The sequence below is a fragment of the Protopterus annectens genome, chromosome 10.part0, assembly GCF_019279795.1.
Source record: "Protopterus annectens isolate FY-2018-M chromosome 10.part0, PAN1.0, whole genome shotgun sequence".
In the NCBI taxonomy this organism is placed as follows: domain Eukaryota; kingdom Metazoa; phylum Chordata; order Ceratodontiformes; family Protopteridae; genus Protopterus; species Protopterus annectens.
In genome coordinates this window covers 1,289,537,247-1,289,609,335 of record NC_056744.1, presented here as the reverse complement: position 1 = coordinate 1,289,609,335, position 72,089 = coordinate 1,289,537,247, and positions in this window count along the sequence as shown.

Sequence of the window (72,089 nt, the reverse complement as noted above, 5' to 3'; positions counted from 1 at the left end):
AGTCTGCAACACTACCTTAGTCAGGAATAGGAAGTCAGAAACACAAATGGATGTAGCCATGTACTAATAGCACTCAACACACACACTGCCACTGTTAAATCTGACACAAGGCCTATGTGGTGGACAGACAAAACATCACAGACACACCCCTGGCCATGAAGTGGTTAGACCCACAGTTGAGCGCTATGCAGACAGACTGCATTCCATGTTAAACTAGTATGTACACAAACCCTGTAACACTGGTGCTATACAATGCATACAACAACACTACTCATACTCTGGCTGTAGTTCTGGAACCTCATACAAATATGTAGCTGGCCTGAGTGTGCAAGTTCTCTTGTAAGAGGTATTTCCACCTGCTGTCTGTAACACTGCTGCCCACACAAAGAAAGGATGTCCACCGTACAGGAAAGGTAAAGGGACCATATCCACATGATATAGAGATTTATAGTAGTGGGTTGCCATGACAGTGGTAATTGGAAGTACTACACAGCATGCTGCATGCAGGTAGCAAGTGGAGGACACTGATTAGTGTAGAGGCCATCACCTGATCATGTGCATCACCTACAAAAGCCATGCTGCAATCTACTCCAAGCAGTTCAATCCATTTACTGGAGAGAGAGAGAGGGAGACAGAGAGAAACTGAAATCAAAACTGAAACCAAAACTGAAACTGAAACAGAAACAATCAAGCCAACAAACCTAGAAAGAAAGCAAGCTAAAGCCAAAACCAATGAGATAGAAAAAAATACTCCTACAAGGAAACTATCCAAAACAGACCTCATTTGCACAACAGGTATGTGAAGTATATATGCATGCAATTGACGGTAGTACTTGGTCCATAATACTGGGATAGATGATGTGGAATGATATATATGTGCCATCAGGTGTTGTTGTTGTAATGATGTTCAGCTGAACAACTGCTATGGACAATAGAGTCTGTCCCTGTGGATAGTGGGCTATACCCATCAACTGTGCAGAGCAGCACTGACTGACAAGATGTAAGCCAACATAGTGTGTGTTATGTAATGGATAGCATGTATATTACTGTGGCCAATAGCTGGTGGTGGAAGTAATGCCATAATGATGGACACATGGGTTCCAGGGCCCACCACTTGCAGGACACTCAGGTTAACATATATTGTAGCAAGCTGAAATGCCATAGGTGTATAATAGGCTTACCTGCTATCTGTCCCTATATATACCCCCCTAATGTTAGGCTGTGTCCATATGTGGCACCTGTCTGTGTTGTAGCAAGGCAGAGCAGTACAGCTGTGCAGGAAGGAGAATTAGACATTGTGGACCTGATGTCTGAATGTACCCCATATATATATATATATATATATATATATATATATATATATATATATATATATATATATATATATATATATATATATATATATATATATATATATATATATATAGGTCCACTTTTAAATGTCAAAATTCTGAATTCTCGACTTTTAAAAAAAGTACCCAAAACATCTTGATTTCAGAATCTCGACATTTAAAAGTGGGTTAAAAAAAGAGAGAGACTTGAAATAAAGTGTTTGCAGGGGTCAAGCCCCCCTGCACCCCCACACCCCCCTACTTAAATATACCAACTCCAAGATTGTGCTACAGTGAAGAGAACGGTAATGCTCCTGTTGCACTTACCATTCTCTTCACTATAGTGTGATCTCAGAGTTGATATATTTAAGTAGGGGGGGGTGAGGGATTCATGGGGGCTTGCCCCCTGCATACAGTTTGTTTTACTTTATTTTTGTTTTTTTACCCACTTTTAAATCTCAAGATTCTGAAATCTCAATGTTTTGGGTATTTTTTTTTAAAAGTCGAGATTTTGGAATTTTGGCATTTAAAAGTGGACCTTTATATATATATATATATATATATATATATATATATATATATATATATATATATATATATATATATATATATATATATATATATATATATATATACAGATATACAGACACCCATATGTAGATATATATATATAAACATAAAATATATCTGCACACACACACACACACACACACACACACACACACACACACACACACACACACACATATATATATATATATATATATATATATATATGTATATATGTATGTCTGCATCTATACAAACACACACACATGTATACAAATACATCTCCCCTATATTTCCATCACAGTGCTACATGCTATGTGTGAGGGAACATTACACATAGCAATACACACAGATGTATACAGCTGTAAGTGTGTGCAACATGGATGGTTATGTCACATGTGAACCCCTTGTTGGGACCACATTGCCCTTGTCTGTGAAGTAGGGAATGGGAATATGGGGAAGGATAGCAGGTATATTTGTGGAGGTGGTTTGGGTTGGTAGATATAGAGGACAGCCTACAGGGGTGGTATATGACACTTGTGGTGGGTAAACACCCTGGATGGTGGGTGTGATCTGCGATGTGGAAGCCCCATGAGCCCCCATATGGAAACAATGGGAACACTGTCCCCACGCATTGCTAGTCACAACAGCAGTTTCATGGCCTGAAGGTGCCTGGCCTAGAGGCTGAGCAGGAGGAGCATGTGGACCCTGTGATTGTGTACTGGGGGCCTCAAGGTGCTGTAGCACATCCCACATGTTTCTGTGCTGCCCCCCTATACAACAGACCCTTGACCTGGCCTCGAGTGACAAGATCATGTCTGTGTATGCCCCCGGGGGGAAGCACACCATCCCCTTAGGTGGTTCCACCTGAAGGTATTGCTGGACCAGTAGATGAGGAGGCCCCAGGGTGGGTCCCACATGTGATGTCACCTGGTAACATGGCCAGATGAGGTGGGAGAGGTGGTTCTGCTGGCAACTATTCCCTAAACATGCTATTGTGTCACTGTTATAGAACATATGTGGGTAGTAATAGTCCACACAATCCCGGAACATGTCCAACAGCATACATAGATATCCCCAATAACACAGAACGACAGATGTGCAGCAATCACATAGCAAGCATACCACATGCATATATGGAACCATAGTGGCCCTAACAGTGGCATGCAGGTGAAATAGTCTGTAACAGCCAGCAATGATAGTGTCCTCACAGGGAACATGGCTACAAACACATAGCACAAAACGTGGTACAATACAATAAATGTCCCAATGGTAGGTAAGCTGTAGCCATACCTACTGAGTTGTGTGAACAGTTTGTTGTCACTGATATGATGGGGGGACAGAGATGTGTATTAAGCACTATGGTAACCTTGCTGTATGAGTTGCTCAGACCTGTTTCCATCTATATGTCTTTCAGGTAAGATGTCCCATGGCCAGTTACCAGTATATTCAGTGGCAGAAAATGAGGTCATTTTTAACCATCTGATACAGCACTATCAGGTTCTCTTCAGCAGGACAGCCCATGAGCAGCAGGAGTGGACCCCCCTGTGGAATGATCTAGTCCACAGGGTCAATGATGTCGGCCTGCATAACCGCAGTTATGAGCAGGTCCGGCATCATTGTATTGACCTTTTTCGCAATGCCTATTAGTGTGGTGCCACAGTCCAAGGGGACCACCTCGCAACAGGGGAGGGGTCATGCCATCCATCCCCCCCGACACATGTTGAGGATCTCCTCGCCAGCCTCGTGGCACCTGCCCGCCCGCACACACAACAACTGGCGGAGACCATTGTGGAGGTGGGTGCTATCCACACACCGGCTGAGGAGTGTGCAGGTAAGGCCACAGGGCACATCAGTAGACCACTGATGCATATGCAGCCACATCTCTACAGGTAGATCATATATATGTGAGATGTCATATATATAGTCTGTTGCTGCGTAGTAGTAATAAACAGATGTGCATAAGTGGTAGTATTGTGGACTTGTACTGTTGAAGTACTGTAATGCTGCACCCACCCTGTAGCAATGCAACAGCTGTGGCCACTGACATCACATCTCTCATACTCTTATGTAGGTCCCTCTGGTATACCACCAAGGCAGCAGCCTGTAGCTGGTGAGTTTGGTTTATGTTCATGCTTACCAATACATCGGTCATGTAATGGCTATGGTATATTCCATGCACACTTCTAACACACCTACCCATAATGCATGCCATACATGTTCACGTATTTTGCTGACATGTGTGAAACATCACTCTTATACAGTGCTACAACAGTGTATATACCAGTATTACAATGGCAACTGTTACACATCTACACTATGGCATATCATAATACTGTGGTCTACAACCCTTAACACCTGCAATGCGGTCCCAACATGAGCACTGAGAGTGTAATACAGAACCGTAGGTTAGGGCAGCAAATATAGGGAATACATACCTTCACAAACACTAGAAGCATATGTGTGCACACACTCCAGAGACAATATAGTGGAGGCAGCTGTTGAGGTACTGCCTGCATGCATTTGTCATGGGAATGCACCTTTCAGCAAGCACACATCCCCAATGTCACACCACGTATTGGTCTGCTGTCCAAGATGTTTGGCCATCAGATGTGCACACTTACCTGCAACAGAGGCAGGTGTGGCTTGCACACATCATACATGACATGGCGTGGGCCCCATACCCAACAGATAACACCCATAAGCTGCACATGTAGCCATACCTCACCATTGCATATGGCATGGAAAACAGTGTAGACAGTTATGTATGTGGCAAGGATATATGGGACAAGAATGATGTAGGAAATAAACAGATGGCCACCCAAGTCAAATTATGTCACATGTAGCAAACTGGTCATGTGGGCTGCTGACTATTATTTATTATTTATTTATTTATTTATTTACATTTGTTAACCGGGAGAGTCCGACTGGACACAGGTCCGATTTCAGCAGAGGCCAGGGGAGAAAAGCTCCACATTAAGTATTATTTGCATTATACAGTTAAAAAAAATAGCATTTAAATATACACATTAGTCCAGTTAAGGACGCAAGACAAGAAGAAAACAGATGTAAAACAGCTGTAGAGCATAGTACAATTTTAAAATATGGTGACATACTAAACATGGTTAAAATGTAGTTGAGATTCATCAGTGAACAATTGATACAAACTGTTTTTGAGGTACATAACAGCCATTAGCAGTTGTTGCTACAAGAAGTTAGTATTATGCGGTAGGTAGCTGGGAACATTAGTAGCTAAGCTTGCTAAGAGTAGGTTGTTGATAGGGGCTGAGAGAGGTAATGGGTGGGGGGAGTGGATGGTATTAGAGGGGGGGTTGCAAGGGCATATCTGGCAAGACACCACCCAGGAAGCTTATCATACTAACTCTTTTTCCCCTCCTACTTGTCCCTTACCTAGCTACCCTATATGAAACCTGGTCTTACATAGGCTTCCACCACCCAGGCTACCAAACCAAACCCTCACCCATAATTAACAACAGAGGCCATGACTCGACTCCCTACTCACCCACCTTGTTAGAACTCGAACGCTATGTAATTATCAAACCTACCAATATTAGGCCAAATGATAAACATTACTACAAACTTCTACTCAAAGCCCTCAAATTCATTACCACTCTGAATCACAGACTAGCCACAGATGGTGATATCCACCCCAACCCTGGCCCTTCCCTCCACTCAATTGTAATTCCACCCTATCCTCCCCCCACTTCTCAATCTAAACTCTAGACCCTTTAACTCTCTTCTGACCTGTCATCTAAACATCAGAAGTGTAAACAATAAGATTCACAACCTACATGCCCTTTTAGCTACTTGTTCCCCAGACCTACTATGTCTCACAGAAACCTGGCTTAAACCAAGTACGAAGACACACAGATAATCCCACCAGGGTATGATATACTAAGAGCAGACCGAATAACTCGTAAAGGTGGTGGTGTAGCCATACTCTACAAAAATACATTACAAATCTCCCTTGCCTCTCCACAACCCTCCTAACAAACAATGCGAAATTCTACTTGTAAAACTTCAACCAAACAAACATAAAAGCATAAATATAGCATGTATTTACATCCCCAGGCAACAATAATAACAAAACCTTAGAGGACTTTCTCCACTGGTTAACTCAAACTCACCCCAGGAATCCATAGTGTTAGGTGACTTCAACATCGATTGGAATTCCTTCTCATCTAGCTCCCCATCTAGCAGCATAAATCTACATGGCTTTTCCCAGCTCATATCCACTCCTACCAGACTAGGTAAACCCCAAAACAAAGACAGCATCCTGGACTGGATCCTTACTAATAAAGATCCTGACCAGTACTCAGCAGGTACTCACCCAGAGGACATGAGTGATCACTTACTCACCTATGTTATCAAATTCAAGAAAATCACCCCCTTCTTACAACCATAAAAAAATCAGGAACAATAATAAATTCAACGCCTCCATTTTTCAAACTGAACTTAAAGCCCACAACTGGACAATACTCAAGTCTCTTCCTCTTGAAGAGGCAGTTATCTACTTCAACACCACCTTCCTCAAGATTCTAGATTCCCATGCTCCAATACGGTCCATTAGAACTAAAACCAAAACCGCACCATGGCTCTCTAAGGAAACAAAATCCAAAATCCTATCTAGAAACAAGATGTGGGTCACATGGCGTACCTCTAAAGACCCACACTCCCACCAAACCTTCCGGCAACTTAGAAATGAAACTAAAAGAATGATCTTAAATGATAAAAAAACTTCTTCCTCCACCTCCAACACAAACACCTTAATAATCCACAAAAATTCTGGGCAGGCTTAAACAAGCTCCTGCACCCAGGCCAGGCAACCACCCCACTCCAACAACTTGCAAACAACAGTGCCCTGCAAACATTGGTAACACATTCAATAGTTTCTTCACAGAAACTATACAATCCTGGCCACACAATTCAAACAAACAACCAGCCCACTCCACTACCCATGCCAGCAGAATACTACAACTACATCAGATCATCTATTTACCTTCGATCCAGTACCCATATCCTTTATAACATCTCTTCTTAAACTAAAACCCACTAAGGTAGCAGCTGACCTTCTCCCAGCTGAGTTTCTGCAAAAAGCAGCTGAGGCCATTTCCTATCCGTCTCCATAATCATAAACCGTACCTTGTCAGAAGCCTTCATCCCTCCATATGGAAAATGTCCCACATTATTCCTCTCCATAAAGGTGGTAGCTCACTAGAGCTAACCAACTACAGACCTATAGCTATACTCTCACCCTGGCCAAAATTATGGAAAAGTGTGTCCACAAACAACTGATGGAACACCTCACCAAAAATAAAATTCTAGCTAACTCCCAACATGGCTTCAGGCCAAATCACAGTACCACATCAGCCCTACTATCCTTTTCTAATACCATCAATAACTTCAGAAACAATAATAAACTATCATCTGCTCTTTTCTTAGACCTCTCCAAGGCCTTTGATATGGTGAACCACATTCAACTCCTCCATACATTAAAAAAACTATCACTCAGCAATTCCACTCTGAAATGGTTCCAATCCTACCTGTCCAATAGGCAACAGGCTGTTCTATGGCAGGACAAATTATCTACATGCCTACCTGTTACACTTGGAGTTCCCCAAGGATCTATTCTTGGCCCTCTTCTCTTCACCATCTTTGTTAATGACCTGCCCACAATCACCCCCATGCCACATGCATTCAATATGCAGATGATTCGACTATCATCAGCACTGCCTCCAACCTGGCAGACCTCACTGCTTCAACCCAAGACACCTTCAACCTAATAGAAAAATGGTTCTCAAGTCGACAACTAGTTCTCAACCCCAACAAAACAAAACTACTTACTTTCTCACCCACTAACAAGACTCTTCCCCACCTTCTCTATTACATCCTCCAATGGAATCACTATATCACCAGAAGCTCACACAAAGCTATTAGGTGTTACCATTGATAACTCCCTTAAATTTGACACCCATTTCAATCTTACCATCAAAACCGTCAATAAAAAGCTTGGCTCTCTCTATAAAGTAAAACACTTTCTCACTCCTCATGCTAAAATTACAATTGCCAGCACACACCTACTATCAACTCTTTTCTATGCATCCCCCCTCTTTACAAACCTAAACAAGACAACCCTTAACAGACTTGCTTCTTGTTACAATCACATAGCTAGATTTGCCACAAATTCCACCTTTAGAATGCACCACTGCACTAACTTGAAGCAACTAGGGTGGTTAGAGTTTTCCAGCCAACTCCATTTCAACCAACTCAAAATGGCTCACCAGATACTGTATCACCCAGAGAAAACACCAGCTCTGAAAAACATCATTCACCCCTATATTAACCTGCAATCTTTACGCTCCTCCAATAAAATCTTAGCTCAAACTACCATAGCCAATAATTCTGCTGGGGATTCTCTATTCTCAAACTTTGTAGGTAAAATGTGGAACTCCCTACCGACCATGCTCACCTCAGAACCCTCACTCCTACAATTCAAAAAAAAGCTTAAACCCCATCTCAATACTCTCTGGCAATGTCCCTGTTCCAAACCTGATTAACCACTATCATTTACCCTTCTCTTACCTCACTATCCTTAACCGCTTTTTAACAAGGCGCCTTGCCTTTGTAACTGACCTATGTTTTTTTTTATATGCTGCTGTTGTTTTTTTTTTTTTTTGTTTTTTTTTACCAAGATGTGATGTATCTTTATATTGTATTTAGAACTCAACTATCTTCCTTTTTTTTGCATTAACAATGTTCATATGTCTGTTATGTACTTGGAGCTTTTCTCCCCGGGCCTCTGCTGAAAATGGACATGTATCCAGTCGGACTCTCCCGGTTAACAAATGTAAAATAAAAATAAAAATAAAATAAATAAATAAGTTTTGAAGTGTGATTTTAGTAAGGATTTAAAGTGGGTGCAAGAAGTTACAGAGGTAATTGAGGATGGGAGGGAGTTCCAGAGTTTGGCTATAGTGCAGGAGACTAAAGCTTCTCCAGCAGAGTTAATGGCTCTTGTGACCTGTAGGAGGTTTTTGTGGCTGGATCTTAGTGGTCTCGTGGTTATGTAGGGTTGGAGTAGATTCTGGAGGGATGGGACTTTTAGTGGTTGGTTTATTAGTTTGTGGGTGAGTGCGAGTTAGTACCATTGAAGGAGGTGGGGGAGCTCTAGCCAGCCCAGTTCTGCTAGTGAGAGACAGTGGTGAGTACAGTAGGAAGCCCCTGTGGCGAATTTGGTGATTTTGTTGTAGCAGGTTTCGAGCTTATTTAGATCACATTGTCTAAGGTTAGTAAATACTGGAGAGGCATAGAGTAGGGTAGAGATAAGATGAGAATTTGCTACTGAAATTTTAGCTGCTTTGGTAAGTAGTTGCTGATTTCTATACAATGCTCCTAGTTTTTCGTGCACTTTTTTAATGGTCATGGAAATGTGAATGTCAAATTTCAGTTTATTGTCTATTTCTACTCCTAGTAATTTGGTGTGTTCTGTAGGATGGATGGTGGTGTTGTCTTTTGCTGTGATGTTAAAGTAAGAGCTGTCTAGGGTAAGTTTGGTGGGTTGGAAGATTAGTAATTTTGTTTTGTTTGGGTTGAGTATTAGTTGGGCATCGGATAACCAAGTTTCAATAGAAGAAAATGCTTCCTGTGTGACTTTTTGCAGGTCTGGGAGGGAGTGGGCTGCGCAGGTGATGGTTGAGTCATCTGCGTATTGTACGAGTGTACCATGTGTTGTTGCTGAGGCTAGATTATTGGTGAAAATAGAGAAGAGTAGGGGTCCCAGGATGGACCCTTGGGGAACTCCTATGGAGACTGTTAGTTTGGGGGATAGGTTGTCCTGCCAAACAACTGCTTGTTGGCAGTCAGATAGGTAACTCTGAAACCATTTGATGACTGGTTGAGAGAAGGATAGGTTATTGAGAAGAGAGATGAGTTGTTTGTGTGGGACCATGTCAAAAGCTTTAGAGACGTCTAGGAAGGTAGATGAGAAGAGATAACCTGCATTTTTATTTTGTAGGATGGTGTTAGAGAAAGAGAGTAAGGCGGTGGTGGTGCTATGGTTAGGTCGGAAACCATGTTGTGTGTTGGAGAGGAGGTTGTTAGCAAGGATGTGATCTGTGACTTGAGAATGAATGCATTTCTCTAGTATTTTGGAGAGTGGCACGAGAATAGCTATGGGGTGGTAATTGGTTAGATCTGTGGAGGGGCCTCCTTTGTGTAGGGGAATTATGTGCAAAACTTTCCATAGTGTAGGAACATTACTTTCTGACAGAGATCTGTTAATAAGAGTGATACAGGGTTGGCTACAGCGTCAGCTGCAAGTTGAATGTATTCACCTGGGAGGTTGTCTAATCTGGTGGTTTTAAGTTTAGTTAGTAGTTGTTTTATTTTGGGGGTAGGAACAGGTGAGAAAGAGAAGCTAGTTGGGAGATTGTTAGTTCTAGTTGATGGTGTGGGTTTATGGGAGGGGGTTGTGTTGTCTAGCTAGTGATAGTACGGTTTGTGTGAAGTGATTGTTGAAAGAGGTAGCAATATTTTTGGAGGAGTGAGTTAAGTTAGGAGTGGGTGTACTTACTTTACCTGGGTGGAGGATGGAGTTTATTGAGGACCAGAATTGTTTGGGGTTATGATGGGAGGAGGTAAGGGAAGACTGGTAGTATTGGATTTTGTCCTGTTTTATAAGCTTTTTGGTTCTATTGTGTAGTTCTAGGAATTTTTGCCTAGTAGAGGGGGTTTCGGTTTTGCGCCGGTTGTCCCATGCTTTATCCCTGTTTTTCATTTCAGACTTCATGTTTTTTTGTAGCCATGGGGATTGTTGGGCTCTAGTTTGGGAACGTCTTATAGGGGCATGGTAATTAAGGATGCTTAGGAATGTTTTATTAAAGTAGTTAACTGCGTCATCTAGTTTGAGGTATTTTAGAGGTTGCCAGTTACAGTCTTTTAAGGATGAGCTGAATGAGAGAAGGTTGAAGTTAGTTTTTTTGCGTATTTGACGGTAGATGATGGGTTTTGCTTTATAAAGGTGTTTTGTTAGTAAGAAGGTTGGGGAGTGATCACTGAGGCTGTCAGATAAGCAGCCTGCTATATATGACTGGGTGCTCTTATTGACTAGTATCCAATCAAGGGTAGTGTGTTTGTTGGAGTTACTTATCCTAGTAGGTGACTGGACTAGCTGGGTGAAGCCATGAAGATTTATATGATGGGTTGGGTGGTTGCTAGAGCAGGATTGCCAGTCAGTGTTGAAGTCTCCAAGAATTAAAGTTTCTTGGGGTAGGTGGTGGGTAGTCCAGCTGAGGAGGTTTTCAAGTGGAGGGATATTGCGGCCAGGTGGGAAATAGCAACCTATTATGTTTAGGGTTTTATTTTGGTTTATTTTAAGGTTGGCATATATTATTTCTTCCTTACCTATTTGGGGAGCTGCTAACTTTAAGATATGGATGCCTAGATGCTGCTTAAATATTATAGCTATACCACCTCCTTTTTTGTTTAGTCGGTCTACTCTTAGTATATTGTAACCAGCAGGGAGGATTTGCTCATTAGTAATGTGTGGTTTTAACCATGTTTCTGTAAGGATCACTACATCAGGGGAGTAGAAGTCTATGGTGGCATGGAATTCACCTTGTTGCATATACTTATAATATTTAGGCTTATCAGAAGGAGGTTGGTTGTCTTTCTATTGGCTGTGATTTGGGAGATGTGATTTGTAGTCTGATTATGAGGGGAGGGGTTGGAGATAGAGGGACCAGGATTAGGATGGATGTCTTCACTGAGTGCTAGGATTGATATGGATGAGATTATTAGTTTTATCAATTTCTGTATATGCTTGCTTATAAGGGAAGTTTTTTTATTGTGTTCTGTGGGCAATAGGTATGGTGGTAGGGTTATGTTAGGTTGAGGGGTTGTTTTTAGTTTAGGTATTGTGGTCTGTAGTCTATATAGAGGGTGTATTGGGAAGGTTGTTGACCTGATGAGAGAGTAGTAGAGTAGAGGTGGGATATGAGTGGCGGCGTGTGTGGTGGTACAGTGGTAGTGGTTGAGTGCAGGAATGGTGGAGGTTTGGTAAGATGTGATGTATGCAAGGAGTGTAGGGTAGCAGCAATCTCCAGCAAGTACTGGCTGTGCGGTACCTGTGTCAGCAATTGCCTGGACTCTGCAAGCGCATGGCCTATGGGTTAGGGTAAAGAGTTGTGACAGTTATACCACAGGAAACATCACCCAGGCCTCTCTACAGGTAGTGTATGCATAACAGAAGAGGAATCCAACAGTCATGCGTTGCAATGTGTACTGGTGTACCATGACCATGTTGGAAACCTCAGACAGTATCATGTAAGATACAGGTGCTGCACAACCAATGCCTCACCCCAACTCAGGCCCACCATCCACATCTGTACTGTATATTTGCCAGTCATTAGCTGGGACTAGGCTGTTACACATGGTGTTTAGTGTTTGGGACACTGCAAACTGACACATGTGTAGGCCATAGTTGTCAAGCATCTGCAAAAAGGATGAAGGTGGGGAGGGTGTGTCATCATGACACACCAATGCACTGCAGCAGGGATCCTAAGGATGCTATGAATGGCAATATCTGCACACAGTCAGGTTAAGGAACTGTGGCAGACATAATCCCAACTCCACAGCAATAGTGATGGCAGTGTGTGAACTCCAAGGGATGTACACATGAGTAGACCTTGCAATCATGCAGAGATGGGGGACATGTGTAGGGCAGACTGACCATATACTGGCAAATGCAGATGGCCCATGCTAGTATACCCCTGCCAGGAATAGTGACTGCTGTAGTACACATAACAATAGGTACAACAAACCATCATGGTAAGTGCGTACACACATATCCACCCACGGAGTGTATGCATCGCAGTCAGCATCTGCACACCTAACACATTTTTTAGATGCTGTATGTGAATGTACAGGACATATGTCACATATCAGGCCCATGTAATGTTAATATATGCGGTGATGTGGTCCCATGGTATATCAAGGAAGAGTTCGTCATATCAATAAGGGTGTGTACACTCCCCATAGCCACGGTAACGTTTGATGGTTGTCAGTGTAATAGTATCGTATTGGTCATACATGCACCACTGATGTTGAGATCAGTAAACCAGACATCAGGCATTCACAAATGACATCTGTCCACATATCATCCCAGGTATATGTCACACAAGCACATAGGGGCTGTGAGCATTAAAGCAGACATAACTGACACAGTAATACACATTCAGCAATGGTTTGTACACCTGTGAGGTATGGTGCACAATACATGGCAGGGTGCAGAACAGGTGCACAGCAATACTATGTACATGGGTGAGGTGTTTTCCAGGGGAAGGGGCATCACCTACTAACACAGACCATGCATCACACACATGCATAATGTTGCTAGCATGGATTGACTATAGCTGCACTGCATGCTGTTGAGTACCATATGTTATGCATGTTGACAGATGGGTAATGGAAGGACTGTGTGTACTATCTTTATGCAACCTCACCTGTAAGTGTGTGTGTGTTTGTGTGTGTGTGTGTGTGTGTGTGTGTGTGTGTGTGTGTGTGTGTGTGTGTGTGTGTGTGAGGGGGGATTATTTTTTCTGTAAGTGCAATCTGGTGGAGGTGAGGGGGGGTTGATGCATGTAGGATGTGTGTGGACATGTGTGTGTGTTTGTGTGGGTGTCCATGTATGCACATGTGTGATTGTGGGGTTGTTCATATGGCAGTACTTCCCTTTGGAATCGTGCAGTACATGGACATGGACTAACACACGAGACACCAGGAATACTTATCTGATATCTAATCACAGGACAGCTGATAATTTGATAAGGTCTGTAGCATGGAACATGCATTGGGAGGGAAATTAGACTCCAGGTCTACCTTTAATATTGCAATCAACAGAAAGGTGAATGACTACCCATGTATGCAGCATTATAGATGCATTAGGGAATTACTAGACAACACCAGGGAGTGTATCCATATATTGCTGTTGTCCACATGATAAGTTGATTGAGCAGCAGATCTGGCATGTACTGAGCAATAGTTATGTATTACACTCCAGTGCATGACATTATGAAGTGAACGTAGTAGCCCTTATCATATGGAGATCATGCTCATGATGTCCAGACATACACAGGGTGAACACTGGATGACAGCAGTGAGGCCATGTGAAACCTATTCCACTCAAGTCAAGGAGGTAATGGAGTAACAGGTCTTGTGTTGTGATCAGTCATTTAGGCATTTAGAGGCATGATACGTTAATGAGTGGTATTAATGAGTGTATGTTACCAAGTGTGATGCAGGATGGGGAACATACGTGGATAAATGTGGGACTGTCTGTAAACTCAGGGAAAGGTAGCTATTATGGTGGAATTTCAGGGTCTGTGTGTGTGTGTGTGTGTGTGTGTACTGTTATCAGTGCCATACAGGTCTTAATGTGCATTTCTTGTTTTCCCCCTCAGATGGCGAGGTGGGTTAGGGTCCCTCCTGCATGAAATCTGATGTTGGTGTCCATACAGACACCGAAGATGATGATAGGACTGCTGAGGCACAGTTGGGGTTGTCAGAGGCCAAAAATGTGCCATTGTTTGACATCCCCCATTAGCCACCCCAACCCAGCACACAGTTACAGTGCCTATACATACCCCATCACCAGTGGCCATAGCAGAGGGACAGTTGGCAGTTGGTGGCAGAGTGCACAAGAGAGTGTGGTATCCATGCCTACTGTGACTGGTCACATCAGACATAGCTGGATGTCCGGCAGGGCACCACATAGGCAGATGTACTGGGTGCTCGTGGTAGAGACACTGGTCATCATGCCCCTGGCAAAAGTGCCACAACTGGTATCACCAGAAGCGTGTTTCAGACTGTCATGGGGATGCAGGCACGTATGGAACTGTACACCAGACAGGGCCTGAGGCTGCAGAGGGCTGCTTTCTGATCTGTAAGTGACAACTTCCATGAACTTGCAGGTGCCCTCTGTGATCATACTGGGTCATGGATAGATGGTTGGGTGAGATGGTGGGCCTCATCGACCGTGGTTTGTCCGTGCTCGAACATGTGGTGGGAGTGGGGCAACGAGTGATGTGTGTGGCTGTCATTGCACACACCACACAGTGTTTAGGGTGAGGTGTGTTCCAGGTTACATGTTACATGCAGAACATCCCCAGACATGTGCAGTATGGTAATGGGGATGTAATGGCTGTATATGGACAATACATAGTGTGACATACCATCATATACACATTAACAGACACATAACAGGCAGACTCACATCTGAGAGACCTCGGCATATCAGTACTAAAAAACCTGTCAGTGTATCCAATGTGTTACAGGTAGGCTGCACACAGCACATGCATAACTGGGCTGGAGTGTGGTATTAGTTAACCTGTATGGTTGATGGTGACAGTGGTCACTATACAGTGGTACATAGGACATGTACTGGGGGTACCATGGTGTAATGACAGTGTACATAGCACCCATACCACACAGTGGATATTGTACACACTGGAACCCATGATGACAATCTGACATACCCACCATCACACATTGCCCATGACTGTGATACAACCCATTGTCCATCCCAACAGTGGTACTACAGGGATATGCATGTAATGCACATGCCACAGGTATAGTAGGGTGATGTATTCTCATGCCTCACCTATGGGCAGCAACATCACTATCCATAATACTGTGTGGCAATGTGTATTGTAATAGGAGTATGTGGCCTGGGAATGCTGTACCCTGCAGATATACAGGCATGCACACATACATACACTTGCCAGAACTCAATGGGTATCTCATGCCTATCAACCCATTTGTACAACACTGTTGTGCTGGTACTTTAAGGCTCATGTAGCCATTAGGGAGAGGAGTGTAACAGGGTACATGCAATGTCTGATACAGCAGCGGCCACATCTTACTATGGCAATGAGTGTTGCTGTGGGTGTGAAGGCCCTCATGGTATTCCCAACTACAGGTGTACTAACACACAGACACTGATATCTTCAGTAATGCACACATACACATTTGTCAGTACTAAGGTGCATCGCTGCCAGTCATCATAGGTGTGTACCTGGCTATTGTTCATGAAGAAATGGGAAGTGTAGGGGATGTGTGTACACTGGTATCATGCCACCTACCATGTGCCAGCAGGCAATCTATTGACAGACACCACTGTGGTGAACCTCAGGGAGATAGTGACATGCATCAGCCAATCCTCTGGGTGCCTCCTGCAAATGACCACTGAGGTGATCCAGTTGACATGTATGCAACATGTATTACAACACATGGTTAGTGTCTGTGATGGAGACCTGTACCCAAGCATGTTCTGTTGACTGTGATAGTGTAGTGGAGGTACCCATGGCATGTGGTGCGTACAGGGTGTTGTGTCCTATCTATGCCAGTTATAACACAGCTGGGCAGACATATCAGTGTCAGTCAAGCATAGGTTGCCTGTACGTATCCAAGCTGTATACCTGCCATCTGTACATCTGTACAGGGACTGACAGACATCATCTTGGCAACTAGCTATGCAGTGGAATGAATGTGTCGACAGATAGACATCTGACAACAATATGTATGCAATTACTACATGTTGGAAGCCCTCACTGACATGTGCTGTACAGACAGTAGCCTACAGTTACTTTCCACATGTCAGATCATTATCCAGTAGGGGATATATACTGTGACACAGCTCACCAGGAACACGATAGTGAGGCCTCAGAGTCCAGCTATGCCTGCAGGGGTGCTTGTTGACAGTACTAAATTTAACAATCTACTCTTGCCTGGGAAAGCACTGTCAACAGTAGTAGCACCATGATACACTACATTCCAGTGCGGCGGCACATTACCTGGGTTACTACCCTTGTATGTAACACATTCACATGGATAAGAGTGATGCACAGGTCTTATATACTTAAGTGTCCCAGACATGACACTCACACCCCTAGCTACTGTAATGATGGTACATAGATGCATGTATTGTACATGGCATTACATACACTTATTACAGATGTCATTACCCTGCAATGTTATCAGCAGCTATGAGCACTGGTTACCAGGGCTGAGCCATGCTTTGCAGGGGTCAGCATTGCTGCAATATAACAGCTGAGCAAATTTGTGCACTGGTAAGTGAAGCCTACACAGTGTAAGCGTCCTTACATTTAACCATACATAAGCACCGCTTAGCTTCACGCAAACCCATGCAAACATGCGTAAAGCTGCTCAAAACTGCCTTAACCACTCTGTAACCAACAGCCCTTGTTCTGCCCAGCAAGAAAAAAACAGCTCTTGCAGTTCTTGAACCCAGGACCCTGTACACTATGGACACAACAGTTAACCATTACACCACGACAGTTGTGAAAACAATTGTTGTTTTACCAATATATCTGTCAGTACACATATTGAATAGTATTGAACAATTGCTGTGACTTCCACAATTGTGTAGTACTTGTTAGTGATATTACTGTTGCATCACATATGTTGTTATATCTAAATATACACATATCAGATACATATGGTGTGATACATCTGAGAAGGTATACACAACCATAATGTTTATACCTGACAAGGATATGGATATATACATATACATATGTAGATATATGTCTACATGTACATACACATATATATTCATATATATGTATTTCTACACATCTGTATAGTGCATCATATATATGGCCATTTATAGATCTCTCTGAATATATATATATATATATATATATATATATATATATATATATATATATATATATATGTATGCACATCCTATATGTACAGATATACCTATTTATGTTGTAAATATATATAGATATCCATAACTATATGTGCATATATATCTATATATCTGTATATGTGTAGACATATATAGCTGTGTATATGTATATATTTCAGTTTGTATATGTGCATATATATATATATATATATATATATATATATATATATATAGATATAGGGATATATATATATATATATATATATATATATATATATATATATATAGAGAGAGAGAGAGAGAGATAGATATAGATATATTATATGTTTACCATATGTCCAGAACATGGAGTGGAGTCCTACCTCAGCACCAACAGTCCCATCCTCTCAGTGCAAGGGAATGGCATGTATGTATTGCAGGTATATATGTAGACTGTTGCTATTGTAACACGGGTTGTCTTAACAGACATGTTGTATGTGGGAGGTCACATTTGCTTTTGACATGTACACCATTGGATACTGACAGACATCCTAAGGACATCCTAGTACAGTACCACTGCTATCACAGTAATGATCCTGTGGACTACAGCATAGATATGACCAATATATGTGGACAGTCTGGCACTCTCTGGTCAGTACAGAGGTCTACACAGATCCCCTTCATGCGAGACATGGGGCCCATGCCTGACAATGTGGATGTTAACAGACATGTACATGGGTATATCACATAAATACTGGACTACATATGCCCACACAGTTTATGCATTCACACACGCCAGTCTGTCCTGACACATAATACCTGGTGGTGCAGAGGTCACATGGCCACATACTACCCAGTAGTTAGTGACATACATATGTACAGAATCCCACTGCTTTGTCAGAAATACACAACAGCTATGATGGCCTGGCTGCAGTATGTCTTGCAAATATCTGGACATAGCACACTGAGTAATTACACTAAGCTGCTAGGCATGTAACAAAGCACTGTGCAAACTACAGGCAGACTGCCCCAACACTGGACTACATTTTATATGGGGTAATACACATATACCTGCAAATATAGCAGGCTCTACATACATGTCACAGCACAGAGTACCAGACACCTGTGAGAAAGTGCATACCCACAACCAATGTGAACACAGCCACAGCCACATATGGTACACAAGCTTAATACAACATTATATGGACTGTCTGATAAACACCATCCTCATATATGCCACTCACACACTTACCATACATAAACTGGGTCATGACACAGTGTGGTCCGATGCCTGTCTGTGGTATGGGACATGTGTGTGTTTGGCACTACAGACATGAGCCAATAGGGTACCATACACTGGAGCAGCATGTAAAATCAGATAGAAAAGGACCAAGAACAATGGCATCTACCACAGTCTGTGCACAGGCCAAGGTACGTATGCCCAATAAACATACTGTTGACAATCACCATAAGTACACAAACCCCAGTACTGTACACACAACTGCAGAATGCCCAGGTTATGTCCTCAGAAATAACCCCTACTATACATAACATGTCTAGCAGTCTGATATCTGACTGGGTTGTTATCAGGTATGATGTCAATATATAATGGTGTACAGAACATATGCACCTCTTACTGCATGACATATGTACAAAGGTTGACAGACTTGTGGCTGGAGCCACAAACACTGGGCCAATATTGGCATGTTGCTGTGATACCCTCATATATTTACTGTTGTAACAGGGTCTGTTGTGACATATGTCCTATGAGGGATATGAAGTCAGTAACTCTCATAGCTGTTACCATGTACTGGCTGCAATCCGCAGATTATGCTTCTTCAGTTCTAAGATAGGTGATCTGTGAGTAACACAAGAAACATAAGACTCCAAACACTGCCCAGTCTGCAGTTAACCTTACAGGTGGGAGTTTCCTCAAACACATAACACTGTTATAACAGATATTAAATCATGCAGACCAGCAATATCCACACACACCCTGTTAAACCAGCATTACTCCAAATTCAGAAGAGCACCACTTACATTCTGTAGTCATGTCTGGCACATCCCCCTCCTGTTTGTTGGCCAACATGGTGTATGTTGTTACAAGTAAATCTCCATACCATCTGTGATGCTGTTTGCCAAACACCAACATGAGGCCCTGCTCACAGTGAATGAAAAGGCCCAACACCCACATGATGTTCCTAGATAGTGGAGTGTGTTTCCATGCAATTGGCTGTGGGAATGTTACCACAGCTGTTCCACATGCAATCAGCTAGAGGGAAACTGCAATTCATGCAGAGGGCATCAGCTGATCATAAGCATCACTTGCAAAACACAAGCTGCTGCCTAAGCAAAGCAGGTGTACTTCTCCACATCCACCAGAGAGGGGGTGAGAGAGATAGGCAGAGACAAAGTAAGTCAGAGAGGGGGTGGGAGAGTAAAACCTAAACATGTTTGTGTCACACCCTTACTAGTGCAGGGTTTCAAACCTCTGACTGACTATGTATCATGAGCACATGTCTATACAGTTATTGCATGCGCCACATAGCTTACATGTTGGGGAGCTGTCCAAAGGTATATCTGATGGTGAGTGACATCCACAACAGTGATATAGGAGTGATAAGGTAGGTGTAGTACACGTGCCTGTCCACATGAACAGGTGTCAGCGTCAACACAGCCACACTCTCTCAGGGACTCACACACATTAATACAGTTGGCAGGGTCAGGAATAGACTTCCTAACTAGCTAGTGTGCCACAATACAGTAATACGCAGGTATCACATGCACCACGGTGGTTATCCAGATTATACATGGGCAAAGGGTATGTGAAGGTGCCTGACATCAGACGGCATCCTTCAATAGGCCAATGGGAGTTGTAGTGAGTGTGAATGGGGTCAAAAACATTATACTCCACACACACAGACACAAGGTGCCAGTACTGACATGCATGGGTGCATTGCTTCAAAGGTGTGTAGTAGTTGACTGTGCTAGAAGGCTGTACAAGGCTAGGTGAATGGTATACCTTGGCATCAGGCCACATGACAATGGTCTGCAGTGTGGCTCAGGGGTGTAGTGTCTGGAATGGCCCACACAGGTGGATATTGTATTCACCATCCAGTCATCTGGGTACTATTGTGTGAAAAGTGCTGTGCAATGCTTGCCATGTATGTGTTTTATAGTCCATGACATGGATGGTGTCTGGGATGTGCACACATCCCACATGCATGTTCTGTGACATGTGGAACTGTACCTGGGGTGTCTGGGCCATGTTGTGTACACATATTGTTATCATCAGATGTGCCAGTCTTGTCCTCATGTGGTGGGAACTGGCAATGGACACCAGGTTGACCCTGCACCTACATTGACAGCATGCTACAGGTATTCCCTGGTGTCAATGGCAACTGTCCATACAGGGCATGTGTTTAAGGCATGGTATGTCCTTTGTGGGTCACATTTGATGGCACTACAGTTGTTGAAGGCATCCAGTGGGAAGCATAGTGAAGGTGCACTGTCTGCAATTATGTGCCTATTGTAGTGATGGGATAGGGTGCCATGCCCTCTGTAGTCCACTGCAATCACACCATGGTTATTATCTGTGGGCAATATGCAGGGTACTAACAACAAAGTGGTTGTTGGATAGGCGAGTGTGTTTGTGTATGAGACATGGGTTGAGAGTGTTCTCTGGGTAATACAAGGGTTTCCTAATTTGTTCGCCAGGCCTTGATGTCACATATAGGGGTATGGATTGGCAACCCCAGCCTTTCTGCTGTTTAACGTCTGTTATCCTTGTAAGGTGAACATTGTGACATATAATAGGCTCATCATATAAGAAAGTTGCAAAACCTGCTCCACAATAAGTCCAGTACAGCCACATCCACACAGGATACAAATGACAAACACAGACACACACATACACACACACACACACACACACACACACACACACACACACACACACACACACACACACACACACACACCAAGTCTCACAGTTGCCATGTCTGGGATTGGAACTCTTACCTAATTAGTACATCACACTACAGCATTACACAGTTATAGCACACACCACAGACATTACTGGGCTACTCCTTCCCCAAAGGTGTATTTCAAGGTGAATGACATCAGCAGGCTTGCCAAAGAAGGGCAATGGAGGTTGTATTGACTGTGAATGGCCTCAAATGCATTGCTGCCTACACAGACAAAGAAACACACAAGCATCCACACTTGCCATGTCTGGGAATAGAACTCTTACCTAAGTAGTTTATCACACTACAGCATTACGCTGTTATAGGACACACCATGGAAATTACTGGACTACCCCTTCCCCAAATGTGTATTTCAAAGTGAATGACATCAGCAGGCTTGCCAAAGTAGAGCAATAGAGGTTGCATTGACTGTGAATGGCCTCAAAAGCATTGCTACCTACACAGGCAAATAAACACACACACAAATATCCACACTTGCCATGTCTTGGAATAGAACCCCTACCAAACTAGTACATCACACTACAGCATTACACTGTTATAGGGCGCACAATGGAGATTACTGCACTACTCATTCCCCAAAGGTGTATTTCAAAATGAATGACATCAGCAGGCTTGCCAAAGTAGAGCAATGGAGGTCGTATTGACTGTGAATGGCCTCACAGTCAATACAACTGCATATTGAAAGAACGAAAGTGACAAAGTGCGAATGCTTAGATGAGCGAAAATGTCCCAAATCAAAGTTTTTTTTTTTTTAATGCAGTACAGTGAAGATCGGAATATTTGCCCTTTCTTCACTGTAGTGCAATCTCGGAGTTGGAATATATATTTAGTGGTGAGTGTGGGGGAGTGCAGCCCCCCACAATAACGTTTTCAATTTGCAGCATTTTCGCTCATCTGAGCGTTCGCACTTTGTTCCTTTCATTCTTTCAATATAGACCCACTCCCTACACAGACTAACAAACACACACAAACATCCACACTTCCCATGACTGGGAATAGAACCCCAATTGAACTAGTATATCACACTACAGCATTAGACAGTTATAAGATGCACCACAGAGATTGCTGGACTACTCCTTCCCCAAAGGTGTATTTCAAAATGATGGACATCGGCAGGCTTGCCAAAGTAGGGCAATGGAGGTTGTATTGACTGTGAATGGTCTCAAAAGCATTGCTCCCTACACAGACAACCAAACACAGACACAAACATGCACACTTGCCATGTCTGGGAATAGAACCGCTACCGAACTAGTATATCACACTACAGAATCACACAGTTATAGTATGCACCATGGAGATTACTGGGCTACTCCTTCCCCAAGGGTGTATTTCAAAGTGAATGACATCAGCAGCCATGCCAAAGTAGGGCATTTGATATTTTAATGAGTGTGACTAGCCTAAAAAGCATTGATCCTTACACATACATACACACACAGTTGCCACATCTAGGATTAGAACTCCTACCTACCTAATCACACTACAGCATCACGCAGTTATTGGATGCACCACACAGATTACTGGGCTAATCCTTTCCCAGGGTGTATTTCAAAGTAAATGACATCAGCAGGCATGCCAAAGTAGGGCATTTGAAATTGTAGTGAGTGTGACTAGCCTAAAAAGCATTGATCCCTACACAGACAAACACACACACACACACACACACACACACACACACACACACACACACACACACACACACACACACACACATACATAAACACACACACACAGAGTTGCCACGTCTGGGATTAGAACTCCTGCCTAACTAGTTTATCACACTACAGCATTACACAGTTATAGGACACACCACAGAGATTACTGGGCTGCTCCTTCTCCAAAGGTGTATTTCAAAGTGAATGACATCAGCAGGCTTGCCATAGTAGGGCAATGGGGAGGGCAGTGTATGTGCATGGGCCATATCCCATTCATCCAGAGGCAGACACACCACACTCAGGCACACAAAGGTTTATATTCCACAGGTACGTGTATCAACTGTTAGATGACTACTGTCTTGCACAGTCATGTTGCACAGTTAGCAGTAGCACCACAGAGTCTATAATGCTGAGGGATTCCAGAGGCAAATGTCTACAGTGAGTGACATTTACACATTATGTGGTTGTAGCCATATGGCTGTTTGCTGGGTGGGACAGGCCTCATGATGGAAGGCTCTTTGTCACTGTCACTCTCTTCCACACATCTATGTATGTGTATGATTGGCATATTATAGCGCGTTGTTCTTGGATATATGTGTGTATTCCTATCCAATGTGTGTGCAAAGCATGACTGGTGCATACTGAGGAGTGTATGCACTAACATCTGAAACTGTCAGATATGTATGGTCCACTGCTGTTGCCAGACATGGGCTTCATTTCTTTAAGTTTGTGAGCATGCCCAGTATGACCTTTCAGTATTTTGTTGTTTGACATTGCCTTCATTTCTCTGTGTGTGGGAGCATGCCCAGTATGACCTTCGGTATTGAATGTGTGAATCCATTCCAGGTAGATTGTACTCCAGTGCAGACTTGTGTGTTCTGTACCTACAGCAAGCAAATTGTTTCTGCCAGATATCTGTAGATCAGTTGACAATATGGGGTAAAAATGTGCAAAAGATAGTGGGTTACTGTAGGTAATTGTGTCTGTGCTGCTTCTGCTACATGGTCCTGGTGTTAGCAGAGATATTCAGACATGTGTACCGTTATACACTGTGATGTTTTATGTCATCAAGTACTGTCAGGTAGACATATTTGCTTGCAGTGATGTCCTGGGGAACACAGGGTGAATGCAGCTGTGTCCAGTATCGTGGTCAAACGCCTACATATTCTTGCAAACTCATGCCATTCTGGAGGGGGAGCTGCAGACACTTGCTGCTGGGTCTGTGTAACTGGTTCAGTACCTTTGTACAGTGGTGGCAGGGGATCCCATACTTGTACATCCATCAACGTGACAGTATGGCCTTATCTTGCTGTGTCAATACCTCACAGCTGTACAGATTCACACAGGTTACCCAGAGGCAGAGGTCATAAGTCAGGACATTACCCCTAAACATTGTGGTTTATGAGCAGGTTTGTAGCCACCCATTCTTGTGTTTACAGCCAGGGATAGTATGTGCACAAGGCTGTGTTTTGGACCTCAAACACTCCATGCTGCCCATGCTCCCACCCCCTCTCTATTATTCTATCCTCTTCCATACATTATGTGAACATTCTCTGATACTTTCCCTATAGTAATCACCTCATCACAGCAGTATATCGGTGTTAGTCCAGAGTTCATGCAGTAGGACATGGTGGACATGTTACTGTGGATTGTCCACATGGCCTTGCATATGGGTTCTGTGGACTGTGTTATGTTGTTATTTGGGTGTCCATGACATAACATACATTGGCAGTACAGGTGAGACACAGGCCTTTGGCAGAGGACTGTAGGCCATTTGGTAGTGATGCAGGCCAGCTGTAGCAGACTGTTGCATTCTGTCAGTCCTAGAGTCCCAGATTGCAATACACTATATTACCCTGGGATGACAGGGTAGGTGTGCTAAATGTTCATGCCAATACTTTCTGTCAGTATTGATCCAGTGGTGTGGATGCTGGCAGGGTGCTGCTTACAGCTAGGGACACACCTACATGGGACACCTGCTCTGCATGCTGCATTCTTTCGCTATTGCCATACACAGGTGGGGGTCATATTTATTTTATTTATTTATTTATTTTATTTTACATTTGTTAACCAGGAAAGTCCGACTGGATACAGGTCCATTTTCAGCGGAGGCCCAGGGAGAAAATCTCCAAATGTACAAAAACAAGTGTAAATACAGTGAAATTATTACAGTGAGTTATCACAAAACTGAGATTTGTTTAATGATATGTACACACACGTGTACCTACATGTTTTTCCTCACATACACACAGCAAAGGTTGGAAACAAGTAGCTGAGAAAGAAATAGTTAAAGATTTCATCTGAAAAAAGAAAACACATATATTATGGTGGTTATCATACATGGTGTAGTGTTAACTTTAAATCTTTCCAGTAGGTGGGGGTATACACAGAATTTTAAATAGAGAGTCAGAGTTTTATTCTTGTAATGAGGTTCTCATTTATGAATTATGTTTGAGTGGGGGTTAGTCAGGGTTTGTACAGGGACAAAGACACTGCATTTTTAGGTATTTCCTAAGGGATTTTTTGAATTGGGATAAGGAGGGGTCAGTGGTGAGTTCAGCAGGAAATAGGTTCCAGTTTTTACTGGCAGAGTTGCAGAATAGTGATTCACCAGCTAAATTGTTGGTTTTAACAGTTTGCACTAGCAATTTTTTTGAAAGAGCGAAGGGATTTTAGGTTACTGTAGGGGGTAATAATATTTTTCAGTATGGGTGTACTGTCTGGTTGGTAGAGTATGTTGTGAACAACTATTAGTTGGTTATATTGCAGTTGATAGGGTAATTCAAGCCAGTCTAACAATTAAAGGTTAAGGCAGTGATGGGTTCTATAAGCTGATCCTGTGGCAAATCTGGCAATGTTATTGTAGCACCTAGTAAATTTATTGAGGTTTGATTTGCTTAGGTTTACGAAGATAGGTGAGGCATAAAGAAGGGTCAATAGCAGATGTATACAGGCAATAACAGTTGTAGCAGATGGGGTTAGGAATGGTTTAATTCTGTATAAAGAGCCTAATTTTTTATTAACTGTTTTAATAGTTTTGTCTATGCGAGCATCAAACTTGAGGTTGTTGTTGATGATCACTCCCAATAGTTTAGTACTAGGTTCTGGGGAAATTATGGTACCATTGTTAGATATTATGGTGAGAGGTTGTGAGGGGACCTTGTGAGTGGGGGAGAAGAGCAATAGTTTGGTTTTATTTGGGTTTAATAGTAGTTGGTGACCAGTGAGCCAGTTCTCTACTTTATTGAAAGTGATTTGGGACAAGGATTGTAAATCTGTGGGGGAGGTGGCAGAGCAGATTAGGGTTGAGTCATCTGCATACTGAATACAAGTTGCATCAGGGATGACTTTTTTCAGGTCATTAATGGATATGGAGAATAGGAGGAGACCTAATATAGATCCCTGTGGGACTGCAAGGGTGACTGGTAAAAGGTACGATAGGTTATTCTTCCATAGTACAGCTTGTTGTCTGTCACTTAGATAAGAATGAAACTAGGTAATTGCTAGGTTATCTATGGAGAGTGATTTTAATGTGTTTAAGAGTAGCTGGTGATTTACCATATCAAATGCCTTGGATAGGTTAAGGAAGAGGGCTGAGGAGAGCTTGTTGTTATTACGGTTTTGATTTATTGTATGGGAGAAGGACAGAAGGGCTGAGGTTGTGCTATGGCAAGGTCTAAATCCATGCTGGGAGGGGGCTAAGAGAAATTTTTGATTCAGATAGGCAAGAAATTGCTTGTGGATACATTTGTACATTATTTTAGCCAAGGGAGACAGAATGGCTATAGGCCTATAATTTGAAAGTTTAGTGGAATCTCCCCCTTTATGAAGAGGAACAATGTGGGAGATTTTCCAGATGTGGGGGATATAGGCTTCATGGATAGTTCTATTGATTAAAATTGATATGGGGTATGCTATTTCATTAGTGGCTTTTTGGAGATATTCTGCAGGTAGTAGGTCTGCTGACAGGGTGGTGGGTTTCAGTTTTCTAAGTAGGGACTTAATAAAATATGTTGGTACTGGATCAAGCTTAAAGGGGATCTTATTATCAGGTGTGGGGTTGGTGGTACTTGGGGTATAGGGAGATAGCTTACTGGCTAGGGATTGCACGGTTTCTGTAAAGAAAGTGTTAAAGGTGTTAGCAACAATTTTAGGAGGTTGTTGGAGGGTAGTTAAAGGGGTAGGGGTAGTCGATTGGCCTGGGTGGAGAAGTTTGTTTATGCCTGACCAGAATTTTTGTAGTTGATTTTGTACTCATTCCCAACAGCAGGGATAAGACCGGAGAGATATCTGTGGGTGGTGATTGGGTGAGCTGAGTGCATGTGTGTTATGGACACTACTTGCATCTGACTCACAGATATGCATGGGGCATTCCACTTATGCTGGCTTGTGGAGGGACATCAGCTGTTTCTCAATACATCATTCCTATGACCTTTGTGGTCTGCTAGTGTTTTGTCAGACGTCATTGGTAGTCCCTACTACAAGCCCAGATAGTGTGCTGCAAACCTGTATGTACAATTCCAAGGGTGTGTCCATTTGACAGTTACATATTATACACTGTCTGTCTGGGATACTTCCCCTGTGTACTACTCGTATATCTGGCCTGACAGTCATGCCATGTCCATCTTTCAGAAGGTGACACATATTACTTCCAAACATTTACAATGGCTTACTTGCTAGAATGTGTTATACTGGGAAGCATTGTGTTTGGCACTGCAGATGTGAGGACTTGGCCCTGTCATCAGCAGTACTGGGCAATGGCCACCAGGACAAACCTCACCATGCATACATACTGACCACTCTCACACAATATACAGCACACACCAACCTAACACACTCAGACCTGCATATTGTACACATGCTACAATCTATCCTGCTACCTTGGCCAGCTCAGGTAATCTGTGTTCCACTGTTATTAGGTTCCCTATTATAGGATCAAAGACACATTCTTTCAAATGCATCTTGATCGAACTTGAAAGCACAAAAAGGCAAAATACTGAAATGGAATATAAGCGAATTCATTCCCTGGGAAAGAAATCACTTGGCCGCCTTCGTTATTTTGTTATTTTCGTCACTGTAGTGCGATCTCAGAGTTGGTATATTTAAGTACGAAGGGTGTGGGGGGGTGACCCCCCCCCCCACCTTATCCAATTTTTTTTTTTTGGAACAGTGATTTTTTTCCCACTAGGAAAACAAATCGTTGTTCTAAGTGTTCGGGATTGTAAGCTTTCAGTTACATGGGGTTGATAAATCAGTGTTCACTTTTTTAAGCGTTCGCTGATTTAATATAGACCCTGTTATTATACCTACACATACATGTTACTGCATTTCTATATAGGATTGGGGTGGGCACACCTGTGTGTTACTATGTGTCTACATAGGACTTGGGGGAGCACACCTGACCGTTACTACATTTCTACATAGGATTGTGGGGGGCACACCTGTGTGTCACTGTGTCTACATAGGAATGGGGGGGGCACACCTGACTGTTACTACATTTCGACATAGGATTTGGGGGGGAACACCTGACTGTTACTACATTTCTACATAGGATTGGGGGGGCACACCTGTGTGTCACTATGTGTCTACAAAGGAATGGGGGGCACACCTGTTACTACTTTTCTACATAGGATTTGGGGGGGCACACCTGACTGTTACTACATTTCTACATAGAATTGGGGTGGGCATACCTGTGTGTTACTACATGTCTACATAGGAATGGGGGGCACACCTGACTGTTACAACATTTCTGCATAGGATTGGGGGGCACACCTGACACCTGTACACATTTGCTATGACTGTACTGGTATGTCAGGTACTCCATTTCATTCTGTATTCTAACTTATTATGCTGACTAGAGGCATATCAGTGTACTACAGGTTTTAGGTATGATTGACCTGTATATCAGTTCCTGGCTTCTTACCCTTCAGAGCTAACACCCCACTGCCTGAATTGTTATAGTCTGTCTGTGTAGGCCTGAGGGGGGAGGTTATCCATAGCTATCATTCAGAGGCCTTAGCAGAGCCTTTGTTTGTGTTTGTCTACACCTGTCCTACTGGCTGAGACTGTTGTTGGGTATGTGACCCTCCCTGACTGGCATGTGTGTGTCATATGGACACACATGTGGCCCAGCACATTTCCTGCAGTGGGTTTTGTCACCATGTGTAGTACTGACTACTATGGTGACACCAGTATTTGTTACAGATCTCATGCTGCCACTATAGGTGTCTACTACCTGCTGGCATCCCATTCAGCTACCTGATTCCCTTGCATGCTCACATCCATACCATAGCTACAAGTAACAACACATACTACTCCATTCAGCAACTGGTAGGAAGAGTGACTTACCTTGTGGCTGTGGCTGTGGCAGTATTGAGGATGGTGCTGGAGGGCTGCTTATCTCAGATGCACATAGTACACACCCTGTACATGGTTGAGCACAGGTAGTGTCATCTTTGGAATCCCTTTTACTGTATGTGCGAGTCAGAGAGAGGTGTCATTCCCTGGGTCCCTTCTGTGTCAGTGTATGTGCTATGCATTGCCTCTTTGCCAAGGCCAGGACATACTGGGCATGCCTCCTTCTGCCTACTGGGGCAGGCTCAGGTTGTTCCTCCTCCGAGTCACTCTGTGCCTGTGCAGGCCTTGGCAATGGTGGGGGGCTGTGTGGCCCTGCCCCATATTGTTCCTGCTGCAGCTGTTTCTGCAGGATCATTTTGTGTAGCATGGCACATGCGATGACAATTTGAGTACATGTAGCTGGTGAGTACTGCAAGGCTCTACCGGATGTGTCCAGGCACCGTAGCCATGACTTGAGCATCCCAAACACATGCTCTATTATAATTCTGGTCTGTGCATATACCTCATTATGGAGTTCTTGTTCGGGTGTGTGTGCATTTCTGATGAGTGTCATCAGCCATAGCTCCAGTGCATAACCAGCATCCTCCACTAGGTGACCATAAGGGATGTCCCCATTGGCAAATCTCTGGTACAGCTGCATCAGATGCCAGATGTGGGAGTCCTTCCAGGACAGCCAGCACACACATTAATTATAATGGCCTGGGCATTGCACACGACCTGGCAGTTGATGGAGGGGAAGCCCTTGTGGTTGACGTAGACCCTACCCTGCTCAACGGGTGGCACTTTGATGCATATGTGCATGCAGTCTATAGCACCCACTACCTCAGAATATTCTGCTATTTGGTGGAAGAGGCGCATATTGCTGGCCAACACCTCACGGGTGTTGGGGAAATATACGTGCTCATCAGCATGTGCTGACATGGCATCCAGGAACTTGTGGAGTACCCTGGATGCTGATGCCTGTGAGATCCTCATGATAGCCCCAGTTGGCCTTTGGAAGGTACCTGTGGCTAGTATTCTTAGGTCTACACATACCTTGGCATCCACTGGGATGGGTTCCCCTCTGTTAGTTCTGTGTGTTAGGCGTGGCTGGCACAGCTCAAAAATTTGCTGTAGAAGGTCCCTGTCCACCCTATAGCACTCCACCATCTCCAGCTCATGTAGCCCCTGGTAGGTAACCCTAGATCTGTACACTCTTCTCCGTCTCCTCACTGTGGGTTGGTTGACAGCATTCTCATCTTCACCACCCTCAGTCTCTTCAACATGTTGATGTATGATAGCTACTGCAGCCCCCATCATTTTGTTGTTTTTGTATGTTAAAATGTCCCCGCTTGTATACACCGGTGGTGCAGAGTATGTGGGAAAAAATCAGAGGGAAAAGTGTTTGCATAGTTTTTAGTAGTGTTTTGGGCTGGGCTGCTGCCTGTGTAATTGGCTGATTCTGATACATTTCACCTGCCAGCTATGCTAGTTCTCCTTGATTACCTTCCCATTGCCTTCCTGTTTAAGTCCAGGGGCGCATGCACAAACACAGTGCTCAAATGTGCACAGAGCTGCTATTCCCTGGTTTACTTTTTTTTTTCCTTTAAAACCCAGTGCACAGTGCGCACTCCTGGTTAGGCAATGTAAGGAGGGCTAGGCAGCCTCAGACACACCCCCTTGCTTAGCTCTGCTAAGCTAAGGGCAAACCCGAGCCACAGGGCTCCAATCTGCTTACAGTATGCCTGCCACACACCCCTATGATGTCAGCTAACTCTTAGGCTTGAACCATGCTATTCCTGCACTTACACTGTTGGTATCTGACTAGCATTGAGGGGGAATCTGGGATTCAGTATCAGTCCCCTCCTTTGCATAGGATTGCCTGCTAATGCAATTGTTACAGGTCCCACACTGAGCCTCCCCCCTTAGCAACCACTATTCACTGGCCATGTTGTCTTCTGCCTGCCATTGACTATAATGGCAAAATAGTGATTTTGGTTAGGATGCTTATTTCAGGTTATTTTTTACATTTTTGGCCCAATCCCGTTTGCGAGCCACTGCCCTAGGCTTAAACAGCCAAAATCGGCTATAAAAATTAAAGTTATTTTTTTTTTTTTATTTTTGCGACTGTTTTCTATGCCAATGACCATATATTTGGCCATTGGCATGGTTTCCACATAATATACACACTTTATTTGGAGCTGTCATGGTTCTGCTTTGTAGTTTGCAGAAATGTACTCGGTTACTAACTGAGTACATTTCTGCACACTACACTAGTCCTGCACGGCCGGCTGACAGCTACCTGGATCACAAATTCACCTTATTTGCATGGGTTTCACCTGTAAATGGGGTAATTTGCATACAGCAGCTATGTCCGTGCAGGAATAGTGCAGGAGCGCTCGTGCACGTCCCTGCAGCTTATTCCTGGATCGTACGGTGGCCATATTGCCTCCAGGAGCTCCTGCATTGTTCCTGCACACCGTGCAGGTCATCCTGAATCCAGGGGAAAGTCTTTTAATATATCCTAGTCCTTCTTGCATTTCTACTTGTTTGTGACTTTCTCTTTCTTCATGATTTTCAATTTCACCTAATAGAACTGTGTCTGCAGTTGTATCTTCTTCTTGAACAAGGTGGTCTTTACATAATTAACATCTATAATGCTCTTCTGCCTCACATTATAAACATAAGTTCTTTTTATTTTCCTTAGCAAAACAATCATCCAGTTTATAGCCTTAACATCTCATAGGTTATATATTAATACAACCCTATTCTCTGTCTTAATGACAGTTTTCTAAAGCATTTATTCTTACTTACTTACATCTACAATTACATATGATTCAGTTATCATTTCCTTACTTTCCATGCTCCATACAAATCTTTAATTTTTATTATATAAAAGAGTGACTGGCATTTTTTTCTTCATTTTCAAAGTCTTTTTTTTTGAAGACCACAGGTCTAAAGAATGAAAATTTTCTTTGGCTTAAGATATTAAAATTCCCAATTTTAAAACATGAAAAAGTTTTCTCTGTTCACAAGATAACTCAACTCAGAAACTTAAATGTCCAATAGGTTAAATATGTGCAGTCAAATTATATGCTTATTAATGTCATTAGCTCTTTACCAACATATTGCAATCATACTGTATTCATTTTAATTTTTATTGGCCATATCAAAACTTTGATTTACTAAAAAGTCTCCTGCTCATTGCACACTCCTCTTTTGTGTACCTCATTCATTTCAGTGAATCTATGGATGTTTGTACTCTAACTTTGAATTGCTGTAGTCTGTGCCTTTTGGCCAATTAAGTTTTGTCTTTTCCATTCAAACAAATGTTTACATCTCTAAAACCATAAGTATTGCTAAAGAATTGTAAATGGCAAACTATTCATCACAAACTAATCTTTACCTTAGTAGCATTCATTAGATTTAGGCCTTTAATCAGATTTTAGAAGTTACATTAAATACAGTAAATATTAATGTTTGTAATGTTTTGTAAACAATGTAGAATATCTCCGTAACCATTCAAGCTGCACACACAGTGCCAGTAGCATTTTGTTGATCCATCTGTGTGCTTTTATATGAAGCTAAGCAGATTTGTTTGCATTGATCATTTTATGACATAGAGAAATGTGAACATTATGACAATATAAATAAACAGTATATGAACATTATGACAGTATAAATAGTATATGAAAACTATTTAATTTGTCTTTAGCTTTACTAGACAAAAATAAAATATCAATACAGATGTGCTGTCTCTCATATAAGCTTTATTATGAAATCTTTCATTAGTCTGTATGTACTGTAGCTTGATTTTGCAATTCTCATTCTAAAGCTTCTCCATCACTACAGAACAGATGAGATGCTGTCTGACCATGTAGTTTTAAAGCCCATTATTGTATCAAGCTGTATTATCTGTGATACTGACAATACATTATTCAAATTTATTCTACTCTTCTTGGGATGTGTTAGTAGCACGTGTTTTTTGTCATTGGTTGAGGTTAAATATTATTAAAGATAAATAACTAGAATCTTTGGTAGGTACAGACAGATAATAGCTAGATTGGATACTTCATTCAGAAGTCCCAGTCCATGTACTAGGCATGCAGCTTGGAGGATATAATATGAATTTGGACAGAAGGGATGTGATATCAAAAAAGGAATTACAGAATGGAGGGTGCTGCTTGTATCCCATTACAAAACTTATTTTTTATGCATTTACTTATTTTAATTAAGAGCAACCCATTCACTATAATTTATTTATTTTAACAAGGTTTTCTTGCTTCCATTAGGCAGAGAAACATTGTTTTCTTAGTCTTTATGGACCTGCCTGCTTTATAGGCTCATAGGTTCACAAGGCCTTTTTAAGCCTAGCCATGCATCCTAATCTCTGTCAGGTTTTGGTATCCTTGATAAGTGTAAGTAGGAGCTTGGGAAATAAAACATTTACAAGCAGAGGCCTGGTAGTTGAGCCATTTATAAGCTCCCTGTGTCCATTAAAGACATAGGTGCCAAACCAGGGGAGAATTTCCTGTTCCCCATCCAATTATCCAAGTTACACTTGAATTTGGTTAGGGAGGAACTCTGCTTTACATGGATGGGTAGTCTGTTTCAGAAAAAGAGTAGTCTCTGAGATACATACTTATCTCTTCAGCAGGTCCTATTTATATCACAGGCAAGGTATATAAGTCTTCAGAAAGGGTAATTATCGTGCTGTTTGTTTTGCAGATATGCAGGCAGGCCATCAGAGTGGGATCTGATAAAGCCTTTTTATGCCAGGCATAGAGCTCCCCCTCAACAGCCTATAGGAGACAGAATACAGGAAAAGGTCCTCAAGGCGATGTGTGTAGGACATGTTACTTACGTCCTGTATTCTTTTAGTGAGGAACCTCTGTGGACATTCTAATTCTTGGATATTCCTGGTTAGGTACATACCAAAGGGGGCATTGTACTCAATGATAGGTCTGATGAATGCTGAATACAATGAAATAATGACTTCCTTGGACCTAGATGTCATACCTTTGTTTATAATGTGTATATGTTTCTGTGAGTGACTACTGTCTCTTACTTAGGTTTGTTCTATAACTGTCACCATGAGGCGTTACTGAAAACCATTGCAGGTTCAAATGTGTAGACCAATCAGAATGTGTAGCTGTGCCATCAGTTATTGGGATGGATAAATTTGATTGCTACCTCAGAACTGTTCAGCCTTGAAAAACCTAAGCAAAGAAGATGATATGCAGTGTTATTTGGTGACTTTTGAAAGATGTGCCATGCTAGAAAACTGAGATAGGCCTAAATGGACCAACATTCTTTTACCACAGTTATAGGGGAAGTATTAAATGCTTACATGGAAATGGAGGAAACTGATTAAACTGACTCTGAAAAACTTGAAAAAGAACATTTATCCATGTTTGGGGTAATTTACAAAGTGAAAATCATAACATTTCTCAACTGATTTTTTAATGCTGAGAAGCCATAAGATCTCAGATGTGTGACCTAAACCATATCCTAAAGCTATAGCTAGAACCACATAGTAAGATTAAAATGAAAATGTTACAAATTCTAGCATGGACAGATTTAAAATAAATTGCATAATAATGTCAGAAAGTATGTGTTGCAAAATGATCTCAAGAACTCTGGCAGGATAGTAACTTTAGTAGAATGCATATGAGTTAAAGACATGTTTAAAATTGAACTGCCTGCTTCTAAATCTAAAGTTGCAGTAAGAGATGTACAGTCTCTTGTAAAACAAAATGTAGCAAGTGTTACTTTATCTTTTTTTAAGATGGGATGAGTGTTTGCATAATCATATTCTGTTCCACTAATACCAAAGAGACGGCTAGTTACTTAAATGTAAAAAGCTGATATGCATGCTACAAATGGAATGTGATAAGACCAAAGCTATGATTACTAAGTCAGCATTATGTTATTGTTTTACATCCATGCTATTATTTTGGAAGGGAGAGAAGTTCAAGCTTTACTGGATTCTGGAAGCATCATTACCCTTGTCAAAGGTTCTTATGTGTGTAAGTATGATAAAAAGGAATACCCTCTCACACATACAGATATTTAGACAGTTCTTGGAAACCTTACGTTTCTGTAATTGCCGTTCCTGACTTAAATCATGTCATAATGGGAAAAGATTTCCCCATTTAAGACACTGTGGAAGATGTAAGGGAGGAAGCCACTGTGGTCACAGTATGGTAGGCCAGCATATCTATTAAAAAAAACTTAAAGCAACAGCTTGATATGCTCATTTAGTAGAAGATTTGAATGAGGAAAAAAGGCCAGTGACACTCAACAGGATCAAATGTGTGTGAAGGAAATTAGCATAGAAGCTACAAGTGGCTAAAATCTGATTGTGATTAAACAGTAGAAAAGGTCTGCTTATTACCAGAAACCTGCCCCAGTAATGAAGTAACAGAAACACAATACTGCAAGAGATTGCAGTATAGAAACTAAATGTAAATAAACAGAAAACTGCAGTAAAATTCAGCACAAGAAATATGTCTGCACAGAAATTTACAAAATGTGTTAGAACCCAAATAGGAGAAGAGCATTTAAGTAAGGGCAACTACACAAAATAAATGATAGTGAGTACTAAAATGGAGATAGGTAAGAAAATGCAGAGCTCTAAATCCATTTCTATGAAATGGGAATAAAAAGCTGAAGAAATGGAATTGTCAAAAGGCTTGTTCAAACAGTGGGGAAAAAACAGAAGATTTTTTTTGTTTGCCCATAATTGCTCTTTGCAGAAGTAGCAGTGTCAGTGTGTTTTGGGGGTGAAACTATACCTTCCACATAAAAGCAAGGTAGTGTAGAAAGTAACCTTGAATTAATAGACTTATATGTGTGCCACATAAAAAACTATGAGAAGATCATACTTTAATTAAAGCAGGAAAGAATATAACTATGGGTTTGAGATAAATGATCACCTATATAAAGTATATTCAGAGCAGAAATTATGTATCAGTTATCGGTGTCAAAACCTTATAGGGTAGTAATAATTAAGTTACTCCATAGTCATATGTTAGTAGGTCTCCTGTAGATGGATAAAACTAAGACAAGTGTGTTAGCCTGATATTATTGACCAGGTATAATGAAAGAAAGAAACATGTTTTGCCTCTTCTACAGAGTATCAGAAAACTGCACCCCATCCTGGGTTTGATGATTCCAGTGCCTATTGTAGAGATGTCATTTGAATATACTGCAATTCACACTGTGGACCCACTTGTAAAATCTAGCAATGGGTGTCAGTACATACTAATAACAGACTATGCTGCAAAATTTCCAGTAGCTATGCCCTTATGCAAGGCTAAACAGTCAAACTGACAGTGTACAAATTGATTATTTAATGGTGTGGTTCAATAAAACACTGACATACATGCTAAGAAAAATAATAGATGCAGATGGTGAAAATGTGACTAGTTTTGACCTTACTAGGTATCTGCAAAAAGTGAGGTGCCAATAGTTTCAACCTGGTTTACCCCATTTGAACTCTTATATGGAAGGCACTTAGAGGGCTGCTAGTTATTGCTAGAGACACTATGGGAAAAAAAGTAACCTCCTCAGGAAACCAATTACTTGATAAATAGAAATGACCCTCTGATGGGATTGAAAGCCTAAAGCAGTGATCTACAAAATTAGACAATCAGGAAAGGGGAAGATAGAACAGATATACTACATTAATGTACTAAATCCTTGAAATGAAGTGCAAAACTCCATGGTTAGCTTGCCAGCTGAAACTCATACAGGAGAGGCCAGAGGATCTCTAAATGAAGTACAGTTAGAGGAATCCTTACCAAAAATTACAAAAGCTGGAAATAAGAGAATTTCTATTAAGGCATAAAGGACTATTGCTAAACACATCTGAGAGAACTAAACTGATAGAACATGGTATAGAAACAACTCCTGGTGTGAAGGTTAAACCTTACAGAGTACCAAAGTCAGAGAAACAATTCATAAGAGAAGTTATAAAAATGTGGAGTTATAGAAAATTGGCAGAGTGAATGAAGTACCCCAATAGTGCTAGTTTCTAAATATAGGAGAACCGTCAGACACTGTAATGTTTTAATAAACAGAATAGCATTTCAAATGTTGATTGTTATTCCAAGCTCAGAATTGGTGAGTTGACAGAGAACATAGGAAAGACCAAATATTGGCTTTTATTGCTGTCCTCCTCTGCCAATGAAAAAACTGCTTTTGGAAACCCTGAAGGTCTGTTTCGGTACTCAGAGCTACAATTTGTCCTACATGAAGCTCCAGATACCTTTCAGAGATTAATCATTAAAGTATTGAAGCCTCCATTCATGGTATGCTGTTGCAGACCTCTATGACATGGTCATCTATACAGTTTCTCATTTTGATTATTATTACATACAGCTGAGACCATGGAAGGGCAAAAGCATGAAGCAAGCTGAAAAACCTTTGAGAAACTGTCATTTTCACATAAAATTAACTTAACCCTAAAATGTGTGATACTATGATACTATGTAAGACATTTTAGACCAAATGAAGGTTAAAAATCTACTAGCCCAGAATTTATGTAAAATATCTAATTTTTCTACATTACATCACACCTGTTAATCAGAATAAAATATCTCTTCTTAACCCTTTTCACAAAGTCCATTACCCATTAAAAAATAATCTGAATTGGCGAGTCAACAAATGAGGAACACTTTGAAGTTCACATAGACTTTTCATCTGATAACAAACTCATTCCTCAGGCTCCCTCCCCATAATCTTTCGGTGAGACTTTCAGTGGCACACATGCAACAGCTGTTTTAACTGGGCTAGCCATAAAACACCTTTATCACTCTGATCACCAGGGTTTTATCCCAACAGCCACTTACTCTGGAAGAAACCATAGGTAACATTTCACCCAAACATATATTCCACAATTTACTTTACATACTCTAGGATTCAGAAGGGGCTATCACCAGTAATACATCATAATGCAATTGTTTTTGTGCAGCCTGTAGCCCTTTTCAATTATTAAACAGCCTGACCACAATGATTCTGTGTGGTCTGTGGAACTGCCATTATGGGCTGCAAGGCTATTGAGGCATTCCAGGAGACCAGCATGTTGGCCATGTTCTCTAAATACAATTGCCTGCAGTAAGGGAGAATCAGACAATGACTCAGCTGCATAAATTAACACAAGCAGCCATGTTACTTATTTAAGTATTTTATATATTTTATTTTTATTTTGTGAATGCAGTGAGAGTAGATAATCAAGATGTACAGTATATAACATAAAGGTTTACAAAGCAAATTCAAAATAGTAGCAATTGCTTGACATTTTGTGAATGCAGTGAGAGTAGATAATCAAGATGTACAGTATATAACATAAAAACATAAAGCTGTATAATACATACTAGTAATAATAATTGTTAGCTAGGTAGGCCCTGGACAAACAGTCTCTTTCCATGGGTGACCTGGGAGCACTGTCTGGTTAAATAACTTCTTCAGTAGGCAAATGAGGACTAAATAATTAAACCATGTACCGCAGGAACCACAGCTTACAACCTTAACCTCTGCATCAGCTACCAGATGTTATATGCAGGTTACAATATGTATAATATATACACTAGATTGCATTTAGATGCTTCATGGCTTGGAATGTTGTACTTTGATTTGAGATTGGAATGTTGTACTTTGATTTGAGATGTTGTAACATTATGCCAATCATCACAGCCCACACATAGAAACACAAACCATACACCCACCTACACAGAGGCTCTCAATAAAAATTTACCCAAACAACAGAGACCCCAGAGACAGAAACGCACTCAACCACCACAACACAACACCAACCCCAGAACACATAGCTCACCACCACAGTGTGCCCCTCAACAAAAACCCTTAAGGCAAAACACTTTGCCCAATGTACTAATCATAGGAGACTCAATTGTGAGGCACACTGATGTCCCACTCACTAGGCTGAACAAGGAGAAGGTGACAGTCAGTTGTCTGTCAGGTGCCAGGATCTGCCACATAACACATGCACTCAGGTCACTCCACAACAAGTACAAATATGACTCAGTCATTGTCCATGTAGGTGTGAATGACCAGAGACGTACCTCCCTGGACTACCTGAAAAGAGATGTGATGTAACTCTCAGATTATGTGGCCCAGGCAGGTATGACCCTAGCCCTGAGCAATATTCTACTGTCACCCAGAATGATACCACAGTATGAGCAGAAAATGATTGACTTCAACAATTGGCTAAGTTTCTGGTGTCATTCTAAGGGGATCCAGTATCTGTCTGCCTGGGACGACATGATCGACAAACCTTGATGCTTTGTCAGAGATGGCCTGCATCTGTCACCCCTGGGATTCTGGGTACTGGCTAAAGATCTTGCCACCTCTATAGTGCCATTTTAGGCAGTGTTCCAAAGACCAAAATTCTACTGTAACAGCTACAAACAAATGCAATCTGAGGGTCATGCTACTCAATGCTAGAAGTCTAAAGCTCAAGATGCACTCGCTCGAAGCTCTCCTCAAAATGGAGAATGTCGACATCTGTGCTGTAATAGAGACTTGGTTTAAAGAGGCAGAAAGCACCCCTGTGCTCCCAGGCTACAACTCATTCCATACCTTTCAGCCCCAGAATATGGCCGGAAGCTCCAAAGGCGGTGGTGTCTCCATATTCTTGAAGGATACGCACACCACTAGACTGGTAGCCCAGCATAATGCATCTGAGATACTTCAGGTACAACTAACACTGGGTAAGATGGCGATACAAATAATAGCCTGCTACAGAACCCCAAACATGTCCCTAGGCTCTTACTCCAAGTTCCTAAGCACCCTGGAGTCTATTAAGGTCCAACCCAATACTCTCATACTGAGTGACTTCAACTACCCTTCCATCAACCAGGAAAACTATTCAAGTACCAATGTACAGGCCCAACGTGTTTTGGAATTTATCAGTTCCAATGCCCTGGACCACCTAATTCTGACCCCCACTAGAGGAAGCAACATCCTCGACCTGGTTATCACCAATATGGGAGACCATTGCTCCACACCTATAGTCAATTCCTCCCTGGTTAAATCTGGCCACAAACTGATCACCATGGAAATCTCCATCTCACCTACACCCACCGCTCAGGTGACCACCCTGAAAAACTTCTCTAAAGCCAACTTTGGGTTCCTGAAAACAGAAGTGGCTAACTTCTTGGCACCCATGCCGAATCATACACCAATGCACTGTATGAGCATGTACACAAATACATGGACCTTGCCATACCAAATAGAACTAATGCTCTCCTCCTAAAAAAGGAAGCCAATCTGGTGGTCCCCAGCCATCAATGAACTCTACAACAGAAGGAAGGAACTGTTGCAGAAAAAAATGAAGTCACAAGACTGGAAAACCTCCCTTATCAGTCTCAACAAAAAGCTGAGATCCCTTATCAAATTCTCTAAAGCCAGCTATGAAGGCAGAATTGTGGCTGACACTAAAAACAACCACAAAGTCTTCTATAGCTGTATCAAAAACCTCAAACGCAATACCGAGATTTGGTCTTTGTTATTGCACAATGGCGCCTCCTATACTGAGCCAATAGATATAGCCAACATACTGACTGACAGAGTCAGTGCAACTTTACCCCTCCCCCCCAAGGGGCCTATCATAATACCAGAAGAAAGCCTGGAATCCCCATTTCTGCAGCACAGGTAAAAGCTGCATTGTCCAAAGCCAAGAATACAGTATCTGTGGGACCTGATAATATCCTTGGCTGCGTTCTACATGAGCTACAAAACGAACTGGCACCATATCTGTGTGCCCTGTTCAATCACAGCCTTACCACAGGCTATGTCCCTAACGAATGGTGCACTGCTACAGTCATCCCACTCTATAAAGGAGGTGCAACTACAAACCCTGGGAACTATCGCCCCATTAGCTTGACGAGTCTGGTATGCAAAGCTATGAAGCACATTATCATGGACCTACCTAACAAAGATATAGGCAATCTCCAAACTCTTGACCCCACACAGTCTGGCTTTGCAAAGGGGAGATACTTTCTGCTTAACCTGGTTGACTTCTTTGAGGCATTCACCAAGGCTGTGGATGAGGGTAAGGCAGTGCATAGAGCCTACCTCGACCTGGCCAAGGCCTTTGAAACCATTCCCCACTCAGATATCATTGATAAACTCACCAAACTAGGCATCAATCCTTACATCACTAGGTGGGTTGCAAATTGGCTCAAAGACAGGACCCACAGAGTGAAAGTTGCAGATTCCAAGTCAGACTGTTGACCAGTCATGAATGGAGTCCCACAGGGCTCGGTCCTGGGCCCTCTCCTGTTTGTCATCTACTTCTCAGAGGTTCAGGCCAACACAGAAGGACTCTGGATGACCAAGTTCACTGATGACTGCAAGTTAGGAGTCATTATCAACTCCCAAGTGATGCAGACAGCCTACAAAAGGGCCTCTCTGAGATCAATAACTGGTGTCGGAACCATAGCCTGAAGCGTAACGCCAAAAAATGTGTTATCATTCCCTTTGGAAAAAAATTCAGTTCCCATGAATTACCACATTGTTGGGAGCCCACTGAAAACTGAAGGGTACATAAGAGATCTGGGTACCCAGGTCGACGGCCACCTCACCTTCGACCACCACATTGCCACTGTGGTTGGAAAGTCCTTCTACATCATATTACCAAAGGTTTTGCATCCAGGTAGAAAGAGGTCATCACCCCTTTCTACTCATCCCTCATTAGACTAATCATTGAGTATAACACCCCGTTTCGCATGTACTTGACCAGACACCTACAACAGCTGGAAAGGCCACAAAAGTACTTCACAAAAAGGATCCTAGGCCTTAAATACATGTCCTACATGGACAGACTCAAGAAACTGCAGCTGTTTTCAGTCTGTTATCGTCTACTTAGAGATGATCTCTGCTTGACTTACAAAGCCATGTCTGACCCAGCCCTACTTGAAATGCTACACCTAAAGAAATCCCAATCCTCCCATGCCACACACTCCAGAGATCACAACCTCATTACCACAATTAACAGAACATGCTGGAGGGACAGGTTCTTCTTCCAAAGACTGGCAATGCTCTAGAATAAGCTTCCCATTCATGCCAAGCAGAGCACCTCACTGGCCCTCTTCAAGAGAAATCTTGACGACTGGATGGGTAACAGAAAGTTCACTCCAGGAATCATTCCATTTGCCATACTAGATAGGGGCACTGTGAACTAACATCGTATGGCACGGTGCCTGAGCAATTTTTTTGGGCTTGGCTTGTAAAGGCTCCTAGGCCATTAGCCTAGTACACACCTATGAACCTATGAATCTTTGTTCACCTATTACTTTCAATTGGAGAGAACACATAGCAGGTAACTATCAGGGAGTTTAATGAAGAGGTAGTGGTGAGGGTATGTGTATGTCTGAGTGGGTGTAAGTGCATGGTAGCATATGTGTGTGTGCTTGCAGGTGGTATGAATAACATCAGGTGATGGTGTTTGTGTATGTGTGTGTGTGTGTGTGTGTGTGTGTGTGTGGCGAGGGGGTGCACTTCCATACCACTCAATTCCTGCAAGACTAACAAGCCAATGCTGTAATACTGGGGGGTGTGAACACTAGGTTTGCTATAAACATAAAAAAATTGCTACTGGATCAGAAACCTATGTAGGAGTGTTAGAGTTGGATAAGGGGAAGAAGCAAGATAAGTTTTCTGTGATCTAAAATGCATATCGGAGCAGTACTTTTGGATTAAAGCAGTAATCAAAAAATACAGAGAGTACACTAGTTTAAATTGTAAAAATCCATTTTTTTTTCTAATAATGGAATGTATAGACAATATTGGAGAACCTTGCTTAAATGTGTTTATATGAAGTCAACAGGAATAGAGACGTAAACAGGATTTCCAACCAGTGCCAACAGATTTGTGACTAACTTTCAGATTGCCAAACACTGAAGAAAAAGAAAAAATTCCTATTTTCTACTCTTCTGTGATCTTTAACACACAGCCATAATTTAATTAACCTGCCAGTTGACCAAACAGCACAGCATTGATAGTTGTGTTGTCTGCTAAAAGGGTATTTTACCAAGCAGTGTAATTCGACACGCGCGCGCACACACACGCACACACACACACACACACACACACACACACACACATATATATATATATATATATATATATATATATATATATATATATATATATGTAAAGAGCGAAGGAAGAATGGATGACCCATGTCAGTGTCAATAATCTAGTCTAACATGTGCACGTTAGAATTTATAGCACAGCATACAATACACCCACAACAGCCTGGACGATAATGTTTTCCCCTGCCAATCCATTCAGACAACATGTACACAGAAGGATGTATAGAGCAGCATACAATACACCCACAAAAGCCTAGACGTTAACGTTTTCCCCTGCTAATCCATTCAAATAACATGTACACAGAAGTATGTATAGAACAGCATACAATACACCCACAACAGCCTGGACAATAATGTTTTCTCCTGCTAATCAATTCAGATAACGTACAAAGAAGTATGTATAGAACAGCATTTGATACACTCACAACAGCCTGGACGATAATGTTTTCCTCTGCTAATCCATTCAGATAATATGTACACAGATACAAGTATAGAACAGCATACAATACACCCACAACAGCCTGGACGATAATGTTTTCCCCTGCTAATCCATTCAGATAACATGTACAAAGAAGTATGTATAGAACAGCATTCGATACAATCACAACAGCCTGGACGATAATGTTTTCCTCTGCTAATCCATTCAGATAATATGTACAAAGATGCATGTATAGAACAGCATTCGATACACTCACAACAGCCTGGACGATAATGTTTTCCTCTGCTAATCCATTCAGATAATATGTACACAGATGCATGTATAGAACAGCATACAATACACCCACAACAGCCTGGATGATAATGTTTTCCCCTGCTAATCCATTCAGATAACATGTACAAAGAAGTATGTATAGAACAGCATTCGATACACTCACAACAGCCTGGACGATAATGTTTTCCTCTGCTAATCCATTCAGATAATATGTACACAGATGCATGTATAGAACAGCATTCAATACACTCACAACAGCCTGGACGATAATGTTTTCCTCTGCTAATCCATTCAGATAATATGTACACAGATGCATGTATAGAACAGCATACAATACACCCACAACAGCCTGGACGATAATGTTTTCCCCTGCTAATCCATTCAGATAACATGTACAAAGAAGTATGTATAGAACAGCATTCGATACACTCACAACAGCCTGGACGATAATGTTTTCCTCTGCTAATCCATTCAGATAATATGTACACAGATGCATGTATAGAACAGCATGCAATACACCCACAACAGCCTGGACGATAATGTTTTCCCCTGCTAATCCATTCAGATAACATGTACACAGAAGTATGTATAGAATAGCATGCAATACACCCACAACAGCCTGGACGATAATGTTTCCCCCTGCTAATCCATTCAGATAACATGTACACAGAAGTATGTCTAAAACAGAGTACAATACACCCACAACAGCCTGGATGATAACGTTTTCCCCTGCTAATCCATTCAGATAACATGTACACAGAAGTATGTATAGAACAGCATACAATACACCCACAACAGCCTGGACGATAATGTTTTCCCCTGCTAATCCATTCAGATAACATGTACACAGAAGTATTTATAGAAGAGCATACAATACACCCACAACAGTCTGGAGGATAATGTTTTCCCCTGCTAATCCAGTCAGATAACATGTACAAAGAAGTATGTATAGAACAGCATACAATACACCCACAACAGCCTGGACGATAATGTTTCCCCCTGCTAATCCATTCAGATAGCATGTACAGAGAAGTATGTATAAAACAGCATACAATACACCCACAACAGCCTGGACAATAATGTTTTCTCCTGCCAATCCATTCAGACAACATGTACACAGAAGGATGTATAGAACAGCATGCAATACACCCACAACAGTCTAGATGATAATGTTTTCCCCTGCTAATCCATTCTGATAACATGTACACAGAAGTATGTATAGAACAGCATACAGTACACCTTCACACAGGTAGAAACCTACAATAGTCTGTACAATAATCATTTCCAAACTAATCCATTCAAATCGCATCTACATGTAAGTATGTATAGATCAATGTACAATATATTATCACACACACATATATATATATATATATATATATATATATATATATATACCTATAACAGTTTATACAATAATCTTTTCTCCAGCTAATCCATGCAGATAACATGTATACAGACCTATGTATAGAACAATATGCAGAATATTATCACACACACACACACACACACACACACACACACACACACACACACACACACACACACACACACGCACACAGAAGCCCACAACAGTCTGTAAAATATTAGATTCCCCAGCTACATCAACCAGTAGATGTGAATTGATATGATAACATAACATGAGCTGATGCATTCACAAATGTGCAGACAGAATCTGGCTGGCGCCAGTATTATAAAACTCATCACAGTATGTTTCCGGTACATGATCATTTGCTATATTTTATCAGTTATTTAACTGAGTATATCTCTAATGATGGACTGTTTCACCAAATTTGCAGACCTTACCTGATGTTGTGTGGCTTCAGATGCTATTACATCAAGTAAAGTGGAGGGAGGTTGCCCCTATGTGATCCATAGCCTTTAATTTAATTTAATGTTGTGTGGTTCGGCTTTGACAAAAAGGGTAAAGATTAAAGACAGTCTTGACTAAAGATGTCATCACTCTGCAGTACCAGAGTGCCATACCCGTATTGCTAACTGAATGTACTCAAAGCTGTGCTGTCTGTTACACCCATAACATTACAGGAGCAGGCAGCATTGTTATGCGGTCACTGCATGTCTTGCAGAAGGGATCTATAATGGATCCCTAAACAATTGAACAACAGTATCTGTCAAGATTCACAGGGCAATGTTGGATCTTTTGTACATAGATTATATATACCTTTGTACAATGATCAAAGTGGACTTCATGTAGCAGATGTCTCTGTAGAGCTATCACAAGGCCACAAGCCTACAATGCTGTGCAACATTTGTAAGTCTCTGAACATAAGAACTACCGGGAGACTAATGCTGCATATTTCAGTCTTATTGTCTAACTTGGACCATGTAACCCTGCTGAACTACCCTGCATCCTGTCAGTTTGTTGTCTTACAAGATATGTCATTAAGAGCTGCCTTACTTCAGCATTCTTGAACATGGGCTAGGTTAGTATGATTTGTCTACTGTCATTGTTTTTCATGACCAGTATAGTAGAGAATATATGAGACACAATGCTGACATCTTAATGGTGCTGGGTTTTCATCAGTGGATGAGCTAATGCCCTTCATCAAAATTATTCCTCTGTTGATACGAACTGCTACAGCAGATCCAAAGCAGGTGCAATTTCCTGCTTAGTACCCTACAGTCAGAATTCCCCTACAGTCAGAATTCTGGGTGGTGCAATAGGCAGGTGACATTTACATGCAATTCATCATGAATCACACTCCACACGTTCTATGAATCATACCACACTCCCACTTGGTAAGTCACAGATGTCTGTGAATACTATCCAAAATTAAAAAATAAAATGTTGCTTAATACACCCTAATTTTTGGAAGGGTTCTCTAAATATGTCAATTACTCAGGTTAGTGTGTGGCTGCAAAAATTCACAAGAACAGGAATAAATGCATGTTTATTTATAACCAGAATATGCAGAAACAAGGCAACCAAAAACACAAATAAACAAATTTCTTGCCCCTATTACATCCAAAAGAAGCCAAAGCAGGGCATCAACAGAAATATTAAATGAAGGTTAAACACTTTCATCCATAGTACATGAACACGCAGTTATGATTTTCTGCAGTATAATTTATACTGGTTTATTTTTTGTATTTTTCCAGTGAAGATTTCTAGTTTGTTATTTATTTTCTTTGAATGATTGTTATGTATTTTATACTTACATATCTTTAAGAATTGTTAAAAATATGTTGATAGAGTAATAGTGCTTTGCCACATTAAATTTTGAATGGATGGCTTGGTGACATTTTAAGGAAAGGCTGTTTATTCACTGAGTAGTCTTGTACGCACAGGTTATGATGAAGTCCTTGATTATGTACTGTGGATGAAAGCATTTAACCTTCATTAAATATGTCTGCTGATACCCTGCTTTGGGTTAATTTGGACATAAGAGAGGAAAGAGCTTTGGTTATGCATGTTATTTATGCCTATCTCTAGCCTTAATCAGGCATGGAACACTACCCTAGGAGACTAGAATTCAATTGTTGATTAGAGAGATGCCTCAAGTAGGTTGATTTCTTAAGACTAACACAGCTTAGAGTCCACACCTTAACTAAAGTTGCTTAGGGCTATATCTGAAAAAAGCCTATGCCTGCATTCATACCATCCTGCTAAGCCTCATCAAGCTCTTTGACACAATAATGATGTGAACCAGAACCCCAACCTGAACTTTAGCTCTAGCCCCATAACTTTGGGAGTTAAAAGTTATACCACTAGGTAAAATTGACTGCCACTTGAATTAAGCCTTCCCCTTGTCTTATACCACATCTCTATGCCTGATTCAGGAAGGAACAGTTCTGTGAGTTCCAATTCATTGAGTCAATATCCCTACAAACATTTTCATCAATTGTAGATAATGCCCTTTTCCACATTATTGTACAACTGGGTTGCTAGTATATATAAGATAGGGGTTTGTCCCCTGCAAAAAATATTTTGTCTTTTACCGAAAGTTCCCTTCAGCAATTTAAATTCAGTAAATCAGCACTCATAGAGCGCTCTGTAGATGAGTTGCAACATGAATCCTCTGCTTCTTCCCTCAAACCCAAAGAAAAGAAAAGATCTATCCTTGTTTCATCTGGTTTTAGAATAGAAAGCAGGTGGGTGACTCAGGATTGACAGTTGTTACCTTTGAGCCCAGTAATTGTAATTGCTGTTACTTGTAAGAAGGGGAATATGTTTGCCCTTCCTGCCTGAACTGGCTGCTGTTTGTCCTGAGTGTTTCTGTTCTAGCTGGATAGCTGTTGATACCTTGCTGCTGATTGATGCTTTCCCATTTTATGCATGTGTTTATCTAGTAAACAAGGAGCTTAGCTGCATGGGCTGTCACTTTACAGTACTGAGGTCATTAGAGTCCCACTACAATAACTGAAGTTTGTTCATATATTGTTCTTGCTTCATCTGGGTTTGGATCAGACATCCGGGATAAGCGACTTCAGGATGACTGTTTCTGAGTTTAAGCCTTGTGGTTGTGGTTACCCTTCCTGCTTTTCTCCATCACCATTTTTCTGAGTTTTTTCTAACTATCTGTGTGTTACCTTGTTGCTGACTAATGCTTTTCCTCTTTAGGTAGTTGCTTGTTTATTATATCAGGAGCTGGGTTTAGATGTGCTGTCCTATGCAAAGCAGCAAAGCCCATAGTATACTTTACTTATAACACCATAATAGTTAATTTCATACAGTTAGTTTGGAATTATTAGGTATGACTTTGGTTTTCTGAGTTTCTCATTTTATTCTGAGGTCCATCAAGTTACATTTGAATCTTGTAATACGGTTTATTCAGTTAACTGCAGGTTAATTGAGGGCTCCTTCCACTTAAGACTTGTGGTGGTTTATCAATTAGGTATTGACTTATTTCCATTCACATATTGGTCTCTTTTGACATAGAGCAAACTATGAACCTGTCTTCTTCTGTTGCCATCCTACTTACTTTAGGAACTCTAAGGCAGGGTAGCAACTGTTTCTTGCTTAATGCAAATAATTTAGTTGTATCATTCAATGATACTATTTGTGAGAAGTGTACATACTTCTAAAATGTGGGCACTTACCTATCAGACACGTTAATAAGCAGCTTAACAGTACATTGCAACCATTTAACAGTAGACTCAGTGGTTGTAAAAAATCATTACCCAAAAAGTCTTTACCTAAGATCCCAAGCCCTAATTTGAACAAACCTCAGATATATAATGTGACCTTCTCTAATATTTTCACTTGCACCTTAACCCACAGCTAGCGTGAGTTACCCTGATGTCATTCCACTTCGATCAGATATATGTCACTGGGGGAAATGATGACTGACAAGCTCTTATGCTTTGGCAGATATGTCCTTCACCTTTTTTCTCAGGGCTTCAAAATATTGACTAAAACTTCTTTTGCCATCATGGTACCTTTTTAGGCAAAGTTCATTTGCTAGACATTCCACCCTGATAAATTTTAATCTAGGCAGCATCAATGTATCTCTGTTCAGTGCCATGAGTCTGAACAATAAATTATTTTATTGTATGTCCTGCCTGATGCTGAAGCACATTCATATATGTGTTGTTACTGAAACTTGTTTTTAATGTACTGAAAACACTCCTTGTATAACAGGGCACAGTGTTATTACTGTTTCAGACCATCTGAAGAGCTAGTATAAGTATCTATTTTTATCAGTACAAATATTACAAAGACACATCTGGAGCATTTCTCTCCGGGAATCCGCTGAAAACTGGCTTTGTTGCAAGTCGGACTTTCCCGATAAACAAATGTTAAATAAAAACAATTAAAAAAATCAAATAAATATTAACTCACACTAAATACTTCAAGAATCTGAATTTGAGCTTCTTGACATTTTGGATATATGTAATAAAGTCAATTACTTCATCATTGCCAACTATATATCCTTTTATATGTTACAAAAGGACCATAACAGGTACACTGACAGGTTGAATTTCATATCTGTTAATCCCCATAACCTAATTCAGGATGAATTCAGTTATCTGCCCGTCATCTGAAAGTCTTCCACTGCTAACAATAAATATAATGTACATTTCTTAAATTTCATAAATACTAACCCCTTAAATCAAATTGTCCAAGTTCTCATCACAGGATGAAAAAAGTTTTTTATTTACACATTTGTTGACTAGGACTAGAGAGATCATTTCCATGGACCAGTTTCAGACTCTGCCTGGGGTAAGAAATCAACAGTGGAAAGAATTGCAAGTAATCAACAAGTATTTTAGGTACATATGAGATATGTAACACGTATACAGTAGGCAAGCAAACATAAACAAGTGTTTTAGGCGCACCTGAGATTTGCAATATTTACACTAGTGTGTAAGAACCCGCGGTAGTGGTGCTGCGGTAGCGTTGTCGCCTCACAGCAAGACGTTTTCGCGTTCGATTCTCAGCTAGAGCGTCTTCTATGTGGAGGCATGCGTGAATGGGCGTGCCTTTGTTGAAAGTTGTGCGTCAGGGCTGGTAACTCAGCACGTAAAAATCCACTACCAAACATTAGCAGAGCGGAGATCTGCTGTGGTGACCCCTAACCGGGATAAGCCGAAAGACACAACAACACTAGTGTGTAAGTATACTTAAGATTTAAGTATTTGTACAAGTGCTAGACATTAAAATTGACAACATTTTATTTACCATGCAGACAGTAAGAATATATAATGAGGATGTAGCGAAATAAGAAAGGGCAGATCGAAGGAAAATGGAGAAAGAGAAGGAGAAAGAGATACTAGTGCTGGCAACACAGTTTGAATACAGGATATAGTAAGCGAGTAGCCTAGGTGGGCTTAGGTTGCATGATGTAGTGTTAAAGTGTGTGGTTAAAAGTTTACATGACAGAGTTATTCTGGAAGCATTTACAGTGAACCTGTCTAAGGAGGAAATGTTTTAGTGCTTTCCTGAATTTGCCGACTGAGGAAAAAGATTCTCACATTTTGGAGTGGGGCTGGTGGGTAGCAGGGAAAATGCGTGACATGGGTGTTTGGTTTCCAAATAAGTTTGTAAGAGGAGTGTGGAGATGGGCAAAGATATGAGGCTATATGAGGGCAGCAGTCTCTCTGGAATCCGAGCAGTGGGATTTTTGGAAGTGGGATATTTTTCTGTCCCTGAAGAAAAGTTTAACTTTGGATTTAGTGATCTGAATATGGTGCTGGAAATTGTTATGGGTCTAACCATATGTCTACATATCTGTAAAATAGAACAGTTTGAAGTGGGATATTTTGGCCAAGACATACAGACCAGGTAGGGCAGGGTTTGGAGAGTTTTTTATGGAGTATCAAGGAGCATAGATTTACTATTTGATTTTGCGCTTAGGAAAACTGACATCCATGCAATCCTAATAAACTTACCCTCTTCTTGATCAAATCTAACCACCAGACTGCCACATTTTCCCTCACAATTAGTACCAAATTGTCCACAAATTTGACTACGTTTAGGGACTACTGCAAAGCCAACCCTACATCCATATTTGTGGGTCTCTTGGATTACAAATCTGTTTTTATTCCTCACAGATCCCAATTCTAATGTCACCCCACTTACTCCTGTTTTTCCCAGCCAGCTTAACCAATGCATAACTATTCGTATCAGGAATGAGTATGGTGGGAAATTGAAAGCTTAACCCCAATGGTAGAACTCTCAGATAAACAAACTTTATAACAACAAATGCTCTGCCATCAGCCAGAAGGAAGAATATATGCAGGACTGCAGGGATCTTAAATGCATCATTAGGAGGAATAAGACCGAATATGTATTGAGGACAGATTATTCCCTGAAAAATAATCACGTTTTTGTTTTTTCAAGTATATTAATAGTATTAGGCATAAGACCTAGCAATATAACCAACTTAAGGTGAATGACTCTACCTGTTTTGATATCACATCAATAACAAATGCCCTGGTTGACAAATGTAGCTCATAATGTCTCCCTATTTCTCACCCTGACGTCCCCTCCTATGGATCTTTTAACATTGCTCCACTCATTTTCACTATGAATCAGATCACTAATGTTATTACCAAAACTAAAAATAACAGCTACATGGACTGGGACAATAAACTAGGCTTCCTTGTTGTTTAGAACAAAGTACCGTGTTCATCATTCTCACTGCTGTAGTTGCCTTTGGCTATATTGGCTGCATCCTGCCTAGAATACAACAACCAGCCAATTTCAAAAAGCTCTGGGTTACTCCCTCACATACCTCTCATCTGTGCAGATTTCTGCAGAATGTCCAGATTTTTGCCTCATGTTTTTGGTCTGTTCTTCATAAAATTTGTGTTGTTCTGGCAAATCACTGGGATGATCAGAGGATTAAAGTCATTAAAGAATTACATGCATTTGAGCTTCAGACTTCATATCCTTCAGAAAACGCATGCTAACACAAATCCTGTTATTCTAGCAAATTTATACGTTTATAAGAGCAGTATTTAAAATGTGTCCCTATTTCTGGGCATTTGTCCCCCATTATGGCAGGATTTGTCCCGATTTCTTATGCTGAGTTTGAGAGGTATGCTCCCTCACCTTCACTCTAACTGCTAACTGGACAGCCCAAAGGAGGGAAATCAGCAGTCAGAGTGAAGAAATGTTCAGTACATTCTTGCTGCCTTGAGAGGAAGCAAGCAGCTCTGAGGTTCTACAGGAGCAGCAATTGGCCTTGAAGCTTAATTTCTGCCAGATACGTCATCACAGGGGAGCCCTTCTACAGAGAAATAGTTGCCATTTTAAGAAAATAATATTTATTTTAATTTGTGACTAAAAGTAGTATTTCTTCTTTAGGAAACTTAATATTTTTACAATACCAGATGTTTTCTGCCTGGGACCTTTATTTTCAGCCAAAGACTAATCTTGTGATTTACAGGCTATTTGTGATAAAAAAGTACTGTTTATGTAAACTTATGGTTGTTTTGAGACAATTTGTGGGTCAAGAAGTGTTTTAAATAGGAAGAAAACTTTTTGAAAGTATTTAGTGCTTGTGTACACTTTGTGACTACTTACCTGTTATCTTTGCAGTCAGTGGGTATGCTGGCAACTGCTTTATTTCTGAGAGGGGATTTTACTGTTTTACTGTCAAATTTAAAGAAAATGGGACTGTGGATGTAAAAGTGCATGTGCTGCTTGGCAACATTTCTGTGACAACTTACATTCCAACCAACTCGTTCCAGCACAGCTAACCGGCTTTGAGTCCTAATCCTTGGCTGCAGCATGATACTCTTGCTGTTTTACCTTCTGTCACCACTCCAGTCTCAGTCTGTGCCTCAACCATTAGTGAGTGAATTTACAGAGGCCATTCATTGTTCCACAGTCTACTCATTTTGGGTACCACTGGTGTTGTCCTTTCAGCCACCATGGACCAGGGTCAGCCACATGCTGTTTGGCTGTTCCAGTTTCTGTTATGGTCACATGAGAATCATCTTCTTTGGGTAGGAAGACACTCCAGGGTGTGCCTTTTGGGGTAATGGGTTGATGGGGTTGGACTGCCATCTCTGAGTCAGTCTTCAGTTAGGGTGTTGTCTGCAAATCAAAAACAAGATTAGATATTGCATCTGAAGACCTGATATCTGTTAGAAAAGATGATTTTCTAACCTTAGCCATCCAATTATTATCAGCTGTTAATTGTTTTGTTCAAAAATCCTAACTCAAGGGCAATATGACTAAAGAAATCTCTGAGGAAAATCTGTCAGAGGATCATAACAAAGACCAAGCTTCTTCTGGAGATTCACAAACCCATAAATCTAACTTCGAAGAAACTTTCTCCTTTCTTCTCCTTTGGAGGAATTTTCTTTTTTTTCGGACTATTTTCAAAATGAATGAGGTATTTTCCTGGGAACAGATGGAAACTTCCCCTGAACTGAGGAGATATCATATGTTACATGTGGATATACCTCATAATACATGCATCTCTCCCAAATGTCCCCAAAATGGAGAATAGATTCATAAGTTGATATGTAAGTAATAGGCTAACTAACCTTGTGGGCCATTTTAAGCCTAGCCATTTTCCCTTTTCGTGCTTAAAATATCCTATCCCCTTTGTTTATAGATTGGCCTTACCCATCCCATGGTTGATAATTATGTATTACCCCTAATTAGAATAACTGGTATCATATCATAGACAATTTGAGGGGACCCATGCATGAGGTAAAGCATTTAAGAGCTGTCTCTGACCATTAGTAGTACAGGGGGCAGTCCTGGAGTAAATTTGTTGTTTGCTATCCATAGATCTAAGTTGTACTTGAAAATTGACAGGATGAACTTTGTTCTATATGAATGGGAAGTCTGTTCCAAAGCAGCGGTATCCACTGTGAAATATACTTTTTCCTCCAAACCATTCTGTTGATGTTGCTGAAGAGGTTTAGATCCCTCGACTGAGTATTTCTGATGTTGTCCACAACCATCCTGGACATGGGGAGTTATCACTAAATGCAATCTTGCTTATTGACTAGTACATCTGCAGTATTACATTGGGTTGAAATGGCTAGGCTTAAAATGACCTCCGGGTCAATAGCCTAGTAATCTCCTATGATTCTATGATCCTATGATCCGTTTGACTTGCTGATGTGCAGTAAATCCATTAGCAATGGGTTGAAGGATGCCTTATATGCCAGACACAGATCACCTATTAGCAGTCTGTAGGATACCAAGTATAATGACAGGACTTTGAGTCTGTTCATGTAGGATATGTTTAGGACTTGTATCCTTATTGCATGTGTTGGGACAGATACATGGTAAAGGGGATATTATGTTTAATGATTGGCCTAATGAGAACTGAGTAAAGGGGGACACTGACATCCCTAGATCTAGACACAATCTGTTTATAAGATGTGCAAAATAGAAGAATTTTCTTACAACAATAGACACATGTTGGTCAAAAGTTAAGTCACTATCCACATAAATTCCCGAATGCTAAACAACTGAGTTAACTATTAGGGGCAAATTGTCAGTGGGGTAATTCCCTGGGGTAGATGACTTCACAAAGGATACAGTAATGCATTTTTGACATTTAGTTTCAGACCATGATTTTGTCTCCAGTTACATATTTGAGACAAACCTTGCTGCAGGATGGCTAAGTCATTTGGGGATTCAATGGCAGCTCCTAGCTTGTAATCATCTACAAACTTAGTCAGCCAGAGCTCTTTGGTACTGGCTTTTACTTCATAAGATAGATGGCAAATGGGAGAGGTCCCAGCACAGAACCCTAGGGGACTCCACTGATGACTGGTTTCTTTGTGGAGGTAACTTGTCTTATCTGTGAACCACTTGGCAATCCAGCAGCAACATAGGGGTGTATTTCCAGTTTACTTAGCTTTTCTGCTATGCCTGGGTGGGGATGTGATGCCTCATCACTGGTCTAATAATCAAGGAGCCTCAATCCTCAGCACTATGACCAGTGGGGGACATAAACTGGGGGGATGACAGGTACACACACAGTATTTCCAGATGTAGCTCTCTGCATCAAGTGCAGTTTCCCTTAAGCGCACACAGAGACCACAGTTAGTCCGGGGCTAGTTTCTCCCTCTTTCTCCAGATCCCCAATAAGACTCCCCACTATCACAAATCTAGGGTTGAGATCTCAGCTGAGTGGCTAAGCCGAGACCTCCAGCACCCTCTCTGTCTAACCAGTGCTTCGTGCCTCTGACCACATAGCTGACACACACACACACTCTTTGAGGTTTGATTTATACACACACACACACACACACACACACACACACACACATACACACAGATCTGGGAAAGGCTGGCAAAGGTTTACTAGCTATGCCCCCTTCTGCCCAGACTATAAGGTAGTTATTACTTTCACCAGCCAATTTTTTATCAGCTACTTTCAGGCCCTTAACAAAGGGTCCAATCTTACTGTGTAATGTTACTATCTATACAAATGGTAGTCTGACCAAGAGCAAGGCTATTAGAAGTGGCCCACATTGTTACCAAATAAATATGCAAGTACTCTCAGAATTTAAATATGTCTCACAAATATCAGCCACAATGAAAGGTTTAAGTATAATTAATAATAAATAAACAATAATAAAAAAACAAGAAAATACTCAGTATATAATCACTGTAACATCAGAGTTCAAAATCACAGGAAATATTTAAAGCAACATCGTAGGACAGTCTCAAATAAATAAAGAAAAACATCTAAATTAAGCTTTGCTATATTCCTGACTATATCTATACAATTACTATATCTTAGTTAACTTACTTGCAAAGCAAGAAAGGCAAATGTTGTGAGTGGGTCTTCCAGCTAATGTTGTCAGGTCAAAGAAAAATACAGAATACTCAGTCTCTCTCAGAGAGTTCACAAATTAATATCTCAAATATTACTGCTGGAATAGCTTGCAGAATTACATAATTTCTTGTCATCTGACTCTATCCCCAGGTGGAAAACAATCATTGATGCAGCTGGTAGCATTTAGCATCTACCTGTGAAAATACATGAACAGGGGCTTTTCTTAGATCTAAGGCAGATCCTGGAAGTCATAAAATAATGAACACTTCCAAGACAATACAAAAAAAGCTTCTAGTTCTAGACATTGTGTCTGTTACTGCACTGAAACTAAATGAGAACATCCTTATATTATGTGGCCATACAGTAATTTAATTTAAGCTATTTTTCTGAAGTTAACCTCTTGTGTTTCATTTTCCCCTGTTAAAATATATACATTTAAACAGTTACAACAGTGTATATAAATTTCTGTTCTTTTTCCAGTAGGGTACACTGTGAATATATTTTTAAGCTCAGTACTTCCTAAACCCTTTTCAACACACACACTTTTATACCAGCAGTTTGATATATACATAACACACATTTGTAACACAAGCATATGAATCATGTTGATGTTCACAAATGACATATAATTATTTACAAAATTCCAGATAGCTGAGCTGGCAGTAGCTCCTTTTGTAACAGGGGAATTGTGTCAAAAGCTTTGCCCAGGTTGAGATATGTGGTGTGTACCATTTTGCCTTCATCCATTGCTTTGGTGACCCTTTCAAAAAATCTACCAGGTTGAGTAAGCATGACCTGCCTTTTACAAATCCAAACTGAGATGGGTCCAGTGTTTGAACAGACTTTATGAAGTACATCAGTCTAAAAAAAAATTGTTTCATCAAATTAATTTGATTCAGATGCAAAATCTACCTCTTTGCCAGCTAGCAACAGATTTATTAGTAACTACCAACACCTGCCTCTCAAAATCTTTCTCAGAAATTGACTCTTTATACCTCTTTCTGTTTGGAAACAGATTGCTCCACACTCTTGGGTACTAAGAGTGGTTCAGGAGGGGTGCAGTTGGCACTAGATACAAATACCTCCTTTCACTGGAATCCTCCCAGTCCTCCACACCAGAATTTGTTCCTCAAATTCTTCATTGTGTACTCATTTTAGGAGTCAGAACCAGTACCATTTGGCCAAAGGGCCAGGGATTTATTTCAGAATGTTTCTGGTACCAACAAAAGAACTTTCGTGGAGACCATTTCTGGATCTTTCCTTTCTCAATCTGTATATGAGAATACAAATTTCAAAATGCTGACCCTTCAAACACCACTTCCCCTCTAACCTCCCTTGAGTGTCATGGTAACAGCAGACCTAAAAGATGCTTATCATCATATTCCCATAGCCACAGGCTTCCTCAAGTTTCTCAGATTCTCAGTATCTGGTTCACATTATCAGTTCTATGTATATATTACCCTTTGGCTTGTTTACAGCTTCAAGAGTGTTAACAAAATGGCTAGCTCTGGTCATGGTTCCTTCCAAACTGAATGGCATTTACATGTTTCCTTATTTAGATGACTTTGCAGTGTCTTTTCCCAGATGTCAAGAGTCCTTAACATGGGTATCATAGCATCTTACCAGTCTGAGATTCCAGATAAATGTACAAAAATCCTCCTTAACTAAATCACACATAATTCTGTCTATAGGCTACCTTATAGACACTTCTCAGTAAAAGATTTTTCTTATACAAGAGAAGGTGGATTTTTACCTGGAAACTTTCCTGCACTTCTCCAATCAGTCTCAGACTTCTGCAAGAGAATATCTTAGGATTCTATGGTTTGTGGCCTGTATAATGCTCATAATTTCACTCACCAGGTTATATATGAGAAAATTTCAACAGTTTGTAAAAATCACATGGGCCCAACATTCCCTGGAATTTCAGATTCCAATTTTGGGTTTTGTGAAAACAGAAATGGAGATGGTGTAGTAGAGACACCAAATGGCTCAAAAACCAGATCTCCCATTTTCTTTTCAGATCTCCACTCAGTCTATAACTACATATGCCTTAGGTTTTGTTTGGGTAAAAGTTTCTATCAGGGTAAAGGTGCAAGGTCTGTGGAACTTCTCAGACAGGTCAAAGCACATAAATGTTAAAGAAATGTTGACTGTGATCTATGCCTTAAAAATCACTTCATTATCTGTGGTCCCCAGGACATCTTCAGGATTATAGCCTATATCACAATGGTGAGGTACATATACAAGAAGGTAGGCATCAAGTCATACCCTGTGTGCAGGCTGGATATGACACCTCGGAAGGTAGCTCTACCATATTGCGTAACCTTCCAAGCATCTTACATTCAGTCAGAGCAAAATGTAGTAGTAGACAAGCTAAGCAAGCCAGGACAGACCATCGCGCATGGAACTTGAATGGGGGGTGGGTTGCACTAGATGATCCAGCTGTGGAGAACACCTCAACTAGGTCTGATTGCCTCCTTTCAAACAAACTGCTGAACAAGTTCTTTACCAGGGCTCCTTGAAGGGAAGGCTGAAACACAGATACATTTTCATACCTGTGGAATATTTGTTTATGCATTTCCATCCTTTCCACTGATACCCAGGGTAATTCCAAATATTCTGAAGATTCTCCAGAAATCATTGTGGTGACTGGCTTTTGGATCAGGCAACAGTGGTTTTCCCTTCCACAGACTGGACCATCTCAGTCAAGATGATTCAACTAACTGGATGATTCAATTTTGATTCCTTTTAAGCACATCTTTCATGACAATGTACAGGGGGTACTAAAGGAAGCAAGAAAACAAAAAAGGAACTTGACTAGGCTTAACATGGTCTGCAAGGGCAGCTAGCCTTGTACTTACTCGTGAGCCTATGAAACTATGAAAACCTGCTACTAGAAAATCTTATATTGGCAAATGGAAAAGATTTCCAGTTGGTTCTAAGACAATAACAAGGGCTCTATTCAGGATTTTTTACCATGATTCTGAACTATTTGTTTGAGTTACTTTTCTCTAGCCTGTCTTAATCCTCTGTCATGGACATGTTCCATCCATTTCAGCAAGTCTGCTCCAGGATCTTCCCCTTTCCTCTCCCTTTTGTTAAAACAGTTTTTTAAGAGGAATTCACATATTAGACCACCTAGAAAACAGGTGGCCCCTTCCTGGGATCTAAACTTTGCGCTAGAAAAATTAGCCATGTGTACCTTTGAACAAACTCATCAACCTAATTTAAGATCCGTTCTTCCAAGACTGTGCTTCTTATTATCTTGCAAGTGTTGAAACTGCTGGAATCCCCCCACCACCATCAACTCTCAGACTGCACACTGCTTTAGTTTAAGCTAATTTAAAACTCTAGCATATTCTACTTTCACAGAACAAAACTTTGCTGGCAAAAGCGATTTACTCAGCAACACACATCTGCTGAGATTTTGCCAGCTTGCAATAAAACAATACTGAAGTAATGACTGGGCACCAGCTAAGGGAACACATTGTTAGAAGAGCCGCATTTTCATTGAATTAGCAGACCTCCAGTAAATGATGCTCCCATAAGAATAAAATGTAATGCTGTGACTGACTTTAAGCAGTCAGAGTGAAAATAACTTGTCTTTCTATCCCTAAACATTCCACCTCACTGATTGATTTAGGGAAGATTAAAAGCTAGAACTCCCTTTTAAACTCATACTAAGTTTAACTTGAAACTCTAACCATGACAACAAACTTTTGCCTGTCAAACATTTTGGTCTCTCCAATCTAATACTCCCACTTAATCTCTCTACCCTATTATGGATTCCTTTCCACCCTTACAGTACCTTGACACTTTAATTCGTATCTTACACTGCAATCTTTCAGTATATTAGGACATATACTTTCTGCTTTCTTCACTTTGAATGATTATTTTTCTTGTTGTTGCACACATGTTGTCAGGAGAACCCGTTTTGTTCATCATCTCCATGCTAGGGCTCTCTTTGCTTGCCTACCCTATTTCCAATTCCAACCCAGCCCCCTCTTCATCTACATTTATATCTATACACAACTGATCATATCGTGCATCAGCCTATTTACCCAGCACACCACAAAGGAACAACTACACAACCTACATCATTTACCATCTAAAATAATCCTTACATGACATCCTTCTTCTCCCTTCATGTCTCCTATTATATCACTTCCACTCTGAAACAACAATTACATCACTTCCTCCTTCTCCTTTTACATCTTCCTCTAGCTCTAAAACGTATCACCACTATATACATATAAAACCCTCACTTTCATTACTCTGTTCCACTTTCTTCCTGTATTTCTACTTATATCATTACACTACTGAGTCACTCTACACTTTCTGCATCTCTGTGCACTCCGATAAAATTACTAACTTCCTTCACAACAGTCACATTGTCAATGAACATTTAGAACATCATATCTCTTTTTTCTAGCACCAGCCTATCTAGCCTTAACCCATCACTACCTAAACCTTTATCCGTATCACTAACATCCCCTTGATACCATGTCATGTTCATAGTACAAGTCATTATACTGCTCATACTCACACAACATACATGCTATCACAAACCACTGTGTACTCATTATATACACAAACCCACCTCTAACACTTCCAGGAATGTGTCCACCACATCTACAGTTACCATACTTCATCATCTCTACAATTCTTCTCATCTCCACCTCTTCAAAGTTGCTGTCCTAAAACCAAAGAAACTACTACACACCAGGAATAAAAAAGAAGCATCAAATTAATAAGTTGATTCCCAGTCATTATTTCCTAACTTCAATACAGATCTGTGGAGACAGCCACCCCATCCTGGCTGATTTCAAGAACAAGCCCTAATTACCACCCACAGCCATTATCACCTCAGTACTACTAAAACAAAAAACATAGAGCAATGGGTTAAAATATGTATGATTTTATATATATATATATATATATATATATATATATATATATATATATGATATATATATAATATAATAATATTTATATATATAAATATATAATATATAACTATGAAAACATCTCTTTGTATCAGCACCACCAGTCCCAATTCAACAATGCAGACATCCTTATTTCCTTATTAAAACTTAACTCATATAAGAGCCTGTGTATTATTGCAGTATATATATATCCCTACAAGAACTAACATCAATATATTGCATGAAACCCTCATCTTAGGAGACTTCAATATAGACTAGTTCAAAGCTACATCTGCCATCCCACTGCAAGCATTAACCTCTGCAGCTTAGTTCATAGAGACTCCAACCACATACAATAAACCCACAAACAGAATATCACTGTTAGACTGAAGACTATAATCACACCTGGTAATATCTCCATCACAGACATCCTACCTGAGACCTTAAGTGACCATCTACCGTCTTTTACCAATAGAATCCCTAGCCACTCCCCTAGGTAACACCAGTTCACCTAAGTGCACAACCTAACTAACTTTAGTAGAGAGGCGTTTACCTCTACTCTTAAATCTTACAACTGGACATTTCTAAAAATACTACTTCGAAATGAAATAGAACTTGAATTTAATAAATTCTTCCTTGCCATACTAAATGAACATGTCCCCCAAGAAAGTAAGAAAAAAGTTAAATTGAACCCTGCTCCCTGACTCTTATGTAACCCTAATAGTAAAAAAACACCCCTTCAAACTGAAAAATCATAACCTTGGCCGCAGACAGTCTTCCATAAGAATATATGAAAATGGCTACCAAGGACCTTGCTTACTCCATAACCATATTAATAAGTTGATCCATTAATGAATGTCATGTCCCCAGAATATGGAAAAAGGCATATATGGTGCCACTTAACAAAGGAGGCTCATCTAATGACTATGCTAATTTCAGGCCAATTGCTATACTACTTCACATATCAAAAATCCATGAAAAAATCCTTGCATTTTCAAATGCAGTCTGGCTGATTGGATGGGTAACTGTAAATGCACCCCAGGTGTTCCACTGTCTCCCTCTTGGACAGGGGCAATAGGTGCTGATCATGGAAATAACGGTAGAACTTGGCTAGGCTTGTAAAGGCCATATGGCCATTAGCCTAGTTACTCCCTATGATCCTATGAAAAATTAAAACACACTCAATTATTTAACTACTTCAGTGTAAATAATCTTCCTTCAACAATACAACATGGTTTTTGAATCAATCATAGTACCACTATAGCCTTACTGCATTTAAATGACACCATCAATCAAAAATGAAATTACAGCAATCTAGTTTCCTTACTATTTATTGACTCAAAGGCATTCATCACTGACTCCCTTCACCTACTGCTACAGAAGCTGTCTTTTCTAGGTCTCTGTCTTACCTCAGTCTCCTGATTTTAAAAGAAACTTATTATACAGGTACTAAGCTGTCAAGTGGCAGAGGATTCCTCCACCTTTGTACCTGTCATAGCTGATGTTTCTGTTTAATATATTTATTTATTTATTTCACATTTGTTAACCGGGTTGGTCCAGCTGGTTAAAAATTTACCCTTTTTCAGTGGAGACCTGAGGGGAAAAGCCCCAAACAGACATACAAATACATATGAATAGAGACAAATTAACAATATTACAGAACAAAACAATCTTATGAATACAATGGATAAGAAAAACATAATGTACTCAGTGGAATAGTACATAGCTATATATACAAAAAGTGAAGTAATAGGTTGTAACAGGAGAAACAATGGATCTACAATCAGCAGCCAAAAATGTTACTCTGATACAATATGCTGATGATTCTACATTAATCTGCTATGCCACTACTCTGCACAGATTACAAAAACTGACCTAGGAATCCTCCACAGTCAAGTGAAACGGGCTAGGCAAAACACACCAACTACTGAAGCTCCCTGAAAAAAAACTTTGTTTCTCCCTTTTACTCTTAAATCACACTCACAAAGTAAAGACCAGTTTAACATCACCTCATCCAATAACACTAACACTGAAATTGTACCACACACTAAACTTTTTTGAGTCACAATTGATAATATGACGTATCATCCCTGTCACAATAGATGATATGATATATCATCCCCATAGCGAATAACAGTCATGAAGACAGTACATACATTTGCAAAGCATTAAAAACTGGATTCCTTTTCCTAGTTCAGGTATGGCCTTGCTAGGATCATTCCCCTGGAGCTCCTGGATCCTCTTTCTTACTCCTCATAGTTTGGCTAGACTTTGGTAAACAACTCATATAGCCAAAAGGCTACTGCAGCAGCGAGAATATAGGTGTTGAAGTTGTACATACCATAACATTCGATGTTCAAATTCCTCACTGGTTCAGTAGCCACACCCACCCACCTTACACTTACTTCTTCATATAGTTAGTTGTTGGGATATAAAGTTATTTATTACTGTTTATATCTTGTAGAGGTTCAGGATGAGTATGCTCTTTTCACTGTATGATCAAGAAAGTCCTGAAGATTTAACTGCTGATGTCTTTCCTCTGGGCTGTCCAATCAGCAGTCAGAGTTAAGGCGAGGGACTGAACCAGAGCTTTGTGAAGCAGGCTGGTTGTTGTACCTGGGCAAGATTCAACCCATATATCCAAAAGGCTACTTCAACAGTTAGGAATTCAAACATCTACTGTTATGGTAAGTACAATTTACACAACAATACTATACTAATGAAACTGGCTTTAAGATTTTTTTATTCTCAGTCTATCCACAGGATATGTGCCTGAGGTCTGGAGCAGAGCAGTTGTGGTGCCTTTACATAAGGGACACACAACCAACTGACCTATAACATGTCATCTTTTTAGCCATAGTAATATTATCTGTAAAATCATACAATGGATCTAAATCAATATCATTAATAGCAAAATTTGCAACTTACAAATACTCAGTATGGCTTTGTGAAGGGTAGGTATTGCTTGATTTATTTGATTACCTCAGTTTATGAGTGTTTCTAATGCTGTTTATGGTAAGTCATGCTCCCCATATCTCAAAATGAAAAATGAAACTATAACCACACAAAGATGCTTGGCTAAATCAATGTAAAACTAAAGAAAAAAGAAAGCCCTTTACATAACAGTTCAAAATACTTTACTGGCAGAGGAACGCTATTAAAGAATTTTGAAGTGCTCACTGGAATGCTGGCCATTTTTTGGCTTGGTCATTCTGTGCTTGCCACTTATCTTAACCTTGCCAAGGCATTCATTACGAGTCAGCATGCAGACATTGTTGATTAACTTAGCAAGCAAGTAACTATAAATCATTGTAAAGTGAACTGCTTAGATTTTAGACATTAGTGACTACTAATAAAGTAATTTTGCTGCACTCTGAAAGCTTAAGGCAGTTAGAAAATGCTGTTCTACGAATACTGCATAGTTGCTGTAATTCTATGTATAAGTGTATCACTGTAACAGCGAATGAAGAGTTGTCCAAATAGCTAATGACTAAACTGAGCTAGAAAGATATATTTAAGGGAAATCACAGAAAAAATATTGTGTTTGCATTGGATTGAAAGTTTACTATTATGTCTCTACTGAATTTTGGTTTACAGTTAAATGCTGTCCTACCTTAAAGTGAGAGCTTACCAGATAGATCATATAGCTAAAGTAGTTCTTAATTTGTATTAAGGTAAAATAAGGTGCTAGCTAGCTATCCCTTATCAGGTCTGATCACCCTACCTGTCTTTACCTTGAACGGCTCAGAACACAGGGAAGACAAACTCCACCCTGAAACCAACAAGCAATCTTACCTGCCATATCCCTCATTAGAAAAGAATTTGCTACAGGTCATTATCTTCTAAAAAAGTTAATACCGAGTAGCTGAACTGAGTCTACAGCCTGTGCCTATAGCCTAGAAGCCCACAAACATAAATGGCTCTTTAATTTGGACAAACACCAGAAATGAAACTGTTTTTACCATTAGCTTCTTTTCACCAGTTTAGCTCTATTTTTACTAACTCTCTGTCTATTTTTTATCAAACATCAAAATAGAGCTTTCAGCATAAAACATAGCATTAAAGGTTAAAGTACAGCATAAACCTAGAAATAAAGGTTAAAGGATTCTGTTACTTACAGACCTTAAAGCTCCTGTGGTTTGGATTAGCCCTGCTGCGCTTGCCCTCGCTCCGCTCGGGCTCGCTCTGTGCCCCACCCTGCCCCCAAATCTCACCCACACCTAGTGCTGCTAAATTTATAGCTACATTGCCACACCCTCTCCACAGAACTAATCACCATTTCCCTAGTTAGTCATAGGACCTACCCTAAATACAAAACCCTCCCTACTTCTTTACTATACCCTTGTCTCTTGCACTTCCATCACCATTTTTAAACATTCATTAGTTAAAAACCTCTACAATGCCTCTACAAACCTTAACCTCACCTTTCAAATTAAACCTTCCTATTGCCTTAGACCCCTGCTGAAAATTACCTATCTTCTCACAGCCTATGAAAATCTTATCCTCCCAGGCTCTTACTACCCCAGATCCCAGACCAATACTCCTGATCTATCAAACAACTTTAATCACCCACTACTCCCCCCCCCATCTAACTCCCTTACTACAAAAATACAACATCCCATTTGAGCCAGGTATGTTAACCCTAGAACTAAATAATATTACAAACTCTTATTCAAACTCCAGAAACACGTAATCAATTCACAAACTAACCTCATAATTGATAGGGACATTCACCCCAACCCATGTCCAACTCCACCTGATGCAACTGGCCTTATAAATAATACCCCCACTATCCTGCAAAACTTAAACAAAACCTTCAACTCTCTCATGATCTGTCACCTAAATATTAGAAACCTAAATAATAAAATCCATTACTTGCATGCATTAGTGGCTGTACACTCCCCAGATATGCTATGCCCTACTGAAATCTGGCTTAAGCCACCCACCACTGACAATGACGTTATACCCCCAGGTTACAATATTTTAAGACTGGATCACACCTCTAGGAAGGGAGGGGGTAGCTGTTTTATATAAAGCTATACTTAATGTAACTATCTCCAATTTTCCACAAGCTCCTCAAACTGAAAATGCATAACTACTTATTACAAAGCTACAAATCAACAAACACAAATCTATAAACATTGTCTGCATTTATATTCCACCAGGTAACAGCACAAATACCCTTGAGGACATCCTACAATGGCTGTCCATAAACTGCCCACAAGAAACCATTGTTCTCAGAGATTTTAATATTGACTGGAACATCTGTTCCTCAGACTTCCCTACCACCCACATAAATTTATATGACTTCACCCAGGTCATATCATCCACCACTAGAATTAGTAATCCCAACATCAAAGAAAGTATACTAGACTAGATTCTCATAAATAGCCACCCCCAAATGTATAAAGCAGGCACCCAACCTGAGGAAATAAGTGATCACTTCCTCACTTATTTACTCAAGCAAAAAACTGATATCCCTCAAATACCTAGCTTCAATACTATTAGGAACAATAAGAACTTTAATCAAACTGAATTCCAAAAAGAATTCCAGTCATGTAACTAGTCTTGTCTAAAACTACTCCCATTACATGAAGCAGTTTCGTACTTCAACTCCACATTTCTTACTATCCTTGATAACCATACACCTACCTGGACTATCAGAATCAATAAAAATGTGGCACCGTGGCTGTCTGAAGAAACTAGACAAAAAATTGTATGTAGAAATAAAGCCTGGACCTCTTGGATAACCACTAAATCCCCAAAGGACCAACGTATATATAAACAGCTAAGGAATGATACAAAAAAGTCTATTGTTCTAGACAAAAAAAATATTACTATAACCTGCAACAAAACACCAAAATTGACCACAACAGTTCTGGTCCAGTATAAACAATCTTCTCCACCCAGGACATACTACTACCCATACCCCCTTGACTTCCTTCCAAAAGCCTCCAGAAAATATTGCCAACACCTATAACACTTTCTTTACAGAAACTATTCAATCCCTTGCCTACCAACTAGTACCCAATAACCCAAACCCAATTGACCCTATATCCAACACTCACCTCTCCTTTAACTTTCAACCAGTACCAATATCACGTATAAGATAGTTATTCAAGAAACTGAAACCCACCACCCTATCAACAGACTTACTCCCCACTGAATACCTTCAAAAAGCTGCAGACCTATTTGCATATCCCATTTCAATATTAATCAACAGAACCATCTCAGAAGCATATATCCCCTCCATCTGGAAAATTTCCCATGCTATTCCTCTCCATAAAAGGGGTAATTCCACTGAACTATCAAATGACTGGCCTATTGCCATTCTGTCACCTCTGGCTAAAATTAGGGAAAAATGTATTCATAAGCAACACTTACACTGCTTTAATCTGGACAATCTCCTAGCCCCCTCTCATCACAGATTTAGACCCCCACCATAGTACAACTTCAGCCCTTATTTCCTTCTCTCACACAATAAATCAAAGTCGTAATAATAACAAGCTCACCTCTGCCCTCTTTCATGACCTATCCAAGGCATTTGACATGGTAAATCATCAACTACTCCTATGGACACTAAAAACTCTCAATATAGATAACCTGGCACTTTGCTGGTTTTATTCCTATCTAAGTGGTCGACAACAAGCTGTGCTATGAAGGGATAGCCTATCCTCCCTTTTGTCAATCACCCTTGGTGTGCCTCAAGGGTCTATACTAGGACCTCTCCTATTTTCCATTCATTAATGATCTCCATACAGTCATCCCCATAGGGTTGGGAGGGTGGCTTAATGGCTAAGGTGTTTGCCTTACAAACACAAGGTCCAGGGTTTGTGTCCCACAAGGGATAATTGGCTAGGCTTAAAATGGCTCGAAAGGGCAGTTAGCTTAGTACTAAACTATGAACTGTGAACCTATGAACCCAAAGCAACCTACATTCAATATACAGATGACTCTCCCCTAATCTGTTCTGCCACCTCCCTGATAGACTTACAGACCTTATCCCAAAATACTTTTAACAAAGTTGAAAGCTGGCTCACTGATCGGTGTCTTCTATTAAATCCAAATAAAACAAAACTGTTACTCTTCACCCCCCTCTCGGAAAGTCCCTATGCCATCATTTACCATAACATCTAATAATGGCACCATAATTTCCCCAGAATCTACTACAAAGTTATTAGGTGTAATAGTTGACAATAACCTTAAATTTGATGCCCACATCAATAGAACTATTAAAACAGTCAATAAGAAACTTGGCTCTTTATATAGAATTAAGCCAGTCCTCACACCAACTGCTAGGTCAGTGATTGTCCATACACATTTACTACCAACCGTTCTTTATGCCTCCCCAATTTTTACAAACCTAAGTAAATCTGGCCTTTATAAACTCAATAGTTGCTATAATAATATAGCCAGATTTGCCACAAGTTCAGCATATAGAACACACCACTGTCTTAACCTACGATCCCTAGGCTGGCTAGAGTTACCCTCTCAACTTCAGTATAACCAATTAATAGTTGCTCACAAAGTCCTCTATCAGCCAGAAATCACATCCATACCCAAAAATATAATCACCCCCCTACAGTAACCTAAAAACACTCCACTCTTCTAACAAAATGCTAGTACAAACTGTTAAATCCAATAACTTAGCTGGTGAGTCACTATTTTCCAACTCTGCTGGCAAAATCTGAAACCTACTCCCCGCTGAACTTACAGCAGCCCACTCCATAATCCAATTTAAAATGTCTCTCAAAACACACCTAAAAATGAATTGGTTGTGCCCCTGTACAAACCCAGACTAACCTACTCACTATTTTACTTTTTTTGTTGTTGTTTTGTTGTTGTTGTGTCTTTCGGCTTTTCCCGGTTAGGGGTCGCTACAGTGGAACTCCGGTCCGCTAATGATTGGCAGTAGATTTTTACGTGCCGAGCTGCCAGCCCTGATGCGCAACCTTCAATGAAGGTACGCCCATTCACGCATGTCTCCACGCAGAAGACGCTCTAGCTAAGAATCGAACAGGACAATGTCTTACTGTGAGGCAACAATGCTACCGCAGCACCACCACCGCTCTATTTACTTTATATTACTATATTCCCTGGCTACTTGTAGAAACTGTCTTATAATAAGTCTGTAACATCAGCTGTCTCACTCTAATGTATAGTACTACTTAATGATATGCTACCTTGCTCAGCTTTGTACTAGTAAAAATGTTTATGTTCTAATATGAAATGTAACAATTGTAAGGTTTTTACATATGTATTCCAACAAATCTGGAACATGGATCTGTATGTAATTGTATAAATAACTACAACTGTAAGTCTTCTGTATCTATGTACAGGTGGAGCTTTTCTCCCTGGGCCTTTGCTGAAAATGGACCTGTATCCAGCTGGACTTTCCTGGTTAACAAATGTAAAATAAAATAAACTTACCAGTATAAATATCTGGACCTATATTACTTGCAAACTGGCTGTCTGGGCACACAGTGTAAGAGCTAGAGGTGCCTTCTCATCTAGTAAATTAGTCACTAGTGGAGTCCCTCAGGATTTTCTACTGGGTCACCTTCTCTTTCACGTCTATTTCTCTGATGTGATGACAGATGTCCAAGGATTCTGGTAAACCAAGCCTGCAGATGACTCCAGACTGGATAACATTATTGATTTCTCTACAAACACTTCCAGAAGAGCTAGATTGTATCAGCAACTAGTGTTCTGACCAAGGCCTTAGACTTGGTCCAAAAATGTAGTGTTGTTACATTTGGGAAAAATGAATTTTCCACTGATTATCACATTAATGGAACTCCACTTAAGTTCATTACCATTATTAGAGATCTAGGAACTTTTGCAGACAATGAAGTACATCCCTTGATCATCAAGTTACAAGAAGGAAATATTTCTCAATTGCCACACTGATTGTCAAAAGTACAAAGGTAAATCCTAAAAAACAAACAGGTGTTAGTTCCCCTGTATTCTCTCCTTATAACGCTGCTCACTAAATATGATACTCTGACTGGTATCATCTTCCCAAATGTGTATCCCAACTTGAAAGAAATCAACATTTCCTAGCCAGGAGAATCAAAGTGCTAGGCTTCCTTAGCTATAGAGATAGATTCCTATGTGTAGAGCTCTTTATTGCATTTTAGTCTGTGGAAGATCCTGTTTTCCTAGATCTTCTTCACCTCAGAAACATTAATGAAGTTAGGAATACTTGAGCCAAAACTCTGTGTTACGTTATAATATAAGTAGGGGGTTTTGAACATTATCAAAAGGATTTCCCTTGCAGTTTTTGCTCATTAACATGGACTGTGCCTTGAAATGGTCTATTGTTATCAATTTGCTACCACTGTAAACAAACTTAAATAACTAAATAAATAATTACATAAATCAATAAATAAACACCAAAAGCACTGCTAATGCAGTGGAGTAAATCACATAGGCTTCCTTGTCCTATTCATTTTGGTAGCAGTTGAAATGCATACTAGACACACACATATGGCTGGTGATAGCATTTTTGAGGGATCCAACAAGTTTCAAGTTGGGGGCCCAACCCCATGGGATGTGAGGTGTTACCATGTTGCTGCCACTCCCCATTTCCTATTAAGTTCCCAAGCACCCCAATGATAATCACTGTATACCAAATGGTACAAAAAAGCTAGTCCACACATACCATTACAGACAGACAAACTTGCAGTGCCACTACACACAGACTGGCATTTAGTAGCAATGTCAAATAACAGCAAGTCTCTGTGCCACAGCAAGGCACCAGTCTAACAGAGGTATAGGCACACAGTGAGTGGCATTTAGTAGGATGTTGTTAAATTACAACAAGCCTCTGCATTGCATCAAGGTAGACAGTCCCACAGAGCTACACAAAGGCACCCACACAAACTCCCACACATCAACAGACCACACACAACAGAGACAACAGCCCCCACACAACAGAAACAGAGACAGCAACAGCCCTCGCACAACAGAGACAAAGACAGCAACAGCCCCTGCACAACAGAAAAATAGACAGATATAGCCCCCACACAACAGAAATAGAGACAGCAACAGCCTGCATACAACTGAAACAGAGAGAGCGACAGCTCAGACACAACAGAAACAGAGACATCGACAGCCCACACACAATAGAAACAGAGATAGTGGCAACCTGCACACAATAGAAACAGAGACAGAGACAACCCGCACACAATAGAAACAGAGATAGCAACAGCCTACACACAATAGAAACAGAGACAGTGACAACCCGCATACAATAGAGACAGCAACAGCCCACACACAATAGAAACAGACAGTGAGAGCCCACACACAACAGAGAGTGAGAGCCCACATGCAACAGACAATGACAGCCCACACAAAACAGACAGCTGAAGCTGACACATAACAGACAGCAACAGCCTGCACAGAGACAGCACTATAGCAAGACTGCAATATGTTGGCACAAAACAGGTGAAACTGACATACATAACATAGACAGTGCTACAGCAAACTGACACATACGAGACACTGAGGCAGAGATCCCCACACAGGGCAGCAACAGCT